The sequence below is a fragment of the Drosophila biarmipes genome, chromosome 2L (genome assembly GCF_025231255.1).
Source record: "Drosophila biarmipes strain raj3 chromosome 2L, RU_DBia_V1.1, whole genome shotgun sequence".
Lineage (NCBI taxonomy): Eukaryota > Metazoa > Arthropoda > Insecta > Diptera > Drosophilidae > Drosophila > Drosophila biarmipes.
Genome location: NC_066612.1, coordinates 26,495,841 through 26,567,929, shown reverse-complemented (window position 1 = coordinate 26,567,929; position 72,089 = coordinate 26,495,841). Strand labels below are relative to the sequence as shown.

Sequence of the window (72,089 nt, the reverse complement as noted above, 5' to 3'; positions counted from 1 at the left end):
CCAAATGTCAAAACCATATACTGCGACAACGAGGCCTCTCTCAACTCTGAAACAATCACGTCGTTGCTTAAAAACCAATACGGCATCGATGTTGTCAATGCACTACCGCTACACAGTAGCTCCAATGGCCGAGTTGAAAGATTTCACAGTACCCTGGCAGAAATCGCAAGATGCCTCGAAATTGATAAAAAAAAAATTGAGGACCCTGTGGAACTGATATTGCGGTCTACGATAGATACAATATGTCGCTACATTCGGTCACAAGGTTAAGGATAGTGGAAGTCATCCACGCCGGCAATGACGAGATCAAGTTGGCAATCAAAGATAAAATTGACAAGGCATAACAGTCTTACCTAGACAAGATTAACCCGTCTAGAGAAACCGAATCTTCTAAGTTGATGAAAAAGTACACCTACGTAACAACAAAAGATTAGAGAACAAATTGACACCGCTTTATTCAAAAGAGCTTGTGGAAGCAGATCTGGGAACATCTGTTCTCATTAGGGGGAGGGTGGCCCATAAGGACAACATCAGATAGGCATTTCAGCTGCCACATTCGCCCTTATACTAAACCTTCAACATTTGCTATAATTTCCACAGGCATACTACTGACCACCGCAAGCGCGCGAATCACCGACTTCTCGCAAGCAAAATACATCCCGGTGTTAGACGGCAATGTTTTAGTGTGGGTACAGTATAGGCCGGTTAGGCACTCGACAAATCTGCCCGAGGTTTCTAGCATAATTGACTCTACGGTCAGAATACTCGAACTGTTCCCACAGTCCCACATGAGGAAACTTTTGGAAGTTGACTCAGGCCACCTTTTCGAAACACTTCTAGCCAAGAATAGAATCCTTATTTAAGAAATACAAAATTGCATGCTCAAAATCACACTCGCCAAGAACAACATTATAAATCCGGTTATATTCAATCACAACAATCTATCCATACCGTACTATAGTTACAAATAGAAGACAACATCCCGGCGGAATGCGATGAAGGAATCCTAGCAGTTTCCGATTGCGATTCAATCAACTTAGCCACATTTTGCAAAATGGCGTCTCACGACACTTGTGCCAGGCAGTTATATGCAGGCGGGGAGTGCACCAAGCCGCGGGAGTCGCCGTCGGCCTAACGCAATGCGGCTTGGTCCTGCTCCAACAACACTACAGCCGCAAACGAGAGGCATCCCAATTACGAAAGTCCATCGACGAATTGGCTGTCACCGAGGACGGGGTCCAATTTAAGGGGGGAGTAGTTAACAACCAACTCCCAGCTTAGCCTGAGCAGGCCAATTCTTATTCGCTGTATTTATATTAATCATTTTTTGTTCTTACTATTATTACACTTCCTATACCACTCATGTGTGGTCCACCTTAATTTAGTTCCACCCTAATGGACCCGAGAGCTGAGCCAACATATTGTGTAATTATGGGTCGTGGCTTTATCTCATAGGCTGACAGCGATCGTATGAATACTGCAAAATGTGCACGGTCAGTGGTCTGCCAAAGGTATTCCGTCATGCAAATTAAGTTTCTCACTTGTGATTTAATTAAAAAAATTTATTTTTATTTATTAATCACTTAATCTCTACTACAATTTTTTAATAGGTCGAACTTAGTTAATTCACTGCTCGTTTACTTTTCCTCGATTTGCACTACTGCTCGATTCGGATCTCAAAACCGGACTGACTGATCTCTAGTTCAATGATCAATAATCAAACCTCGGCTTAAGAGAATTTATTCCCAAAAATTGATAAAGATAATGGCTCAAGAGAGTCGGAAAATAGGATGATGCAATTTGCCAATTAAATTTGAAGTCCAATCTTGGCCGGAAATTGGTGTTTACATTAGCGGAGTTTTAGGGACCGCTTTGGGGATCTTTTTTTTACGTTAACGGACTCGGGGCTCGCTTTGGGGATCTTTTGTTTACGTTAGCGGACTGGATGTTTACAGCATCCGTTTGATTTGTGCTGCGTGAAATTGATCTGGGTGGGAATGATTCGGACGCCTGGTTGAAAGAAATAGCTGACCACGGATTTATCTCGGGTCTGTCAGAGTTGTTTGGAAATTGGCTCTCGGCTCAAAGTTGTTTATAAATTGGGTAAGAGCCCCTAAATAATGTGTCATATAACTTGCATGAGCTTTTGTTTGTTCTTAAGTCCAGTTCATGTTTTATATTCAATAAATTAAGAGCACCAGTTCTTGCTAATGAATCTCCACCACTTAGTCGTTAAAACTTTTGTTTACCAATATACTGGTTGAGACTCTAGGCCAGCGGTATCGAAGGACAGTTCCCTTCCACCCTAATCATCCTATCTCAGCATAGGAGCAGTACAGCCAACCGGCTACCAAACATTGGAGACAGCGGCGAGGGACTCCACATCGATCGTTTCCTCTCCCCTCACAGTCATTAATTTACATACTTGGCAGATCATTTAGACCAGAGAGCTCCTCAGGGTTAGGTGACCCAACACGCGCACCCTGCGTGTGTACTTTTTGAGGGCCGCGTTTCTATGCGAGCTCTACCAATACATGCCTGGTAGAGCATAACAAGTCTTGGTCTTGACGGCAAGGAAGGATAGATCGGTTAGGAGGATAATAAATTATTGTACTAACCATATTCATTAAATGTTTGTAAAATCCACCATGTGTGAGTAAATGGTCCCAGTCGCGAGGAGGGGCGTCGTCCGGCCGAGTTTGGGTGGGTACCCAAAGGGTACCCATGGTAGGGAGGGAGCGCTTAGCTGAAACACCAAAAGCCACCAAAGAAAACCCGAATTTCTGTCGATGTTTGTAGATATTTAACTTTATTTACGTTTTGTTCTTAGTGATGTCCGATAGTTTCAGTGACAGCGGAGTTGTCGATGTTTTTTTTTATGTTTCGAGCAGTGGCATTAGGGGTATTCTGCCTGAGGCATACTGAGCTAGCGGCACTGCCACCGAAAAAAAGCAGTTCGTAACATAATGGAGCCCGATGAAAACTAAATAAATTTTCGAGGCGACGACGTCTCGCCCATTTATGACCCTGGCACTCCCGTCACACCGAACTGTGGCTTGCAACATTGCCAAGGCATTGCTCCTAGCCACGGGTTTACCAGTGGAACGTTCATGGCATCTTGGCCAAAACCAGGATTTGTATCACGGGATACACTGAAGAAAATTTGTGATAAATTCTGTGATATTGTAGTTTTAAAGCTTGCATTTTTCTTTGTTTTTTTTTTATGTAGAATGATGTTTGTTAGTATGTTGGATCCTGGGTTTGTCTCCCCGTCCTGGACTTCTAATTTTATATCGGTATATATATATAATTAATGGAAACCCCACGCGCTGCAGGATGATCGGAAGCCCACCGGCGAGGGCCAGTTCCATCTCTCCAGGTCCAGAGCTGTGAAAGAAGAAAAAGAGAATTTGAATTAGGTAGTGAGGAAGATTTGTTTCAGTGTTATATATTTTTGCTATTATTGATTGTCGTATTTATTTATTTATTTTGTTAATTTTAGTAAAGTTTTTATTTGAAAATAATAATAATGTCCGAGGGTAAAAACGGAAAAGATAGGCACGGCCACCAGCTACGGTCGATGGCTCCTCCCGGCGATGAAAAGGACGAGATCTGGTCCACGGACGTAGAGGGTGCTGCGGAGTTGCCGCGAATATCACTGGCTGGGGGTTTTCGCAGAACGCCAGTAGTCGGTAGTGTGGTGGATCGAAATAGGGATCAACCGTCGGATCTGGTACACCAGCAGTTACCCAGGGTCGACGATTTCAAGGGGATCGTCCAGGCGCAGGACCAACTTCGGGATCCGGAGCTGGAGAGCTCTCAAAAGCTGAACCTCAAACGGGATACAGCGGCGGAGTCGGCGATGAATACAGCTTCGGCGTCAGCGGCCGAAACTTATCGCGCCTCTCAGGAGTTGGGAGTCAGCCAGGCGTTGAGGGACGAGATCAAGAACGGCTTCATAGAAATGAAGAAGTTGCTCAACGACGTCCTTAGACCAGCCGAGAGCAAGAGGGCGCGAGTAGCCAAGCGATGGTGCCCACTCCGTCGGATCCCGAAGGAGGCGCTAATGACCCAGCGGGAACTCGTCAGCGGCAGGAGAGGGAGAGTTGCTGCCGAAGACCGCCGAAATTACCGCCGAGTGCGTGGAAGTAGAAAGGAGTTTTGGTCGTCGAGGGCGTGCTGCTTATTTGCAGCAGAGCAAGTTACGGGTCAGCGAGGCTGCCATTCCGGGCGAGGTCGACGAGCAGGAGAACATCGAAGTGGACGAGCTCCTTGGGCGTGCTCGGAACCCATTCCGTCCAGGTTGCTGGAATTGCGGTGCTGAGGATTTTTTTTCTTTTTTTTTTTGCTTCCGGTGCGGCAGACTTGTCGTAATTACGCTGATATGTCCCGATTGTCGACTGGGCAGTCCGAAAGCGGGAGGGTCTCGCCCAGGATGGAATCCCGCCAAGTAGGTCTAAAAGAAGAAAAAGAAACAATACTGGAGGAAGAAAGGCTTCGTCGCTATATGGAGGCACGGAAACGCACAAGAGAGCTGAAGAAATCCATGCCAGTTAGATGGAGCACTACGCCGATCAGGAAAATGAGGACGAGGTAAAGGAGGAACCCGAATCTTGGAGCCTTTCTGCGGAGAAAAAACTGGCATTAGATAAGGTCAATGAGGAGTTCCTTACCTTTGAAAGGGATGGCCTCGGAGTCACTCACTCTATTGAGTTGATGGAAGGAACTCGGGTCTTCAAAGATCGTGCGTATCCGATGTCGCCGGCGAAGCAAAAGGTGGTGAGGAGGAAATACACAAGATGCTGAAGCTGCGTGTCATCGAGGAGAGCAAAAGCCCATGAAGCAATCGGACAATAGTGGGGTCAAAGCCGGGAAAAGACAGGTTCTGTCTGGATGCCCGGGAGTTGAACGCATTTACCTTTAAGGATGCATATCCTCTGCCCAGCATTGAAGGGATCCTCTCCAGGATAGATCAGACGCACTACATCTCATGCGTAGACCTCAAGTTTGCGTTTTGGCAGATCGAACTGGACGACCGAAGCATGGAGTACATTGCATTCACGGTTCCAGGCAGACCGTTGAACCAGTTTCGAATGATGCCATTCGGGCAGTGCAACGCGGCACAACGCTTGGTGCAGCTTATGGATAGAGTGATACAAGCGGATCTCAGAACCAACGTTTTCGTGTATTTGGACGACTTGCTAATCCTGGCTCCAGATTTTCAGATGCACCTAAAGTACTTGCGTCGAGTAGCCAACAGTCTGAAATCAGTCCGAAGCTGGCCTTGATGAGCGCGACGGTCCTGGTTCATGCGGATTTCAAAAAAACATTTCTACATCCAGTGCGACGCATCCCACTTTGGTGTTGGCGCGGTATTGTTTCAGCGGAACCAAGATGGAGACGAGCCACCTATCGCGTTCTTCTCGGCCAAGATGAAAAAACACCAGATGAATTAATCGGACACGGAAAAGGAGTGTCTGGCGGCCATTCTAGTCATCCGAATGTTCAGACCGTATGTGAAAGGGATGCCGTTCACTTGTATCACTGATCACTCCAGCCTTAAGTGATTGAAGACGATGAAGGATCTTTCCGGACGACTCGGAAGGTGGTCTCTCCAGCTGCAGGGCTACGATTTCAGCATTGAACATCGCGAAGGCAGCGAAAACGTAGGCGCCGACACGCTATCTCGCATCATCGAGGAGATCCGGATAGATCTGTCGGAATTACTGATATTCGAGACGACTTAATTTGTTGCGGATGATTACACGGAATGAGTGCAAGACGTGGAGTCTAACAAGGAACACTTACCAGACCTCAAGGTGGAGGACGGACTAATCTTCAAGCGCATGAGCAATCCGAAAATGGAAGAGGAATTGGAAGGATCTGAATGGAAGCTGTGGATCCCGCAAAGCCTGACGCACTGCCTGATAGAGCGGTCTCATTCGGACCCCAGGGCTGGCCATGGTGGAATGACCTTGGAGATCTTGCGACGCCAGTTCTATTGGCCAGGGATGACTATCCATGAGCGGCAATAAGTCCGGGGTTGCGAAGTGTGTGTCCAAAACGCCAAACTTCAGGATGCAGGTCGGAATCGGAAGAAGGTCAGAGACGGAGAGGCCATTCCAGAAACTCTGCATCGATTTTCTAGGAAAATATCCGAGGTCCAAGGAGCCGACGGCAACGATCGTAGTAAATTTCTTGGTAAACTAGGTATTTTACAAGTTCGGAGTGCCTGAAACGATACATTCGGACAACGGCAAGCAGTTTGAATCCAAGGCGTTTGATGGACGGCTTCGGTATTCAGCACCTGAAGACTCCAGTATACTCACCACTGAGCAATGCTGCGGAGAGGATACTACTCGGCCACAGGAGAAGAGCCGTTCTTCACCGTATTCAGCCATAACATGTTCCTCAACTGTTCCACCTAAAATTTAGTCAGACGACACAGGTAACTGGTCGACCATGAAATGGCCGGTATGCAGACCAAGGCAAGCTGCGAGTAATCCACGCCAAAGTGCCGTCAACGCTATGATAAGCGAGACCGTATGCTGCTCGCCAAGCCAGGCCAAGAAGTCTTCCGCCGCAACTTTGTACTGAGTGATTTCAGCAAATCAGATTTACTTGGGAATTCGACTACATACTTGGCAGGTTTACCTGGGAGTTCGACTACATACATACTTGGCAGATCTACTTGGGAGTTTGACAATTTACTTGCCAGTTCGACTACATAATTGGGAGTTCGAAAACATACGGTGGAAGTATACTACATTCTTGGGAATTCTACTAGACTATTCTTTATATTACCCACGGTTTGGCCGCCAGTCACCGGCGTCACGCAAGAAAGACCAGCCGAGAACGCCTTCGCCATCCTCGCCAACGACATCCAGTATTTCCCGGTGAGTCCATTCCGGATTTGGGGCGGCCGAGTGCGCCGGCTAATTATCTTAAAAAGGCAGCTGGCCTCAGGTCGCCGACAATCGCCCTCCGTGCCGACCAGCAGTGGCTAAAAATGTAAAATTTAAATTAAACACATGTACCTTGATTGTATACCTAGCATTTACTTGCCTGTGTAATTGTTCATTTACCCGGATTTAGACTCGAGAGCCCTTTTTGTCCTCGTCGTTTGCCTAGAATAAGAAAGATCGCGAGTGTTAGTTTAATGTGCAGTGCAGTTACGTACTTTTTGGCCTGACCCTTCTTTTCCTCAGGAGCTCCTAAGGATTAGGTGACCCAACACGCGCACTATGTCTTTATTAAAGCCTAAAAGGATATATACCAAATGGTATTTCAATGGTATTTTTGTATAGGAATAGGGATATTCCAACACGACGCCTCCGAAATAACATCTCTAAAATTATAAACTTAACATAATATAATCATTCGTAATTGTTATGTACTTAGTGTGGGTGGTGTGCATTCTGGGAATAGTTATATGATCCAGCATATGCTACAAGGATACGGGGAAAACCCAGAAAAACCCGCTCAGATCAATCTTACATATACATATGTTTACAAAGAATTTTGAATTTCAATAACTTAATGCTTATATAAAAAAAAGGAACAAAAGTATTTCATGAAATCGATTAAAGTAAAATATAAAAAAAAACTTCACCATCACCAAACAGTGAATCAGGCATCTTGTAGTAATCCCAACTCGTGTAGTATTTCAAAGAACTTAGCGGCAGGCAATGGATATGTGAAGATATCAACAAGTTGATTCTCTGTGGAAATATACTCAAGACAAATGGTGTTACTTTCTACTTGTTGATATTTCATATCAATATGTTTGGCTCGTTTATGACATGAGGGATTATTTGCTATACTGATACAGCCTTGGTTATCCTCGTAAATTTTAATTGGATTTTCGAGATTGATGTTAACACTACTAAGAGGGGATTTTAGCCACAACGCTTCCCTCACAGCTTCAAATAATGCTAAGTACTCAGCTTCAGTTAATGAGGCTGCTACTGAGTTCTGTCTCTTTGTGTTTCAACAAATTAAATTTGAATCGAACATTTTGAATAAATACCCTGTCGTACTCTTTCTATCAATCTCGTTTTCTCCCCAATCAGAATCTACATAACCAATTAATGTAATTTTAAACTAAGCATTTCTTTTAAAAATAAGTTTAATTTGAATAGTTCCCCTTAAATACCTAATGACCCTTTTTAAGCACTGACATAGCTCAAAATTATTTTTGCTACTATATCTACTTTAAATATTTACTGCAGTAGTTAAGTCTGGACGTGTACATAGCACAATGTACATTAAACATCCTATGAGATTACGACATGGAGCGTGCAGTTTTCATTTGAATTAATTAACTCATAATTAAGTTTGTTTGGCAAGGGAGTACTAACTGCATTGCAATTTTCCATATTACATTTAGTTAAGATTCTTTTAACGTATGCAGCTTGGCTCAGGAAATTTTTATCTCCATACATTTCTATTCTAATACCAATTTTTTTGAGGTCGGTTATTCTAAACTTTTTCGTTAAATAATTTTTGAATTTATTCATTATTGTCACATTATCAACATATAACAGCACATAAATATTTTCCTTGATATCACCTTTATCAAGGATATACATAACGCTATCTACGGAAGAGTTTTCAAACTGACATTCTTTCGACATTCATCTAGCTGCTTGTTTGAGTCCGTAAATTACCTTATTCAATTTACGTACCTTTTCAGAATTTTCTGATACACCTTAAAGTAGTTGCATATATATCTCCTCTTTTAATGTACCTTTTAAGAAAGCTGTATTTACATCCATTTGATGGTCTTTCAAATTATATTAAACTGCCAATGATAGTATAAATCTAAACTTGCGATTCTAGCTACAGGAGCAAAAGTTTCCTCGAAATCGACTTGATATTTTTGAGTAAACCCTCAATGCACTAGTCTTGCTTTATATCTAGTGGGATTTTCAAGGTATCATCGATTTCATTATAGAATAACTGAAGCTTAAAATTTAATCTTTCTCTTCTCTTATTCCTTACATTTATTTTATTTTTAATGTCATTACTATTATTTATAATAGGCTTTTTATCAGTTGCAATTGCACCTCATTGCTCAGCTGTCCCTTCCGTACTTTCATTCCGGTTGTTATATTCCTCACTTTCATTTAGAAGCTCTATATTTTCGAGTTCCTTACTCTCGTTCAGGAATTTCAATCGCTTTCTTTTCTTACTTTCATTTAAAAAATTTTCATTACATTTCTTACTATCTTTCAGTAGTATTGTGTTGTTATGTTCCTTACTCTCATTCAGGAATTTCGATTGTTTTGGTTCTTTAATTTCATTCCGGAACATGGTTTTATTTTTGACAACTCAATATTTAACCATATTGGATTCATCAACCACAACGTCTCTTGCTATAATACATTTTTCATTACCAGCATCTTTTAATTTAGAATTGTTTGGTTCATAACCAACTAAAATACGTTTGTATGATTTATCATCGAATTTATCTTTTTTAATTTTGCTGTATACATATACAGTTCAACCAAACACCCTTAAATGTTTTAGACTTGGTTTTTGGTTATGCCATATCTCGTATTTTCAAGTGCTCGACTTGGTATTTTGTTAACTAAATATGTTGCAGCTAACACGGCTTTACCCCAGAAGCTTTTATCTAATTTTTCACCACTGACCATGGCACGAGCCTTTTTTGTAATACAAGGTAAGTTCCAAAGTAAACAGGACTTTAAAAAAAAGACAGAACATATAGTTTTTTCGGCAAAATCAATTTATTTTATTCAAAATAATCTCCTCTACTTTCATACAGCGTTTTCACGGTTCAAAAGCATGTCGAACGAGTGTTTTAGCTCGTTGCCCGGTATGGCCACCAGTATACCGGTGCAATGCTTGCTCAAATACTTCAAACCAGCATATAGCTGCTTGTTTAGGTCCGTAAATTGCCTTATTCATTTTACATACACTGTCACTTTTGCCCTGTACACCTTCAGGAAGTGTCATATATATTTCCTCTTTTAACGTGCTATTTAAGAATGCAGTATTTACATCTATTTAATGGACTTTGAAGTTATATTGTACTGCCAACGATAATATAAATCGAAAACTGAAAACTCTAGTTACAGAAGCCAAAGTGTCTTCATAGTCGACTTGGTATTTTTGAATAAGTCCTCGTGCAACTAATCTAGCTTTATATATGGTAAGAGTTCCTAATTCGTTATATTTAACGGAAAATACCCATTTGCTATCTACTATGTTTTTTATGTGTAGGACTTTCTACGATTTTCCAGGTATTGTTTAGTTCATGGGAATATAACTCTGTTTCTATGGCTTCCTCCCAAAACAACTTATCATTCCTATACTGAATAAAACTTCAGTGAAGATAGTGTGAGCTTTTAATACAAATTTATTTAAACTTTTATCATCTTCATAATATGATATTTGCGGCATTGCTTTTAATCACTCACTTCTTCTACTCGATATTTCAATACCATCAGTTCCAGTTGGATGCTTAACAGATCCAGTTTCATCTTATTCTGCTTGTCTGATCCCTTATTTTCACTCAGGAGATCATCTCGTTTTCTTTTCTTATTCTCATTCTGAAAATGTTCATCCGTTTCCTTACTATCATTCAGGATTTGTGGGTTGTCTCATTCCTTACTTTCATTTGGGAATTGAGTTTCTATAATTTCCCTACTTCCATTCGTGAAATTTTTATTTGTACTTTCCTTACTATATTTCAGGAATATTGTTTCAAATTTAACAGCCCTAGAATTAACCATATTTCATCGACAACCACATCTCTTGCAATGAGAAATTTTTCATCCCACAATTTTAAGACATTTGCTTCGTTGCCCATTAAAATAGCTTTGTATGATTTATCATCAAACTTTTCCTTTTTAATTTTATTGTGCACATATACAGTTACACCAAACACTCTCAAATGTTTTAAATCGGGCTTTTTATTATGCCACATCTCGTATGGGGTCATCACGCTATTAACTATTACTTTACTAGAAATTCGATTAATTAAGTAAGTTGCAGTTAATACCCCAAAAACTTTTGTCAAGTTGTGCACAACTTACCATGGCACGAGCTTTCTCTGTGATGATTCTAATCACTTCCCTTTCTCACCTTCGCAAATTTCGTTCGATAGTTCTAAATTATTTAACAGACTGTTATTACTAGACATATTATTTCATTTTATTTCTAATAACTTGCCATTGCTTATATAACCAAACCTCTCATGCCATAATCGAAAATTATTTTAAACCCTTGCAGAGTGTATAATGATTTCAGTCAGAAGTAAGCAACCCAGAGAAGGAGACGTTTCTGACCCCATAAAATATATATATATTCTTGATCAGCGTCACTAGATGAGTCGATCTAGCCATGTCCGTCTGTCCGTCTGGCCCTCAGTCCGTCTTTCTGTCCGTTTCTACGCAAACTAGTCTCTCAGTTTTAAAGCTATCGGGCTGAAACTTTCCCAAAAGTCTTTTTTCTATTGCAGGTAGTATATAAGTCGGAACCAGTCGGATCGGACAACTATTTCCTACAGCTACAACAGGAACTATTGGGGAATCAATTAAAAAAAATTATATCTTCTCTGTTTTTTAACATTTAACCTTCTAATCTTGGAACTAACATTTTTTAATTATGTTTGAATTTCGAATTAAATTTTATCAAAATCGGACGAATATATCATATAGCTGTCATAGGAACGATCGGAAAATAAATAGTCAAAGAATATGAAAAAATATATGAAAAACAGCGTCACAAGACGATTCGATCTAGCCATGTATGTCTGTCCGTCCGTCTGTCCGTTTATCAAAATCGGACGACTATATCATATAGCTCCCATAGAAACAATCGGAAAATTAGTGGTAAAAAATTATTGAAAAATTATATCTTCGGTGTTTTTTAACTTTTAACCTTCTACGCTTGGAAATAACATTTTTATTTGGTTTTGAATTTCGAATTAAATTTTATCAAAATCGGGCGACTATATCAAATAGCTGCCATAGGAACGATCGGAAAATTAGTAGGAAAACATGAAATAAAAATTATATCCTTTGTGTTTTTTAACATATAACCTTCTAAGCTTGAAAATAACATTTTTAAATTAGTTCTGAATTTCGAATTAAATTTTATCAAAGTCGGACGACTATATCATATAGCTCCCATAGGAATAATCAAAAAATTAGTGGCAAAATAATATTGAAAAATTAAATCTTCGGTGTTTTTTAACTTTTAACTTTCTACGCTTGAAATTAAAATTTTTTTTTGGTTTTGAATTTCGAATTAAATTTTATCAAAATCGGACATTGGATATAACATTTTTAAATTAGTTCTGAATTTCGAATTAAATTTTATCAAAATCGGACGACTATATCATATAGCTCCCATAGGAACTATCGGAAAATTAGTAGAAAAACATGAAATAAATAATAATAATAATAATAATAAATCTTTTGTGTTTTTTAACATATATCCTGATAAGCTTGAAAATAACATTTTTAATTAGTTCTGAATTTCGAATAAAATTTTATTTAAATCGGACGACTATATCTTATAGCTGTCATAGGAACGAACGGATAATTGGTGGGGAATGATGTGAAACAATTTATAGCTTTGGAGCTTTTTGACATATTATCTTATATTATTGGGAATATAAATTTTAATATTTTTAAGAATTTCGAATTCAATTTAATAAAATTATTGATTATTTTTTAGAACTGCAAGGGTATACAAACTTCAGCGTGCCGAACTTAACTTCCTTTCTTGTTTTACATAAAACCTTCTTAGCTTGGAAATAACATTTCAAGAATTTCGAATTCAATTTAAAAATATGAATGAAATAATATTTTGTTTTAATATCACTGAAGTCGGCAACAATCCTTAAAAATTGTACATGGTGTTACTAAAGTTGATTATTTCGTATAACTGCAAGGGTATACAAACTTCGGCTTGCCGAAGTTAATTTCCTTTCTTGTTATATATCGCATCTATATTATATGCGTGAAGCTGAACAATAGGTATATTATAAAACATACCTGAATTCTTGATCACCGTAAATCCATTCTTGAAAATGGTTACTCCATTCTTGTCAAATTTGATTGACATTCCTGCCTCCTGTAGGAGCTTCGCTGATATCAAATTTCCAGCAGCCTGCTCGGAATACAGCACATCCTCTGGCGTTATTTCGTGGACATTGCGCAAACGCACAATGCCACTCTTAGATGCGTAAATATATTCGCCTTGCTTGGCCACAGCGATCTTCAGCGGCGGCACCAATTTAAAATTGTCGATGGTACAGTGTCCTTCTTTGTCATCATTTATCAGAAGATCACTTGCACCGGAATCAAGTATGAAAACACATTTGTCTACCACGGGGTTTTCTTGCACTTCTTTAACCATGAATGCAATGTGTCCTTCTTTGTCACAGTGGTGAGATCTAACCCTATTATTAAAATTTCCCTTAAATATTTTCTTTTGTTTAGTTACACGATTTTTAAATGGCTTGTTATTGGTATTGTAGTTTTTGATCTGAACGATCGTGTTTAAAGCTTTCCTGCTAGTGTCAATGTGATAATTTTTAATTTTAAAACGATCTGCCAACTGCGACGCCAGACTTTTTCGCTTATAAACAGCGTTCAAATTCTAAAGAATTTTGCGCGCACTTAGATCACTTGAGGCAAGGTTCAAAACGAATCGCTAAAGTACTGTACTAACGTACTTTTCGCACAACGCTCTGCTTTTGTCCACTTTTGAAGGTATATCTTCATCAATGACCTAAGTACATCCAGTTCAAAAGAGCCCTAATTCTAAATTTCCAAATTGAGTATGACCAAAGGCTATGTCTTCATTAAATCCAAAAAGGATTTATACTAAATGGTATTTCTGTATAGGAATAGGGGTATTCCAACATTAATTAATACTATACTTAATACCATAATTACATAAGAACGACGAGAGCACAATAATACTTTTTTTTCGGAAAATTTTGGAAGTTGATTTGAAAAATATGTCAAATTGATACGAGTTCATAACAATACGATACGGATCAACACTTGTAATTGATATGAATTCTTATCATACTTGTAATATGATATATGAGCTTATCATACTGATATGTTTTTGAAAATTGAGGAGACAATTTCAAATGGGTATTGTTCCGCTTTTTTCTGCGATAAATGATATTTTAAGAGAAAAAGTGGATAAAGCGTGTCATGTTTATATGGATGACATTATTATTATTTTTGTAAATATTGAAAAGCATTACAAAGATTTAATTGTCAAAATTAAAATTTTGTTGAACGCAAACATGAAAATTTCAATTCAAAAATAAAAGTTCTTAAAATTAAAAACTAATTTTCTTGGTTGCGTTCTTTCTCAAAATGTGATCAAAGCCAATCCAGGAAAACATTTCTATAATTGTAAAATATCCAATTCTAGGTCTAGGTAATTCAGATTGATAATTCAGCTGTAACAGCTATCAACGAGCTTAAAGATAATTTAATTGCACAAGTAAAACTAGTATAACCAGACTATAATAAAAATTAACACTAACAACTGACGCGTCTGACATAGCTTTTGGTGCTGTTCTTCTTTAGAAAGGAAAACCAATGTTACGTACGCCTTCCGTGTAACGAAGATTCACATATGGGAAAAAAAACAATGAATCTTGAGCCAGAGGGAGGGGTGCATGTGACTAGCCTGACTCAGGCTAGTAAAGGCAGAAGAAGTGGCAATTCGGCAAATTGCGAGTGACACGTGACCAGAACAACAACCACGATCGACCTATTGGTAACCGTACTCCGGCAGTTGGCAAAATACAACAACCAGCCAATAACTTCTCAGATAAGGGAAATAGTACAACATTATCCCTAGGTGGGAACACCTAGTTAATTCATCCAATATGGGTGGGCTAGCGTAAGCTCTAGCGCGGTATAAAAGACGCCAGCCAAATGTAGGAATCAAACAGAATTTGTTCTGATCTCCTTAGGCTCCGGTCTAGAAGTAACACCCCCCTAAGGAAGATCACATCCCAATCATCCCAGATCGTTGACCACAAGGATGATATCCAGGATCTAAACTAGTCCATGAAGCTCATAGTTGGTCTACTCCAAAAAAAATAGTGCTCCTTAAGGTCGTCAAGATGTACAGACGTTCCATTTAGCGACTCCGCGACCAGCCCCACGCCCTGGAGAAAGTAGTGATCCACATCGGAGCCTAAGAAGGAAAAAGCAGTCGAAGCAAAAGTTTTTATAAAGAAAAAAAAAAAAAACAAAAAACCGATAAACCGATAAAGGGCGAAATAAGTGCCAATTAATAGCGAATAACAGTAATTCGCCAACAACAATAGACAACAAAAAGCAAGTGCATGCATTTTTTTTCAATACAAGTGAAGCAAGACCGACAACAAGTGCAAGAAATTGGAGCTGCACTGACCAGCTCAACCATTCAAACCGACGTGTGCCACTGTGGATCTCCCGAACGATGCATGCATATATACATATTTATACAGTTATGGGACTATTTTTTTTGTGCAACGTAATTTTCGTGTTATCTCATCTCATCGCCCAGGATTAAATAAAAGGGGGTAAGTGTGTAGAAAGGAAGTTTTCGTTTTATGATCACTACTCAAGCATTAGAACGAACCTTAGAAAATGATCCACAGTTCAACGTAAGAGTCCAATATTTGTTATCAAAAACATACCTACCCATAGCTGTAGATGATTTAGAGAAATTATGTATTGAGACCTTCCTTCTAGAATTTTCACCACTCATTTATTGTAATAGGACTCAAAAGGCTATCATAATATCAACAGTTCCCACAGTCATTGTTTTCTCTCGCCTAGGCAAGAACATATTTTTGGACAATGTCAATATATTCCTAGTTAAGACCAAGAATTAATCCTGTTCCAAATAGCTATTTTAATATATGCCCTTAGCTCTATATTCCTTTTTATAAGTTTTATGTATTTTATGTTTTAAACATTTCATTAATATTTCAGCGCCGAGTATCAGCTTTGTAGTTGTATGTACAATTCCAAGAGCCCTCTGAGCGACGTTTGCAGTCGTGAATTGTCAGCGTTTTGCTGATGTGCACCTCACCGGTGGTAAATTCGATACTCTTCGCTAATAAAAATAATTGTCAAGTAGAATTATTTCCTATTCTTTAGCCAACTTTATATTGGTTATCGACGGCATATGCCGACATGCATATATTAAACAATAAACTTATAATGTGAAAATGAATTTGGAACCATGGTGAACTAGAATTTTAACATGGTGGGTGTGCTAATGTAAGAAGTGGGGTAGGTCAAGAACAATGACATAACTTTCGACGGACAACCTTGACAATAGGGGATCGTATTGCGCGGCATGCGACGATCTATTCGCACACGAATGTATGAAGGGCACGGAATATGGCAGAAACACAGCCCGATCGTATTGCGATCAAGCGACAGCTAAGCTTGTGGGGCAGTGTGGACTGACGACTGAAAGGCACTTAAAATATTTATTCTTGTTATATTGGAGAGGAGAGAGGCTTACCAAGATCCCACGACCCGAATACGCCGTAGCTTATGCCGGCAAAAATGGTGCCTGAACATCTCCCCCGTCCCAAGTCTTTTTCAGGCATTAATATGCCCATGTAACACTAATTACATTAAACAGAAAAATTATACGTAACAAATAAAAGGGAACTTTTAGCCATAGTATTGGCTTTTAAAAATCTTCGAAATTACTTGATATGCGGTTAACGACAATGAGATACTGGTTACCAACACCTTTCGTTCTCTATTTTTTTAAAAATCAAAATATCGAAATGAAAAGATGGTATTTATCCAAAATATTTTGTAATCCAAGAACAACAAATGTTGCGGCGGACGCTTCATCTAGGATCCAAATAAATAACTTAACGGAAAGTACCGAATAGGTCTAAGAACAAAATACTCAGCATTCAGCAGAGAGTAGTTTTGAGAATGTTACAAGAAACCCGAAAATCATTAAACCAGTTTGAGCAACAATTGCTAATATTAACAGGGAGGTATACAATACATGAGTCAATTAATTTGTTCGGAAATACTAGACATACGTGGTCGGATAAGTACTTAGCCTCCAAAAGAAACATTATCTTTTTTTAGCTCGATACACTTGACCCAGCGATGCTCACACTTCTTTAACCCGTCTGAAAAATACGTTTACGTTTTGTCGAGGTCTGCAAAATAGGTCTCAGTGGCGGCGACGACCTCCTCATTCGACGTAAATTTCTGTCCAGCGAGTGACTTTTTCAAGCTTGAAAAAAGTCTCACGGGGCCAAATCTGGAGAATATGATGGATGGTGTAGCAGTTCGTAGCCCAATTCGACCAATTTGGCTTCAGTGAGGGCGGAAGTGTGAGCTGGTGGGTTGTCATGATGGAAGTCATTTTTTCTTCGCCAAATGGGGCCGGCATAGTACAGCCCTATGATCGTTTGGCCCTTCTCCAGGTAGTCGATGTAGATCGCACCTTGTGAATCCCAAAAAACGGTGGTCATCATCTTTCCGGCCGATCGGACAGTCTTCGCCTTCTTGGGAGCAGATCTGCCAATACCTGATCGTTAATTTTTGTAACGTTGTCTTCTGTGTTAGCCGTTTTCGTGGCCCCTCAAAAACCGAAGTGGGACTCGTTAAACTAATTTTTGACGGTCGCCAACGGCAGAGAAGAGTCACCGTACACAGCATCCAAGCGCTCTTTTATTTCGCTTCGCGATTTCCCTTCCAAAACCCGAAGTCACAGACCGATATTGTTCTTTCTCCATTTTTTTTAAACTCCGCGGACGCACCCTATTCCATACGCAGTCAAAGCAAAACTACGAGTCCGACTCGTCTGAAATTTCGACAGTAGCCGTCTACGAGAATGTACGACACGATAGTAAATTGCGATAGTGACGACATTGTGCAGTAAGGCAAAGTACTCTCCCGTGAGAAGGGAGAGCGGTTGATCAGTACGGTCTCGAGTGGAGTTTTCCAGGAAAGCCTACGGCTTTGACTCGTGAACTGCCACGCAATCAGGAAATCGCCATCGGGAAGAAAGACCACATCACGACAGCCACGCAAAACAGATCGAGCCCCGCGGAAACCTTATGGACAGTTAGCGAATGAGTGAGGTTAGGGTGGAACGTTCGTTTACACTAGGTGTAGAAGCGAAGTGAAGCCCGAAGCATCTTCCTGGCGTTTACTTTGACTGTCCGCGCGACCTGAGCCGAAACCTTAGTAAGACCATCCGAGACAGAGCAAGGGATAGGCGGTCGTATGTGAAAAGAAGTAATCATGGACAGAGTGGTATTCTGTTTACCCTAGTCTGAGAACGGTGACGCTTACATATGCCCGTATGTGGCGACATCGAGGCCATCCGAGTTACCAAGCCGACTGTAATTTTACGCGCAATAAACCCACTACATACGGACATTTAGAAATTAACCGGAATGCAATATTTCCTATAATGAAACAGACAAATATTCCCGCCATTGAAAATATAGTCATTCTCTTTTTCAATTTTAGGGACAAATCTCTTAAGTCGGATCTGCAATGTCAGACTTAGTAGTATATAAGTCGGAACCAGCTGGATCGGACAACTATATCTTATAGCCCCCATAGGAACTATCCGGGAAAAAATTAAAAAAAAATTATAATTTCGCTGTTTTTTAACATATAACATTTTTAGGCTTGGAAAGAACATTTTTTAATTATGTCTGAATTTTGAACTAAATTTTATCAAAATCGGAAGACTATATCATATAGCTGCCATTGGAACAATCGGAAAATTAATGGTAAAATATTATGAAAAAATTATATCTTCGGTGTTTTTTAGCATATAACCTCCTACGCTAGGAAATTACATTTTTTTTTTATTAGTTTTGAATTTTGAATTAAATTTTATCAAAATCGGACAACTATATCATATAGCTGCCATAAAAACGATTGGAAAAGTAGTTGAAAAATATGAAAAAATTATGTATTTGGTGCTTTTTTACATATAAGCTTCCAAGCTTCGAAATAAAACTTTTTAAATTTTTAAGAATTTCGAATTAAATTTAATAAAGATCGGACTACTCTAACATATAGAAAAATCTTAAAAAATTTACCAGCTAAACATTGTCATTAGCCGCGCTTATAATAGCTATCAACATCGAAAAAGTAAAACATTTGAATATTCCAATGTCTAAGCGTATGTTTTTGACAATAATTTAGTAAAGAAAGAAGACGTTCTTTTAGTAAAATGTCGTTTATAAACGCACTGCAATCTTTGGCACGTAAAAATCAAAAAGTCTAAGAGTAAGATTTCTCTTACTTCATAATATTTTAATTATAATTCTTTTAATTTTAAGCAATATTTCTCTCGTCGATACATGAAAGCTGCAATGCATACAGTATGAGAAAGAGATTGCGTACTATTTTTAAGATTCTTTTTTAATAATCATGACGCTCGAATTTTGCAGATATCACGATTTTTTGCACGCAGTCATTATTTTGTGAGATTTATGTTATTGGGGATCTTTTGATTCTAAATAAGTTTTACAATCCTAGAACACATCTTCCTCAAACATGATCGTTATTTTCCTTCCAAGATAATCAACTTTAGATATTTTTGGTGTGCGACCTTTCGGACGTGCACAGAAACACCTTTTAACTATTAGGTACTCATAATGAGGGGAAAGGTGTCAAGATCTGTATTGTCAAATGCAAACCCATTAAATTTGATAATATAAGGATTATCCTTTTTAATATCTAAATTTTCCCAGAATTCATATTTTTCTACTATTATGGCTGAACATAGAAACATGTTGTGTATATAAAATTTCCGAAAAGAGATCATTTTATACACAAAATTTTTAAGTTTTCCTTTCCTCGAGAATTAGAATTTCATATGTTCATTCTGATTTAACGGCACTCAAAACTCTACCTTCACCTCGGACGATCAAGTCTTTTACTTACTTACTTGGACAAACTTCGGAACTAAGAATATCCGGATTTATACAGGTTTCTTTATATACAATGACGTGGGAAGTCAAGAACACACCATCAGTGAACAATTAATCTGATCTAGTTTTTTGGGATAGAAGAAAAAGTGGAGAGTGCTGTGATATATTTCCAACTTCCTTTGAACGTATTTTCTAGTTTTGACTTCGTACTTTTTAACAAAAATTACCACAGCCTGACAGACAGTCAGAAGGACGGGCGAACATGGCTAGATCTACTCGGCTTGTGATCCTGATGAAGAATATATATACTTCATGGGTTCGGAAAAGCTTCCTTCTATCTATTACATATTTTCCGACGAATCTAGTTTACCCTTTTACTCTACGAGTAACGCGTATAAAAACAAGAAGTTTGGATTGATTCATTGGGATAAGTGCCACTTTGTTTTGATTATCAATATATATATTCCAAAAAAGGTTAAAATAGGAATATCCACTAAAATTTTATAAGAAAATACAGAAATCGTACTTATAGTCAATATCATCAATAATAGTGTTTTTTCTTGTTGTTAAATCGATTTCTAGAGCATTTCAAACGATCCATGAACTATTTTTTCGGAAGCGGCCGACAAGAACAATACCAAAGCTATATTTTAATGTCGTACAACAACAAGTTAGTCTCACTTTTTTCTATTTACTTTTTTTTCAGTCGTGGTCCTAATTCAGTACATTTTATCGCTGTCTTGATAAGAGAAGGTCTCCCCTTTTTTGCCAGTTTCATGTTATGTTAATCGCAGCGTTAATCGTTTAAATAATTTTCGTTATCGTTTTAATAATTTTCTGTTGTTGCCGTGCTTGCACACTAATAAGAAGCCGCGTAAAAGTTTTGTTTTTGTTTGTAGTTGTCACGTTTCAACGTTTTCGTTTTGGTGTAGAGGTGCTTGAAGACGCGCCACGCTCCGTCGAAAATTGCGATAAAATCGCTGAATTGGTCGAAAGTGACCGGCATAGTAGCAGCCGTAGCATAGGTCAAAAGCTGGGCATGAGTCATAAAACCGTTATAAACCATTTGAAGGAAAAAAATCTTTAACAAAATTACCGCAGGCCTTTTTTGACAACAATAAAGAAAATTACAAATAATAAAGTAAATTAAATAAATTAAATCTTTTTAGTTTATTTATCTAAATTACGGCTATTAACGATTAAAGTAAATACATCTACATTGCATAAAACGAACATATACATTTGGGCCTACTCCACCACATTAATCTCAATATTATCATCGTCATCGGGCTCTTCACTTAGATCCACGCTAGAACAACTATCAGAACTGTAATCGATAGCTACATGGTGAGTACTACCTTCCGATTGCGTAAAAGCTTTCACGGAACTTTCGGGTGCTGGTACGGTACTTTGCTTTTCCTGCCCGCTTTTTAGATTCTCCCGCGTGTGCCGCCACTTCATGCGACGGTTTTGGAACCACACCTTAACCTAATAGGCGGAGTAATATATTAGGTTGATAGAAAAAGTATGTAATATAAATATGAAAGATAATATGTCAAAAAATTAAAAGAAATGACAAATTTTTATGGTGATTTTGAAAATTATAAAAGCTTGAAAGTTTGAATTTGACATGCAGATTCTTTAGGTTCTGGGCAGCGCAAACAGACAGGCAGGCTTTAATTTAAAAAATAAACCTTATTTTTAACTCACCTGAGCGTCGGTGAGGTTCAGTCGAGTCGCTAGCTTTCGGCGATCAGGCTTGGTGATGTATTTTTGCTGCTGAAACTGGATCTCCAAACCCTTGCGCTGCAAATTCGTAAAGACGGCTCGCGACCAGGAGCGTTTGCGCTTCCCATTGTTGCCTCCAAAAGTGTTGCTGTTTCCCTGTTGTGGGGGGCTTACATTTTGTTTCACAATGGCGGATTTGGGCGACTTAGGAGTGATATCGCCGTTTTGCTGCTGCGTCTTGCCCAGAAATCGCTGGTGCTGCGTAAACTGCACACTCGAAATCTTGTGGATGTGTGGGTTGTGATGTTGATGCTGTTCTTTTTGATGTTGATGAAGGCGCAGTAGAGCTCTTGCGGCCAGATCGGGATAATTGGTTTCCGCTGCTGATAGAGTTAATTAAAATAATTGCAAAACTTTGTTTTCTTTTTGTGCGAATGTTCTCCTGAACACACTGTAACTACCCTGTTTCGGAAGGCGGTATAGCTCGTCGTGGCCAGGGTTTGGGAAAGAAATTTATTTCCTCTATAGATCGGTATACCTCCCTTTGCCCAGTAATGATACAGAGAGAAAACGCTATGAAATATGCTTACATTTTCTACGATTGGATAGAGCTGGGTATAATAGATAATGGTAACAGATCGCCTCTGCTGCGAAAGGACCGAGTTTCGTTGTGTCGGCGGTGCGAAACTGCTAAGCTGAGTACTTTGTCGGCGCTCCGGAGCGGCCGAGGGTTGCGCTGCCACTCTCGTCGTGCCGGAAAGAGCCGAGTTGTGCCTTGCGATCCAAGATGAATGGAATGGCGCAGGGCATCTTTAGTTTCGAACTTCCGTCTACTCCGGAAAGGAAGTTAACTTCGGCAAGCCGAAGTTTGTATACCCTTGCAGTTATATAATAATCAACTTTAGTAAATAATTTTTTCATATTATTTTCCCACTAATTTCCCGATTGTTCCTATGACCGCTATATGATATAGTCGTCCGATTTTTATAAAAATGAATTCGAAATTCAGAACTAATAAAAAAATGTTCTTTCCAAGCTAAAATTTTATATGTCAAAAAGCACCAAAGCTATATGTTGTTATATATTATTTTCCCACCAATTTTCCTATCGTTCCTATGACAGCTATATGATATAGTCTTCCGATTTTGATAAAATTTAATTCGAAATTCAGAACTATTTTAAAAATGCGTAGTGGCGGCGCGGCGAAGAGCAATGGGAGAACGAGAGAGTTTGGAGATCGAGGACGGAGAACGAGACAGTTTGGAGATCGAGGACGGAGAACGTGAGAGTTTGGAGAACATGGGAGTTTGATGAACGTGAGAGTTTGGAGAGCAAGAGAGTTTGAAGACAAGGGAGTCTGGAGAGCGAGAGAGTTTCGAGAGCAAGAGGCTTCGGAGACCAGGAGAGTTTGGAGACCAAGAATGGAGAAAGAGAGAGCGGAGAGTTGGCGGGCGAAGCGAGAGTGCCGAGTGCGAGAAGGAGTAACGGGACGCCGCCGGACTTTGGACGCGGACGTGAACTTTGGACCGAGAAAGAAGGTGCCACATCTCGGCAGCGGTGCGGCACACAAACATGCCACATGCGTCACCGGATTCAGCAGGACGGCAGCATCAGGCTGAACGTCGGCGGGAAGCAGTGCGTGAAGGACAAGAGGGTCAAACAGGAACCATGGACTTTGGACCCGGTGTGGAGAGTTTCGGCGGCCGTGTGCAAAAGGGAAATAACGGTTCGCTGAGGCCCTATATAAGCCCGCAGGGTGCAAGCAGCAGGATCAGTCAGTGAAGAGCGAGCAGTCAGTCGAGAGCATCAGTCGAGTACGATCATCAAGAGTTAAGACAAACAGTCGAACGAACACCAACCAAGCAAACTACGAGGGAGCCACACCAGGGCGAGTCGTCGGAAGCAGCGCCGTGGGAGCCTTCAAGGAGTAAGATTGTCACGTCGAGACGTTCGTGATTGGGATTACTAGGAATCTCCGAACTGAGACACGGGTGGCTGAGGTCTAAGGAGGCACCACACGGCTAAATCAAGGCATCTGTTCTTTCCTGCCAACGAAGTCCTGGCGTTACGCCTGGAGGGTCTACTAGACTTACAGCATTGAAAGCCGGTGACTTGAAATCGTGAGCTCAGGGGTAAGCCTATCGAGCCTCAGTGTACCTCGCCCAAGCACTACGCGGAAGTATCCCGGCGTATGCCCAGTGCGCCAAGTGGAGTTGAGCAGGTCCTGGCGCGATCAGCCAGAAGGGAGAGAAGTCCCGGAGCGGCTCGAAAGAACCCCGAGAGCAGCGAGCCAGAAGGGAGAGAAGTCCCGGAGCGGCGCAACAGAACCCCGAGAGTAGCGAGCCAGAAGGGAGAGAAGTCCCGGAGCGGCGCAACAGATCCCCGAGAGTAGCGAGCCAGAAGGGAGAGAAGTCCCGGAGCGGCGCAACAGAACCCCGAGAGTATCGAGCCAGAAGGAAGAGAAGTCCCGGAGCGGCGCGACAGAGCCCCGAGAGTCACCAGCCATAAGAAAGAATTCCCGGATCGGCGTATGCCCACGAACCCAGCACAGAAGTCAAGACGTACAGCCACCCTGTCAGGAGCAGTTCGCAGGACACCGCCACCAGCAAGCAGGTCACCACACCGCAACAGCCACGCAAGGAGAATCGAGCCCGCAGGAACGGCACGGACAATACGCGAAAGGGTGAGGCTAGGGTGAAACGTTCGTTAACACGAGGCACAGAAGCGAAGTGAAGGCGTTCCGCCTTGACTGTCCGCACGATCTGAACGGAAGCCCCGTGGGACCATCCGGGACAAAGCAACATATATCGCGTAGAAGTAACTTCTAAGGCACTTCTGAGCGATAGAAAGGCGACGATAGGCGATAGAATTATCGCCCTTTTGCTTGCAGGGCAGCGATAAAAAATGCTTGCAGGGTCGTAGCGTTGGATGGGGGTGATAAATTCTTTAATTTCTTCATCGTTAATATACTGAAGGCACTTTTAAGAAACCGCGGTACCAAAAGCAATAAATGATATTTATTTATACTAAACAAAAAGAAAAAGATGAGAAGAAAAAATTCGAACACAATGGCTAAAAATCCAAAGAGGACAACACTATCGCGGTAATAGCTAATGAGGTAATATTCATGGTATAGAAGCCAATGGGTTTAAAAAAAAAAATGGTTGTAAACATAATGATAATAGGCACAACAAGAAAAAAGAGGTCCGAAAATTACGAAGTTGCCCAAAACAACTAAAAAAAATCAAAACTGTATAAAAAAATCTCTTTCTTAATGCCTATTTAAGCACTGGGGTCAAAAACGCTACCTTGCCCTTGTTACATTCTTTCAGATTAATTTAGTATACTCTTTAACTCTACAAGTAAGATATACTATCTACACTAAATCATGATCCACTACAAACACCCTAAAAAAATTTAATGGAGTATAAGTGTATATGATCGGTCCCTTATCTAACAAGAAAGGAAACTAACATGTAGCATTCGGCAAGCTCAAGTTTGTATACCCTTGCAATTATAAGAAATAATCAACTTTAGTAACACCAAGTTAAATTTTTGAGGATTGTTGCTGACTTCTGTGATATTAAAAAAAAAAATTGTTTCATTCTTTTTTTCAGACCATTTTTTGACATCTCTATGTTAGAGTAGTCCGGTTTTTATTAAATTGAATTTAACATTAAACCTCCCTCGCTTGGAAAAAACATATATTAATTGGTTTGGAATTTCGAATTCAATGTTAGCAAAATTAGTGGTAAAATAATATGTAATTAAATGATACCTCTTATGTAAATTATATCTTCGGTGTTTTTGAAAATATAGCGTCCTACGCTCGAAAATAACATTTTTTAATTGGTTTTCGAGTTAAATTTTATCAAATTTATTTTTTTCTATGGCAGCTATATGACATAGTAGTCCGAATTCGAAAAATTTAAAACCAATTAAAAAATGTTATTTCCAAGCGTAGGAGGTTATATGTTAAAAACACCAAAGATTTCTTTTAATATTTCCCCTATAGTTCCTATGGGAGCTATAAGATAGAGTTGTCTGATCCGGATGGTTCCGAATTATATACTACCTGCAATAGAAAGAAGAGTTTTGGGAAAGTTACAGCTTTAAAACTGAGGGACTAGTTTTCGTAGAAACGGACGGACAGACGGACATGACTAGATTGACTCGTCTAGTGATGCTGATCAAGAATATATATACTCGTACGTTATGGGGTCGGAAAAGTCTCCTTCACTCCAAACTTCTGACTGAAATCATTATACCCTCAGCAATGGTATAAAAATCATTCCTATGCGAGCTAGACGATGTAGTTTTCCCATCCGGCTCGTCTTATTATTAACGTATACTTTTAAGTTAAAAGTAAGTTAAAAGTTTTAACGTTTCAGAATTTCGTTCTTTGCTCTTTTATGTTTATTGACTTATTTCGCCAACGGAATCCCGTTACCTTAACCAATTCAAAAAACAATTCTAAAATTTACAAAATAATTGACTAACCTATCAATTGGATGTGTGTTAGACTCTTATAAAGCCCTATAGAGGTGCTAGTTTTGGGAATAATTTGTCCGCTTCAAAATTCCGAAGTCGTCCAACTTTCGAGAGTAGCTCCAAACAGTCGTTTTTACCGTTTACCAAATCGGACATAAAGCAAATGGCGAGAATTCTTTTTTGATGCGCAAGGGATGGCAGGTGAACAAGTCTACATTGCTGGTGATATGAAGGGATCAGGCCATAAAACCTTAAATGCAACAAAGCGAATTTCAGAAATAGTCTCTGTAGTCGTTCTATTTCATTTCAAGTTGTTTTGAAGTGATTCCAAATAGGAGCTGCATACTCTAGTTTAGGTCGGGCAAATGCAAAATAATGCGCAAGTCTGGTGTAGGGACTAATGAATAGTGATGCGATGCGTTTCTCAAATCTGAACAAGGCATACGCTCTGGGCATGATGTAATCCAAGTGTGCTGTATACTTAAATTTTGAGTCAAAAATCACATCTATACAGATTTACTGTACGCAATATAGAAGCCCTTGTTTATGTTAAGAAAGCGAGTTTTGGATACGCATCTAAGTCCTGTTAAATCACCTGCATACAGTAAATACTCTGAAGATAAACAGAACCATGATGTGTGGTAATGAAAATAATGAAAGCCAGAATTCCCATAGAACTTCCCTTAGGAACGCCAGAAATTGACAAATATGAATCCAGGCGGGCCAGTTTTGTCAGTAGGGCACTGTGGGTATCTATGTCAAAGGCTTTAGCAAAATCAGAGTATAGCATCGACCTGAGATAGCATATCAAAGGTATGAATGCAATACGGAAAAAACGAAAACGGCAGGTTAGTCGTGGTTCACCGACCTGCTACAAAACCATGCGGTGAAGAACTAGGTCGGTTATCGAGAAATGATAACAATGCGTTCGAAAAATTTCGCGATATTATTAATCTTTGCTATAGGCCTGTAATTGGCAATGTTTTTTCTTAGCCCTGATTTTGAAATTGGAGTTGCGGATGCGAACTTCTGAGAAAGAGAATTTTTAGAGGAACGCATAGCACCTCTATATAGAATTTACATACATATGAATATTTTCATCTAGCACGGTTAAACTACCTGAATTCTATAAAGGAATGGTCGCATAGCACCTCTATATAAGAATTAACATACAAATAAATATTATTATCTAGCACGGTTAAACTACCTGAATTCAATAGGGGAGTGATCGCATTTAAGGTTTGAGAATCATTTCAGGATGCCGCTGGCTCAAAATTATCTTTAAAGACGTAAACAAATTTTAAGTTTCGGTTTTTAAATGCGAAGGTAAATTCCCATGAAACATATCAGATGGGAATGAAGAAGCTTTCTAATGAATAATGATGTTTAAAATAACAACTAAACAAGAAAGAAAGTTAACTTCGGCAAGCCGAAGTTTGTATACCCTAATTAACCATGTTAAATTTGTAAGGATTGTTGCTAGCTTCAGTGATATTCAAAAAAATTATTTTAGAATCGTCCGATTTTTTTTTTAAATTTAATTTGAAAATAAAAAAGTGATATTCCTAATATTATATGATAACATGTCAAAAAACACTGAAGCTATAATTTGTTTCATATTATTTTCCCACCAATTTTTCGATCTTTCCTAAGACAGTAATATTATCTGCAAATGAAAGAAGATTTTTGGGAAAGTTTCAGCCCGATAGCTTTAAAACTGAGAGACTACTTTGCGTAGAAACGGACGGACAGACGGACAGACAGAGATATATAAACTTTATGGGGTCGGAAACGTCTCCTTCACTGCGTTGCAAAATTCTGACTGAAATCATTATACCCTCTACAAGGGTATAAAAAAGGTTATTTTTAGGTTACGTCTCAGCAAAGCAAAAATACCATATTACAGTGTTTTCTAATCTAACAATAATGAATTTATTGAGTTTACGTTAAATTGCTTGCAAAGGTTTATTTATGTTAAGATGATCGCTTTAAAATTGGAAAATTTGCCGAAATTCCATTCGACATACTGGCATATGTTTCGCTTAAGATGGTTTGTTTTCTTCCCTCTTCACGGAAGGAAGTAACTTAATATATAAAAAAAAAGATGGTTTGTCGTAGACTAAAGGCATAACAGAAGATTTACAGCACTGTCAAATTTTTTGCGTCAAATTTACGTGCATGGATTTTCAGTACTTTTACACAAATTTTCAAAGTTTCAAAGTAAACAGGACTTCGGGATATTCCTATCGTTTTATTGCATTTCAAAATAGTGTGACCCCTCGCTATCTTCTGAGAATTTCCATGAGAAAGTGCACATGCATACCCACGAACTCGAGTATCACCCCTACCCTTGTGAGTCCGAGTCCTTGTGTGTGTGGGTCTGCTTGTGCGTAAGGTGTAAGATTCAAATTTTTATTTTTTTTTTTTTAATTTTGCAATTTTTATTTTAGAATCGTAAAAATTATTGCATTGGAAAGGGCTTGAAAAATCCTTTCCAATGACACCCAAGAACAGGTGAAAAATGCCGACGACCGTCGGTGACCCAAATATATTTCAACCGTCACAAAAAAAAAAACAAGAAAGGAAGTTAACTTTGGCAAGCCGAGGTTTGTATACCCTTGCAGTTCTAAAAAATAATCAATAATTTTATTAAACTGAATTCGAAATTCTTAAAAATATAAAAATGTATATTCCCAATATTATAAGATAATAAGTCAAAAAGCCCCAAAGCTATAATTTGTTTCCTATTATTTCCCACCAATTATCAAATCGTTCCTATGACAGCTATATGATATAGTCGTCCGATTTTAATAAAATTGTATTCGAAATTCAGAACTAATTAAAAATGATATTTTCAAGCTTATCAGGTTATATGTTAAAAAACACAAAAGATATAATTTTTATTTCATGTTTTTCTACTAATTTTCCGATTGTTCCTATGGGAGCTATATGATATAGTCGTCCGATTTTGATAAAATTTAATTCGAAATTCAGAACTAATTTAAAAATGTTATATCCAAGCTTAGAAAAGTATATGTTAAAAAACACTAAAGATATAATTTTTTTTTTTTTTTTTTAACACGATAGTTCCTGTGGGAGCTCCGATCCGGCTGGTTCCGACTTATATACTACCTGCAATAGAAAGAAGACTTTTGGGAAAGTTTCAGACCGATAGCTTTACAACTGAAAGACTAGTTTGCGTAGAAACGGACGGACGGACAGACGGACATGGCTAGATCGACTCGTCTTGTGACGCTGATCAAGAATATATATACTTTATGGGGTCGGAAACGTCTCCTTCACTGTGTTGCAAACTTCTCACTGAAATCATTATACCCTCTGCAAGGGTATAAAAATTGGTGTAATTGGAAAGGATTTTTATAGCCCTTTCCAATGGTATAATTTTCACGATTCTAAAATTAAAATTGCACCTTTTGAAAAAAAATTAAAACTTTGAATTTTACACCTTACGCACAAGCAGACCCACACACACAAGGACTCGGATACACAAGGGTAGGGGGTGATACTCGAGTTTGTGGGTATGCACGTGCACTTTCTCATGGACATTCTCATAAGATAGCGAGGGGTCACAATATTTTGAAATGCAATAAAACGATAGGATTTCCTCGGATAGCAAACACACAGACTTCGGCCGGACTAAATAATAAGTTAAAAATTTCTTAATGAATGAGATCGGTATGGCATCTGTCGTGCATAATCGGCATTGGCTGATTATTGGCTGGGAGAATCGGTACTCGTGGGTCAGTTTTGTGTGTCCTAGGAGAATTTGATTAATTCTCTCTTAAAAAGTTGCAAACTTGTGTGTTTTTGACGTACTCGTTCATGCTTATAAATGCCAAGAGGATGCTTCTTGTTGAAGGTTAGTATTATTTTGCAGTATATGAGTTTTTAAAAGTTTGTGTCGGCGTATTCTTTTCCCTTGATTCCGATGTGACTCGGGACCCATAGCAATTTGATTTTTAGGGCGTGTTTTATGATTAAGTCCCGGATCGTTGTTACGTAAAATGTCGAGTTGTTCCAATTTAAACTGAGGAGTAATTGCTTTATAATCTCCTACCCGTCAACTATCTTACCCAATGACTAAAAAAACAAGACTATTTAAACAGTCAAAATACAGACAGACTTTACCAAATAAAGTTCAGCTAAGGTGGAATTTCGACTGTGACAAAAATTATCTGTCTCATTGTAAGCGTGATTTTAAAAGTAATCCTAAGCTTTTTTTCCTTTTATCAATTCCAAACGAAAATCTAACTGCTTTCCTCCTTCTCTTTTTCTCAATAATAATGTAGCATTTAATGATATGCATACCTTTTTCAATAGACCTATACAAAATTCAATAATGTCATTAGTAAAGATTATCTATACCCACCAGCTCATTGAACTCTCTCTTCAAATCAGTGATTAATGTATCTGATGTTCTTGAGAGTCTTTATACTTTCAAGCTCTCATTTTCACTGGGACCTGACGGAATACCAAGTTTTTTACTCAGGAATTGTTTATCCTATCTTGCTCTTCCCTTAACATTAATGTTTAATCTGTCAGTAAGTCAATGTAGGTTTCCATCCATATGGAAGGAATACTTTATTATCTCGTTGTTTAAAAAAGGGAACAAGTGCAATATCTCAAATTAACGTGCTATTGCTTTTCAAAAAAATTATTACCTATCAAGTTTTACCTTCACCTACTTAATTTACATCTTTAATTTCTAGAGGTTTTTTGACACATCACCAAACTGATGTGACATCTACCGATTTCTATAAAGCGTTTGATTTAGGGAACCATAGGCTCTTATTTATAAATTGTCCCATTTAAGTTTTCCTCTATTCCTAACATTCAAATAGAACTCAAATGGTTTTAATAATATAATTCCCACAGGTTAGCTACCTAAGACCTTTACTTTTTGTCTTAATGATAAATTATCCATCTTATGTCATAAAATCATGAATTGTTAAAATGTATGCAGACGATGTCAAGCTATGTTTGTCCATGTGTTTACCTATTTAATGTAGTTACTTTCAATTAGATGTTGATTGTTTGAATACGTGGTGATTAACATGTTAAATTGGAACTATTCTGGAAGGTATTTTTTTCAGTTTAGGATTCTGGCATTTTATTTTATCATAAACTTGGTTTAAAGACCATATATCTACTATAGATAACAAAGCCAGAAGTCTTCCGGCATTATGAATACACATACACATTTTGTTCGTCCGCGTATGGAATATTGATCGTGTATATGGTCACCTCAGATTACCTGTTACCAAAATTTGCTAAGGTCAGTTTAAAACAATTTCTTTTATTTGCGTTAAGAGGCTTAAGCTGGGATAGAAGAAGTCTATTGCCCTCTTCACATGCAAGGTGGCGCTTGCTGGACTTACCAACCCTGAACAATTGTAGAAAGTGTCATGGATTATGTTTTTGCGTAAATTAATAAATGGTGATGTCAATTCTCCCTTACTTCTTAGTTCCCTGAGCTGGAATTTACCGTGTAAAACAGTTCGTCGTTTTCGTCCGTTGTCCCTATCAATTTGTAGATCCAACTATTCCCGTCATGATCCCTCTCGTGCTCTTTGTGAGAATTATAATGCACTGTGCCACGTCATACTCTTTGATAGCAGTAGCTATAATAAGGGGGATCAGCGGTTTTATCGACGGTTTTGTTTAAAATCATAATAAGTGTGTTTGCTATCCGAGGGAATCCTATCGTTTTATTGCATTTCAAAATTGTGTGACTCCTCGCTATCTTCTGAGAATTTCCATGAGAAAGTGCACATGCATACCCACGAACTCGAGTATCACCCCCTACCCTTGTGTCCTAGTCCTTGTGCCCCAAAGCTATAATTTGCTTCCTATTATTTCCCACCAATTATCCGATCGTTCCTATGACAGCTATATGAAATAGTCGTCTGATTTTAATAAAATTTTATTCGAAATTCAGAACTAATTTAAAAATGTTATATCCAAGAAAATTTGTATTTTATGTTTTTCTACTAATTTTCCAATTGTTCCTATATGATATAGTCGTCCGATTTTGATAAAATTTAATTCGAAATTCAGAGCTAATTTAAAAATGTTATATCCAAGCTTAGAAAAGTATATGTTAAAAAACACTAAAGATATAATTTTTTTTAATTTTTTCCCCGATCCGGCTGGTTCCGACTTATATACTACCTGCAATAGAAAGAAGACTTCTAGGTTTCCATCCATATGGAAGGAATCTTTTATTATCTCATTGTTTAAAATAGGGGACAAGTGCAATATCTCTAATTATCGTGCTATTGCTAAACTCATTTCTATTCCTAAACTTTTCAAAAAAATTATTACCTGTCAAATTTTACCTTCACCTACTTAATTTTTATCTTTAATTTCTAGAGGTTTTTTGACACATCACCAAACTAATGTGACATCTACCGATTTCTCCAAAGCGTTTGATTTAGGGAACCATAGGCTTCTTATTTATAAATTGTCCCATTTAGGTTTTCCTCCCAACCTTCTAGAAGGGATATATTCCTAACATTCAAATAGAACTCAAATGGTTTTAATAATAGAATTCCCAAAGGGTAGCCACCTAAGACCTTTACTTTTTGTCTTAATGATAAATTATCCATCTTATGTCATAAAATCATGAATTGTTAAAATGTATGCAGACGATGTCAAGCTATGTTTGTCCATGTGTTTACCTATTTAATGTAGTAATTTTCAGTTAGATGTTGATTGTTTGAATACGTGGTGGATGATTAACATGTTAAATTGGAACTATTCTGGAACGTATTTTTTTCAGTTTAGGATTCTGGCGTTTTATTTTATCATAAACTTAGTTTTAAAGACCATATATCAACTATAGCTAACAAAGCCAGAAGTCTTCCGGCAATTTGAAGCGTTGGTCAAGGTAGTTTGATGATCCATACACAACAAAGCTTTTGTATGTTTCTCTTGTTCGTCCGTCTATGGAATATAGCTCGTGTGTATGGTCACTTCAAATTAGCTCTTGCCAAAATATTCTAGAGTCACTTAAAAAAAATCCTTGTATTAGCTTTGAAAGGTTTAAGACACGGGAAGTATATTGCCCTCTTATCATGCAAAGTTGCGTTTTTACTGAGACGCATGCGGCGATCAGTCGATCATTAGAAGTGGGCTGCAAATAGTCGGATCTCTGCCCGCTATAATGTATGAAATCACCGATAAAGATCCTCACCATTATTACTGACCTTCATCGAAATCTCTGTCATCTTGGAAATACATATTTCCGAATTGTTCAACCAATATTCATTATAATAAAGAATCGTTACATACATTGGCCGTCCTAGAAAAGGACATTTTTATTACTCTAATCGTCAGGAAAATCTTAGAGAAAAATTAACGTTAGGGGCATCAGGAAATCATTATACCAAAGACAATATGCATACCGATGCCGAGTATGGACGGGCCTATATTCGCGACGCCTATTGCGAGCCGCTCCAAAGTAACTGCCCGTGAATGCTATTTCTTCGCACATTGGTCGACGCCAGCGAAATGGCCTACGCGGAGGTTTGCTATTTGCCCATATTCCAAGGCTAATTAATTTACTAAAGTTTTTTGGCATCGAGAGCGAAGATTGCCCCTCCTTAACAGGAGTCGATTCCAGGAGAATGCTGGTTGCGTATGGATCTCCGGAGATTTCTGTAGTGTGTTATGCATAGAGTTGGTGAAGTGCTGGAAAATTCCATCGTGAACTTATGATTTTGGGTGTCTACCCACTTTAAAATCCACAAGCCTCAAACACGCTGACAAGTGGCTCAGCGGTCCGGTATTCTCTTTGGTTAAGCCATTTTAGTTTTTAGTTGGGAAAAGTACTTATTACTAGTTACAACCACTATGGCATTAAATGGAAAAAAAACATGCAACGGGAAAACTGTCGCACAGTAATAGACTCTGGGTCTCATCTGAATCTATGTCCAGAGAAATGGAAGACCGTTTTGCTTTTTTCACCGCCAGGTCATCGTAAAGATTCTCGAAATCGGAGGACAGGTGCAGGGATTCCCTTCACGGGCACAAAACTCCTTTCGTCCTGAACCTCAAAGTTCTAGATAAAGATGGAAATGTTTTTTAGCCATAGTTAATAGACAACAAACCAAATAACCCGTAAATGAGCGATTTAATAAATTTTTCTTTTTAAATATTTTTGGTCAACGATGGTTTACACGCGACTGATAAAATCCGTTTTTTTTATCATGTTAATCGAATATTACCAACATCCATAGCATGGCACAATGAACATCACAGCCCTGGAATTTATGCACTAAGCTTAAACCGCTTTCTAAAAGTACCAACCGATCAAAGTGAGCCATCCAAACTTCCTTAGGGATGTTCCAAGAAGTGACCAAGCATTGGATCATGATAGTAGCAAGTTCTCCTATGCAACGATAAAAACCGTATATGCTCTTGCTTGAAGGACAATATTGGATTACTTGTGGCTATTAAAGAAAATAATCATATGCTTACTATCATTGAATTACTTAGATGGGCACTACCAGTAGCAAAACCAATAGCATTTTGTCAATATTAGTACAAAATGATTGATTATTCCGAAATGTTTTGTGAAAGTAGTTCAGAAAGGTGACAAAAGTAAGTCCACCCATATAAGAAACTGCTATTTTATCAAAGGGAACAGTTCGAATGAATTATAGATTTTTAAACCAATTCGCAGACCGTAAAACGCCTTTTTTTTTATCAGAAAAATCCTTTGTGTATACAAAAGGCTCAAACATAAGCCAAAGCGCGAACGAGTTTACTTTTTAATGCATCACGTGTCTGGGTTGTCAAGCCATGAGAATTTCTGACACTTGCACTTCCTATATGTCGGGCTTTATGGCTGTTTGGGTAATCATATTTCGTTTGACCAATTAAGTTGTACATATTGTTTTTGTAAATACATTTTAGAACAATGTTGGCATAGGTACAGTGGTTACTCGCTACAACGAATGCTTTATCTCCCTACTTTTAAAAAATGTATATGTATAAAAAATAATGTAATAAAATTAAATTATTTTACAAAATATACATAATTATATTATGTATATATATTTAAAAAATAATGTAATAAAATTAAATTATTTTCTTGTGATTATTTACTTAAAATGCACGCGTTTTAAATTTAGAAAGAAAGGAAGATACACCCTAGCAGTTCTTTATATTTTTGAAATTTAAAAACTTATTACAGATAATTATATCGCAGGATATTGAGATAATGTCCTATTTTAGTTTACTACATTTGATGAAAACAAAATGTGGTCTTTGTATTGTTTAGGCATTAACTATCACATTGATCCTATGGCTTATATGAGATGAGACAGTCGCTCGATTTTTGTAAAATTGACTCATTAGATTTGATTCTGAAGCGGTACCCCATATGTGGATGCAATTGAAGAAACAACAATCGACGTATACGGGCTGATTTTACGTGTTCCGTTTAGCATCCAATTTAGGTTTCGCTGTTAATTTCGTTATGTGCTGCCTCTATGTAAGTCGCGTGCGCAAAATCAACCCCAGGTTCTGAGCCTTTGAAGATTGTGGCAATTGGATTGGGAAATTGAATTCTGCGGGGGGATATGTCTTCTAAGAGAGAAGTTGCAGTACTAAGACTTCTTTCCGTGTATCGAAATGTTTTATCGATTCATTTATTTACTATACAGGTACAAAAAGTTTTGAGTTATTTCGGTCGCTTCAATTCAAAACTTGGAGTTCGCAATGAAAGGTGTAACATAAGAGGGTACCCTATAGCCTAGGGTGCAGATTTAATCGGCAACAGTGCCCACACTAAGATTAAAACAAGGGAGAATGCTGTAGTTGAATGACTCGACTATCAGACATCGGTTACTTAGCTAAAGAGGGATTGAAAAGCACTACCTACCCGCTCTTTTAATATAGGGTAGCAAACAAATTTTTGAGTCAGGTTACGTATTGACGAGACCAATACATTTCAGTTAAATTGGTATTTATACCATCAAAACTGCAAACTGGGATTAATAGTGCAGATTCTAAAAGGATCGTGACCTTTATGATTTTTAAAAAACTAAAAACTAATAAGAAAGATTAAGATAAAGTAGAATATAATGGTCAGTATTATTATGACTTTAATTCCTATGGCAACTATATGATAAGTTTTCCGATTAAAATAATAATATTCCCAAGAGTAACAGTAAATAAAAAAAAAGACAAAGTTTCTTTACATTTTTTTACGATATCGTTGTTCTATCAGGCTCGTTTTTATTTGTATACTACCTTCCATAGAAATAACACTTTTGGAATGTTTTTTTCCGGAAAGGTTTAAAATTGAAAGACTAGATTGTGTGAAACTGGTAAAAGGAGAGAGGGACATAGGTAGGTCGAATGCTAATCAATTATATGAATACTTTACTTTGCGACCCTCTCCTTCACTGCGTTACAAACTTCACACTGAAATCATTATACCCTCTGCAAGGGTGAAAAATATGTTAATAAGAAAAGTGGCGAAAAAACAGATTTGATGTTTGTGGAAAACAGCAATAACAGTTTTAAATTACAAAATCCTGTATACGCAAACGTTGAATTATCAGGCCCATGTATAAATATTCGTCACCAAAAAAAATAAAAAAAAATTTTTGAGCAAAAAATCCTAAACTTCCGTCAACAAAAAAAATAGATTATTTGAATCTAAAAACCCGACGTCGATTTATCCGTCAATAAAAAAGACTCGTATGGACTAGACAACAAAAAGAATAGAATGTCTACCATATGCAAGACCCAACTGTAATAAAAGCTAATCTAGGAAGGGGTACATATATCTAAACATTTGATAAAAAGCCAGTTCTCCCCCAAATTTTAATGAAAGATTCATATATTAAAAAAAACAACAGTTTCTATTAAAAAAAAAGGAAAATGTCAAGTTTTACGAAAGCCGTTTGGGTTAACAAACGCACACGGAATATTCTTTCTTAAGAAAAAAAGTGGGAAAAATGTCACGATTGTCAGTGAAAGTAAACAAAATGTTCAGTTCGAAGCCAAAGCTCTCAAAAATTCCTATAAATAACAAATTAATAAAAAAAATTAATTTAAAAATGAAATGTGCGCGGTTAAGATCTCAACATTGTCAGTGGAAAAATTAAAGTACCGACAAACAATACAAAACAATAAGAGCAAAAATACATGAAGGAAGAACATACCCTGAACCTAAAGGAAGACCTCATTGGACGTATCGTGAGGATAAATAAAATCACTGTAGACAGCACACGTGGTGACGAAGCGCTCCAGAGTGTGCAAAAACAACTATCACTATGGACGGCGAGGCGCGCATGAGAGCGTGTAAAGACAACTAATATACTCGTATATAGCCGCAGAATAGAAAATCTGCTATGATGGTCCGATCGTAACAAGTGATACAGATCGAAACGTATTGGAAAATCAAAGAAGATTGCATAAACTTTAGCAATATGAATTTGTTTTGGAGAAAAAGCGGTGAAAGTGGAAAAGTGAAATCGGGGATAAGTGCCACCGGCTTTTCACCTAATATTCTACAGAAAATACTCGTCGACTTGACACTTCATTTGTTAAAATCCGATGTCCGAAAACAAGATTTTCTTCTTCTTCCCAGAATGAAAATGGTTGTCCCTTGTTTGTGGGTTTGTATGCATCCCATCTTAGTTTTAGGGTTTTGGAAATCCTATGGGTGTATAAAGTAGCCAAAACTTTCCGCTACTTTCTTTAACTTTTAAACAACTACGGAGACGTGCCATAGTCTCTGAAAAGTTAATAAAATTTAATTCAATCATCAAATTACTGTTGCACAGTTTTGAGCATGCAAGTAAGCAATTTCATTGCTTATTATACTGAAGAACAAGCTTACTTTGGCAAGCCGAAGTTTGTATACCCTTGCAATTATAAGAAATAATCAACCTTAGTAAAACCATGTGCAGTTTTTAAGGATTGTTGCTTACTTCAGTGATATTAAAGAAATCTTAAATTGAATTCTTAATTCTTAAAAATATAAAAAATTATATTCCCAATATTATAAGATAATATGTCAAGAAGCGCCAAAGCCAAAGGTTATACGTTAAAAATTTTTTTTATTTTTGCCCCGATTGTTCCTGTTGGAGCTATAGAAAATAGTTGTGCGATCCGACTGGTTCCGACTTAAGTACTACCTGCAATAGAAAGAAGACTTTTGGTAATGTTTCAGTCCGATAGCTATACAACTGGCAGACTAGTTTGCGTAAAAACGGACGGACAGACGACAAACGGCCAGACAGGCAGACGGTCATGGGTAAATCGACTCGTCTAGTGACGCTGATCAAGAATATATACTCGTATACTTTATGGGAAAACATCTTTTTCACTGCGTTGCAAACTTCTGACTGAAAGCTTTATACCATCTGCAAGGGTATAAAAAAGGGTTGCTTTTTATCGCTTAATATTTTTCAAACCGTAATTGAGTAATCTCAAGGGCTATATGATTAAATGATTAATTTAAAAAGAAATCGTTCGATTCAACTTCAAGAAAATATTTAAAAGTGGTTAAAAAAAACTTTTTGTCATAACTCTAATCTATTATATTCCGACAATTTTACCATATGATCAGTATTTGACAAATTAAATTAATAAAATATTCCTTCAATGCCTGAAATATTTGTCTAAAACCGACAAAATAAGAACATTTTGAAAGTGTATTTATTTGGTCAAATAAACAAGCATTATTCGAACATTGATTTATGTAGCCGCAGTGATATGCCAATCGAAAGGAATCAGAAAAACTAAGAAGATTGCATACCGAGACTTTAGCGGTGAAAGTGTAAAAGTGAAAATTAGTTGTTGCTACAGAGACGTGCTATATGTCTCTTAAAGGACAATTACTTTTTTTCATTTAGAACTTTTTTATAATGAAGATGCGTCCTCGCCAAGATCACTTACCTCGTTAATAGGTTTTTTAATTTATATCGTTCATCTTAATTTTTGCAAACTTGCTCCAATGATACACATTGAGTTGCATATAATAAAAATAGAAATAATATACACTTTTTCGATAGTTTTAGAAATCTACAGCCACCTAGAGAAATTGTTAAGTACTTGTGATATAGAATACAATAAAACTAAGATAGAGCAGCAGTAGATCCAGCAGTTTGATACATACAACTGTGGATACTGTGCCTCGGTTTTCTACTTTCTTTTGGAGTCATAAAGAATTGGTTCATTTCAAATCTATGGGTACATTTGTGTAAGAGTTTAAAAAAGTGGACCCGCACTCTTTGAAATTCACTGTCTATGTTTTTACTTCACATCGAACGTATTTCTAACAAAAGACTATTACATTTCATTTTATAACAGTTAGTTACCATCTCAAACGAACAACTTTACAGATATTTTACAGATAGTAAGCATCCAAAACTAAGACTTAACAGATAGTTACCAACAAGGTAACATCTAAATAAAACGTGTATTAACTGTAGCAATTCCAAAAAGCTCAACCACCATCATGAATGAAGATAAACAGATGAACATTGTAATTAAAGACTTTTAGGTAGTAACTGCAAGAGAAAGAAGACTTTTGGCAAAGTTTCAGCCCGACATCATTAAAACTGAGACTAGTTTTCATGCTAGGAAATTGTTTTTGTTAAAATGTATTTGTCTCAGCGATTAACTTAAAACAATTTAGCCATGCCCACAAACGGTTTAAACATTTAATCACCATTTCCCTTTTGCTTCCTTAAGCTGAGTAACGGGTATCTGATAGTTGAGACACTCGACTATAAAGTTCTTTCTTGTTTCATATTATTTTCTCAACAGTTTTTCGATCGTTTTTATGGCAGCTATATGATATAGTCGTCCAATTTTGATAAAATTTAATTCTTAATTCAGAAAAAATTAAAAAACGATATATCCAAGCGATCATTCTTATTTCGATCCGGCTGATTCCAACTTATATACTTACTGCAAAAAAAAAAAAAAAATTTTGAGAAAGCTTTAAAGCTGAGAGACTAGTTTGCGCAGAAAAGGACGGACGGACAGACAGATGGGCATACGGACGAACAGACAGGCGGACAGGCGGACAGACGGACATGGCTATATCGACTCGTCTAGTGATGCTGATCAATAATATATATACTTTATGGGGTCGGAAACGTCTCCTTCACTGCGTTGCAAACTTCTGACTGAAATCATTATACCGTCTGCAGAGGTATAAAAATTATATCTTCGGTGTTTTTTAACATATAACTTTCTAAGCTTGGACCCCATAAAGTATATATATTCTTGATCAGAGTCACAAGACGAGTCGATCTAGCCATATCCGTCTGTCCGTCCGTCTGTCCGTCCCTTTCTACGCAAACTAGTCTCTCAGTTGTAAAGCTATCGCGCTGAAACTTTCCCAAAAGTTGACGGAAATCATTATACCTTCTTCAAGGGTATAAAAAGTCATCAATAAAAAGTAAACAAAATAGCTATAGCTATTTCATATTGAAAGAACGCATGCTGGAATGCTGTCATTTATGACTGGGTTGTTTTAGCTTCCGGCGTTGCCTACAAGTGCCTTCCGTATATAAATAATGATGAAATTAAAGGGTTCTTTTCAGGTACAGGTTGATGGAGGTAATAAATAAATATATGTAAATATAAATAATTCAGCATTTTTATTGAGGATGGATACTGGGATCGAGATCAATCAAGATCGATGCGTTGCTGAAACGAAAAATGGTTCTTCTTAAAATCTAGATCGATTCAATATTTAAACCGAGAACGGTTCTTCTCGAATTCGAGATCGACCACTCTTAAGTGCTCGCTCGCAAAACGAGAAGACTTCGTTTACGATTTTACTTTTAGTGTGAATCAATCTTAGCTCACTTTTGATCGAAAGAAATGAAAACAAGAACGCTGAAAACGGGTTTTTCTCTAAGTGTAATGCGGGAATATCAATAATAATTGATTATCCAACACCTTTGCAGAGGGTTGTGATAATGATATCATGTCCATCTGTCCTACTTTTCTATCGGGCTGAAACTTTACCAAAAGTCTAGATTCGTCGGAATGTATGTAACAGGTAGAAGGAAGCGATTCCGATAGGATAGGATTCAGCATCACTAGCCGAGTCGATCTAGCCATGTCCGTCTGTCCGTCTGTCAGTATGAACGCTGAGATTTCGGAAACTATAAGAGCTAGAACAGGCTGACTTGGCATTCAAATTCCTGGGCATGCACAGAGCGCCCAAAACTGTGGCGGCCACAATGACATCAGAGTCAGGCAATTAAAAAGACATTCATGTACGAGTATGTGTGTAATTAGTTTCAGGCCGAGCCGCGCGGCAAAGTGAATAGCGCTGCAGGCATTGAGAGAGGGCAGAGTGCGCGGCTAACTTAATAATTAAAACTTTAAATAGGCAATTTATCCTTTTTGTCTTCCCGGCTGTTTCTTTAATAAACTCAATACCAATTTTAGTAATGTTTCGAATTACGATTTTCTCTCTTCTCTTGCAGTGCATTCATATCTCTCAGACGAATCGTAAATATTTATTTATCTCTTTTAACTATTATGTATTAGTGTATTTTATACCTATAGACTGCCCCAAAGAACAACCTAGCCGTGTTCAGTCAAACGTCAGTTAACTAATATACATATATATAAGTGTTGTTAGTCTTTTTTATCTTTTGATCTGTCGAAAAATGAGAGCAAGACCGCTGCCGGAGCTTAGAGTATGATATAGTATGCTGTAGTAAGTAAAATATGTAATATATATTTTAATTTACTTCGTAATGTAAATAATTATGCCTTCCGTATGGTACGGATAAACACAATTATTAAGGAACATGGAGTTTTCAAACTTTTTTAAAATTTGTTATCTCAAGTGGACTCGTAGGTTCCCAAATTGTATTTTGGTTTGAAAGACCCAGTTGCAAGGCAACGGCCCCGAGGTGTTCCCTGACTACCGATATTAATATAACAATCGGGAGCTAAACATACATGATGGCATCTTTTTTAATAGTTTGTTATTTGAGTAACGGGTATCTAATAGTCGAGACACTCGACTATTGCATTATCTCTTGTTCTTTTTTTAATATTACTGAAGCCAGCAACAATCCTTAAAAACTGCACATGGTTTTACTAAGGTTGATTATTTCTTATAATTGCAAGGGTATACAAACTTCGGCTTGCCAAAGTAAGCTTGTTCTTCAGTATAATAAGCAATGAAATTGCTTACTTGCATGCTCAAAACTGTGCAACAGTAATTTGATGATTGAATTAAATTTTATTAACTTTTCAGAGACTATGGCACGTCTCCGTAGTTGTTTAAAAGTTAAAGAAAGTAGCGGAAAGTTTTGGCTACTTTATACACCCATAGGATTTCCAAAACCCTAAAACTAAGATGGGATGCATACAAACCCACAAACAAGGGACAACCATTTTCATTCTGGGAAGAAGAAGAAAATCTTGTTTTCGGACATCGGATTTTAACAAATGAAGTGTCAAGTCGACGAGTATTTTCTGTAGAATATTAGGTGAAAAGCCGGTGGCACTTATCCCCGATTTCACTTTTCCACTTTCACCGCTTTTTCTCCAAAACAAATTCATATTGCTAAAGTTTATGCAATCTTCTTTGATTTTCCAATACGTTTCGATCTGTATCACTTGTTACGATCGGACCATCATAGCAGATTTTCTATTCTGCGGCTATATACGAGTATATTAGTTGTCTTTACACGCTCTCATGCGCGCCTCGCCGTCCATAGTGATAGTTGTTTTTGCACACTCTGGAGCGCTTCGTCACCACGTGTGCTGTCTACAGTGATTTTATTTATCCTCACGATACGTCCAATGAGGTCTTCCTTTAGGTTCAGGGTATGTTCTTCCTTCATGTATTTTTGCTCTTATTGTTTTGTATTGTTTGTCGGTACTTTAATTTTTCCACTGACAATGTTGAGATCTTAACCGCGCACATTTCATTTTTAAATTAATTTTTTTTATTAATTTGTTATTTATAGGAATTTTTGAGAGCTTTGGCTTCGAACTGAACATTTTGTTTACTTTCACTGACAATCGTGACATTTTTCCCACTTTTTTTCTTAAGAAAGAATATTCCGTGTGCGTTTGTTAACCCAAACGGCTTTCGTAAAACTTGACATTTTCCTTTTTTTTTAATAGAAACTGTTGTTTTTTTTAATATATGAATCTTTCATTAAAATTTGGGGGAGAACTGGCTTTTTATCAAATGTTTAGATATATGTACCCCTTCCTAGATTAGCTTTTATTACAGTTGGGTCTTGCATATGGTAGACATTCTATTCTTTTTGTTGTCTAATCCATACGAGTCTTTTTTATTGACGGATAAATCGACGTCGGGTTTTTAGATTCAAATAATCTATTTTTTTTGTTGACGGAAGTTTAGGATTTTTTGCTCAAAAATTTTTTTTTATTTTTTTTGGTGACGAATATTTATACATGGGCCTGATAATTCAACGTTTGCGTATACAGGATTTTGTAATTTAAAACTGTTATTGCTGTTTTCCACAAACATCAAATCTGTTTTTTCGCCACTTTTCTTATTAACATATTTTTCACCCTTGCAGAGGGTATAATGATTTCAGTGTGAAGTTTGTAACGCAGTGAAGGAGAGGGTCGCAAAGTAAAGTATTCATATAATTGATTAGCATTCGACCTACCTATGTCCCTCTCTCCTTTTACCAGTTTCACACAATCTAGTCTTTCAATTTTAAACCTTTCCGGAAAAAAACATTCCAAAAGTGTTATTTCTATGGAAGGTAGTATACAAATAAAAACGAGCCTGATAGAACAACGATATCGTAAAAAAATGTAAAGAAACTTTGTCTTTTTTTTTATTTACTGTTACTCTTGGGAATATTATTATTTTAATCGGAAAACTTATCATATAGTTGCCATAGGAATTAAAGTCATAATAATACTGACCATTATATTCTACTTTATCTTAATCTTTCTTATTAGTTTTTAGTTTTTTAAAAATCATAAAGGTCACGATCCTTTTAGAATCTGCACTATTAATCCCAGTTTGCAGTTTTGATGGTATAAATACCAATTTAACTGAAATGTATTGGTCTCGTTAATACGTAACCTGACTCAAAAATTTGTTTGCTACCCTATATTAAAAGAGCGGGTAGGTAGTGCTTTTCAATCCCTCTTTAGCTAAGTAACCGATGTCTGATAGTCGAGTCATTCAACTACAGCATTCTCCCTTGTTTTAATCTTAGTGTGGGCACTGTTGCCGATTAAATCTGCACCCTAGGCTATAGGGTACCCTCTTATGTTACACCTTTCATTGCGAACTCCAAGTTTTGAATTGAAGCGACCGAAATAACTCAAAACTTTTTGTACCTGTATAGTAAATAAATGAATCGATAAAACATTTCGATACACGGAAAGAAGTCTTAGTACTGCAACTTCTCTCTTAGAAGACATATCCCCCCGCAGAATTCAATTTCCCAATCCAATTGCCACAATCTTCAAAGGCTCAGAACCTGGGGTTGATTTTGCGCACGCGACTTACATAGAGGCAGCACATAACGAAATTAACAGCGAAACCTAAATTGGATGCTAAACGGAACACGTAAAATCAGCCCGTATACGTCGATTGTTGTTTCTTCAATTGCATCCACATATGGGGTACCGCTTCAGAATCAAATCTAATGAGTCAATTTTACAAAAATCGAGCGACTGTCTCATCTCATATAAGCCATAGGATCAATGTGATAGTTAATGCCTAAACAATACAAAGACCACATTTTGTTTTCATCAAATGTAGTAAACTAAAATAGGACATTATCTCAATATCCTGCGATATAATTATCTGTAATAAGTTTTTAAATTTCAAAAATATAAAGAACTGCTAGGGTGTATCTTCCTTTCTTTCTAAATTTAAAACGCGTGCATTTTAAGTAAATAATCACAAGAAAATAATTTAATTTTATTACATTATTTTTTAAATATATATACATAATATAATTATGTATATTTTGTAAAATAATTTAATTTTATTACATTATTTTTTATACATATACATTTTTTAAAAGTAGGGAGATAAAGCATTCGTTGTAGCGAGTAACCACTGTACCTATGCCAACATTGTTCTAAAATGTATTTACAAAAACAATATGTACAACTTAATTGGTCAAACGAAATATGATTACCCAAACAGCCATAAAGCCCGACATATAGGAAGTGCAAGTGTCAGAAATTCTCATGGCTTGACAACCCAGACACGTGATGCATTAAAAAGTAAACTCGTTCGCGCTTTGGCTTATGTTTGAGCCTTTTGTATACACAAAGGATTTTTCTGATAAAAAAAAGGCGTTTTACGGTCTGCGAATTGGTTTAAAAATCTATAATTCATTCGAACTGTTCCCTTTGATAAAATAGCAGTTTCTTATATGGGTGGACTTACTTTTGTCACCTTTCTGAACTACTTTCACAAAACATTTCGGAATAATCAATCATTTTGTACTAATATTGACAAAATGCTATTGGTTTTGCTACTGGTAGTGCCCATCTAAGTAATTCAATGATAGTAAGCATATGATTATTTTCTTTAATAGCCACAAGTAATCCAATATTGTCCTTCAAGCAAGAGCATATACGGTTTTTATCGTTGCATAGGAGAACTTGCTACTATCATGATCCAATGCTTGGTCACTTCTTGGAACATCCCTAAGGAAGTTTGGATGGCTCACTTTGATCGGTTGGTACTTTTAGAAAGCGGTTTAAGCTTAGTGCATAAATTCCAGGGCTGTGATGTTCATTGTGCCATGCTATGGATGTTGGTAATATTCGATTAACTTGATAAAAAAAACGGATTTTATCAGTCGCGTGTAAACCATCGTTGACCAAAAATATTTAAAAAGAAAAATTTATTAAATCGCTCATTTACGGGTTATTTGGTTTGTTGTCTATTAACTATGGCTAAAAAACATTTCCATCTTTATCTAGAACTTTGAGGTTCAGGACGAAAGGAGTTTTGTGCCCGTGAAGGGAATCCCTGCACCTGTCCTCCGATTTCGAGAATCTTTACGATGACCTGGCGGTGAAAAAAGCAAAACGGTCTTCCATTTCTCTGGACATAGATTCAGATGAGACCCAGAGTCTATTACTGTGCGACAGTTTTCCCGTTGCATGTTTTTTTTCCATTTAATGCCATAGTGGTTGTAACTAGTAATAAGTACTTTTCCCAACTAAAAACTAAAATGGCTTAACCAAAGAGAATACCGGACCGCTGAGCCACTTGTCAGCGTGTTTGAGGCTTGTGGATTTTAAAGTGGGTAGACACCCAAAATCTTAAAAATATAAAAAATTATATTCCCAATATTATAAGATAATATGTCAAGAAGCGCCAAAGCCAAAGGTTATACGTTAAAAATTTTTTTTATTTTATGGTGGATGATTAACATGTTAAATTGGAACTATTCTGGAACGTATTTTTTTCAGTTTAGGATTCTGGCGTTTTATTTTATCATAAACTTAGTTTTAAAGACCATATATCAACTATAGCTAACAAAGCCAGAAGTCTTCCGGCAATTTGAAGCGTTGGTCAAGGTAGTTTGATGATCCATACACAACAAAGCTTTTGTATGTTTCTCTTGTTCGTCCGTCTATGGAATATAGCTCGTGTGTATGGTCACTTCAAATATTCTAGAGTCACTTAAAAAAAATCCTTGTATTAGCTTTGAAAGGTTTAAGCTGGGACACGGGAAGTATATTGCCCTCTTATCATGCAAAGTTGCGTTTTTACTGAGACGCATGCGGCGATCAGTCGATCATTAGAAGTGGGCTGCAAATAGTCGGATCTCTGCCCGCTATAATGTATGAAATCACCGATAAAGATCCTCACCATTATTACTGACCTTCATCGAAATCTCTGTCATCTTGGAAATACATATTTCCGAATTGTTTCAACCAATATTCATTATAATAAAGAATCGTTACATACATTGGCCGTCCTAGAAAAGGACATTTTTATTACTCTAATCGTCAGGAAAATCTTAGAGAAAAATTAACGTTAGGGGCATCAGGAAATCATTATACCAAAGACAATATGCATACCGATGCCGAGTATGGACGGGCCTATATTCGCGACGCCTATTGCGAGCCGCTCCAAAGTAACTGCCCGTGAATGCTATTTTTTCGCACATTGGTCGACGCCAGCGAAATGGCCTACGCGGAGGTTTGCTATTTGCCCATATTCCAAGGCTAATTAATTTACTAAAGTTTTTTGGCATCGAGAGCGAAGATTGCCCCTCCTTAACAGGAGTCGATTCCAGGAGAATGCTGGTTGCGTATGGATCTCCGGAGATTTCTGTAGTGTGTTATGCATAGAGTTGGTGAAGTGCTGGAAAATTCCATCGTGAACTTATGATTTTGGGTGTCTACCCACTTTAAAATCCACAAGCCTCAAACACGCTGACAAGTGGCTCAGCGGTCCGGTATTCTCTTTGGTTAAGCCATTTTAGTTTTTAGTTGGGAAAAGTACTTATTACTAGTTACAACCACTATGGCATTAAATGGAAAAAAAACATGCAACGGGAAAACTGTCGCACAGTAATAGACTCTGGGTCTCATCTGAATCTATGTCCAGAGAAATGGAAGACCGTTTTGCTTTTTTCACCGCCAGGTCATCGTAAAGATTCTCGAAATCGGAGGACAGGTGCAGGGATTCCCTTCACGGGCACAAAACTCCTTTCGTCCTGAACCTCAAAGTTCTAGATAAAGATGGAAATGTTTTTTAGCCATAGTTAATAGACAACAAACCAAATAACCCGTAAATGAGCGATTTAATAAATTTTTCTTTTTAAATATTTTTGGTCAACGATGGTTTACACGCGACTGATAAAATCCGTTTTTTTTATCAAGTTAATCGAATATTACCAACATCCATAGCATGGCACAATGAACATCACAGCCCTGGAATTTATGCACTAAGCTTAAACCGCTTTCTAAAAGTACCAACCGATCAAAGTGAGCCATCCAAACTTCCTTAGGGATGTTCCAAGAAGTGACCAAGCATTGGATCATGATAGTAGCAAGTTCTCCTATGCAACGATAAAAACCGTATATGCTCTTGCTTGAAGGACAATATTGGATTACTTGTGGCTATTAAAGAAAATAATCATATGCTTACTATCATTGAATTACTTAGATGGGCACTACCAGTAGCAAAACCAATAGCATTTTGTCAATATTAGTACAAAATGATTGATTATTCCGAAATGTTTTGTGAAAGTAGTTCAGAAAGGTGACAAAAGTAAGTCCACCCATATAAGAAACTGCTATTTTATCAAAGGGAACAGTTCGAATGAATTATAGATTTTTAAACCAATTCGCAGACCGTAAAACGCCTTTTTTTTATCAGAAAAATCCTTTGTGTATACAAAAGGCTCAAACATAAGCCAAAGCGCGAACGAGTTTACTTTTTAATGCATCACGTGTCTGGGTTGTCAAGCCATGAGAATTTCTGACACTTGCACTTCCTATATGTCGGGCTTTATGGCTGTTTGGGTAATCATATTTCGTTTGACCAATTAAGTTGTACATATTGTTTTTGTAAATACATTTTAGAACAATGTTGGCATAGGTACAGTGGTTACTCGCTACAACGAATGCTTTATCTCCCTACTTTTAAAAAATGTATATGTATAAAAAATAATGTAATAAAATTAAATTATTTTACAAAATATACATAATTATATTATGTATATATATTTAAAAAATAATGTAATAAAATTAAATTATTTTCTTGTGATTATTTACTTAAAATGCACGCGTTTTAAATTTAGAAAGAAAGGAAGATACACCCTAGCAGTTCTTTATATTTTTGAAATTTAAAAACTTATTACAGATAATTATATCGCAGGATATTGAGATAATGTCCTATTTTAGTTTACTACATTTGATGAAAACAAAATGTGGTCTTTGTATTGTTTAGGCATTAACTATCACATTGATCCTATGGCTTATATGAGATGAGACAGTCGCTCGATTTTTGTAAAATTGACTCATTAGATTTGATTCTGAAGCGGTACCCCATATGTGGATGCAATTGAAGAAACAACAATCGACGTATACGGGCTGATTTTACGTGTTCCGTTTAGCATCCAATTTAGGTTTCGCTGTTAATTTCGTTATGTGCTGCCTCTATGTAAGTCGCGTGCGCAAAATCAACCCCAGGTTCTGAGCCTTTGAAGATTGTGGCAATTGGATTGGGAAATTGAATTCTGCGGGGGGATATGTCTTCTAAGAGAGAAGTTGCAGTACTAAGACTTCTTTCCGTGTATCGAAATGTTTTATCGATTCATTTATTTACTATACAGGTACAAAAAGTTTTGAGTTATTTCGGTCGCTTCAATTCAAAACTTGGAGTTCGCAATGAAAGGTGTAACATAAGAGGGTACCCTATAGCCTAGGGTGCAGATTTAATCGGCAACAGTGCCCACACTAAGATTAAAACAAGGGAGAATGCTGTAGTTGAATGACTCGACTATCAGACATCGGTTACTTAGCTAAAGAGGGATTGAAAAGCACTACCTACCCGCTCTTTTAATATAGGGTAGCAAACAAATTTTTGAGTCAGGTTACGTATTGACGAGACCAATACATTTCAGTTAAATTGGTATTTATACCATCAAAACTGCAAACTGGGATTAATAGTGCAGATTCTAAAAGGATCGTGACCTTTATGATTTTTAAAAAACTAAAAACTAATAAGAAAGATTAAGATAAAGTAGAATATAATGGTCAGTATTATTATGACTTTAATTCCTATGGCAACTATATGATAAGTTTTCCGATTAAAATAATAATATTCCCAAGAGTAACAGTAAATAAAAAAAAAGACAAAGTTTCTTTACATTTTTTTACGATATCGTTGTTCTATCAGGCTCGTTTTTATTTGTATACTACCTTCCATAGAAATAACACTTTTGGAATGTTTTTTTCCGGAAAGGTTTAAAATTGAAAGACTAGATTGTGTGAAACTGGTAAAAGGAGAGAGGGACATAGGTAGGTCGAATGCTAATCAATTATATGAATACTTTACTTTGCGACCCTCTCCTTCACTGCGTTACAAACTTCACACTGAAATCATTATACCCTCTGCAAGGGTGAAAAATATGTTAATAAGAAAAGTGGCGAAAAAACAGATTTGATGTTTGTGGAAAACAGCAATAACAGTTTTAAATTACAAAATCCTGTATACGCAAACGTTGAATTATCAGGCCCATGTATAAATATTCGTCACCAAAAAAAATAAAAAAAAATTTTTGAGCAAAAAATCCTAAACTTCCGTCAACAAAAAAAATAGATTATTTGAATCTAAAAACCCGACGTCGATTTATCCGTCAATAAAAAAGACTCGTATGGATTAGACAACAAAAAGAATAGAATGTCTACCATATGCAAGACCCAACTGTAATAAAAGCTAATCTAGGAAGGGGTACATATATCTAAACATTTGATAAAAAGCCAGTTCTCCCCCAAATTTTAATGAAAGATTCATATATTAAAAAAAACAACAGTTTCTATTAAAAAAAAAGGAAAATGTCAAGTTTTACGAAAGCCGTTTGGGTTAACAAACGCACACGGAATATTCTTTCTTAAGAAAAAAAGTGGGAAAAATGTCACGATTGTCAGTGAAAGTAAACAAAATGTTCAGTTCGAAGCCAAAGCTCTCAAAAATTCCTATAAATAACAAATTAATAAAAAAAATTAATTTAAAAATGAAATGTGCGCGGTTAAGATCTCAACATTGTCAGTGGAAAAATTAAAGTACCGACAAACAATACAAAACAATAAGAGCAAAAATACATGAAGGAAGAACATACCCTGAACCTAAAGGAAGACCTCATTGGACGTATCGTGAGGATAAATAAAATCACTGTAGACAGCACACGTGGTGACGAAGCGCTCCAGAGTGTGCAAAAACAACTATCACTATGGACGGCGAGGCGCGCATGAGAGCGTGTAAAGACAACTAATATACTCGTATATAGCCGCAGAATAGAAAATCTGCTATGATGGTCCGATCGTAACAAGTGATACAGATCGAAACGTATTGGAAAATCAAAGAAGATTGCATAAACTTTAGCAATATGAATTTGTTTTGGAGAAAAAGCGGTGAAAGTGGAAAAGTGAAATCGGGGATAAGTGCCACCGGCTTTTCACCTAATATTCTACAGAAAATACTCGTCGACTTGACACTTCATTTGTTAAAATCCGATGTCCGAAAACAAGATTTTCTTCTTCTTCCCAGAATGAAAATGGTTGTCCCTTGTTTGTGGGTTTGTATGCATCCCATCTTAGTTTTAGGGTTTTGGAAATCCTATGGGTGTATAAAGTAGCCAAAACTTTCCGCTACTTTCTTTAACTTTTAAACAACTACGGAGACGTGCCATAGTCTCTGAAAAGTTAATAAAATTTAATTCAATCATCAAATTACTGTTGCACAGTTTTGAGCATGCAAGTAAGCAATTTCATTGCTTATTATACTGAAGAACAAGCTTACTTTGGCAAGCCGAAGTTTGTATACCCTTGCAATTATAAGAAATAATCAACCTTAGTAAAACCATGTGCAGTTTTTAAGGATTGTTGCTTACTTCAGTGATATTAAAGAAATCTTAAATTGAATTCTTAATTCTTAAAAATATAAAAAATTATATTCCCAATATTATAAGATAATATGTCAAGAAGCGCCAAAGCCAAAGGTTATACGTTAAAAATTTTTTTTATTTTTGCCCCGATTGTTCCTGTTGGAGCTATAGAAAATAGTTGTGCGATCCGACTGGTTCCGACTTAAGTACTACCTGCAATAGAAAGAAGACTTTTGGTAATGTTTCAGTCCGATAGCTATACAACTGGCAGACTAGTTTGCGTAAAAACGGACGGACAGACGACAAACGGCCAGACAGGCAGAAGGTCATGGGTAAATCGACTCGTCTAGTGACGCTGATCAAGAATATATACTCGTATACTTTATGGGAAAACATCTTTTTCACTGCGTTGCAAACTTCTGACTGAAAGCTTTATACCATCTGCAAGGGTATAAAAAAGGGTTGCTTTTTATCGCTTAATATTTTTCAAACCGTAATTGAGTAATCTCAAGGGCTATATGATTAAATGATTAATTTAAAAAGAAATCGTTCGATTCAACTTCAAGAAAATATTTAAAAGTGGTTAAAAAAAACTTTTTGTCATAACTCTAATCTATTATATTCCGACAATTTTACCATATGATCAGTATTTGACAAATTAAATTAATAAAATATTCCTTCAATGCCTGAAATATTTGTCTAAAACGGACAAAATAAGAACATTTTGAAAGTGTATTTATTTGGTCAAATAAACAAGCATTATTCGAACATTGATTTATGTAGCCGCAGTGATATGCCAATCGAAAGGAATCAGAAAAACTAAGAAGATTGCATACCGAGACTTTAGCGGTGAAAGTGTAAAAGTGAAAATTAGTTGTTGCTACAGAGACGTGCTATATGTCTCTTAAAGGACAATTACTTTTTTTCATTTAGAACTTTTTTATAATGAAGATGCGTCCTCGCCAAGATCACTTACCTCGTTAATAGGTTTTTTAATTTATATCGTTCATCTTAATTTTTGCAAACTTGCTCCAATGATACACATTGAGTTGCATATAATAAAAATAGAAATAATATACACTTTTTCGATAGTTTTAGAAATCTACAGCCACCTAGAGAAATTGTTAAGTACTTGTGATATAGAATACAATAAAACTAAGATAGAGCAGCAGTAGATCCAGCAGTTTGATACATACAACTGTGGATACTGTGCCTCGGTTTTCTACTTTCTTTTGGAGTCATAAAGAATTGGTTCATTTCAAATCTATGGGTACATTTGTGTAAGAGTTTAAAAAAGTGGACCCGCACTCTTTGAAATTCACTGTCTATGTTTTTACTTCACATCGAACGTATTTCTAACAAAAGACTATTACATTTCATTTTATAACAGTTAGTTACCATCTCAAACGAACAACTTTACAGATATTTTACAGATAGTAAGCATCCAAAACTAAGACTTAACAGATAGTTACCAACAAGGTAACATCTAAATAAAACGTGTATTAACTGTAGCAATTCCAAAAAGCTCAACCACCATCATGAATGAAGATAAACAGATGAACATTGTAATTAAAGACTTTTAGGTAGTAACTGCAAGAGAAAGAAGACTTTTGGCAAAGTTTCAGCCCGACATCATTAAAACTGAGACTAGTTTTCATGCTAGGAAATTGTTTTTGTTAAAATGTATTTGTCTCAGCGATTAACTTAAAACAATTTAGCCATGCCCACAAACGGTTTAAACATTTAATCACCATTTCCCTTTTGCTTCCTTAAGCTGAGTAACGGGTATCTGATAGTTGAGACACTCGACTATAAAGTTCTTTCTTGTTTCATATTATTTTCTCAACAGTTTTTCGATCGTTTATATGGCAGCTATATGATATAGTCGTCCAATTTTGATAAAATTTAATTCTTAATTCAGAAAAAATTAAAAAACGATATATCCAAGCGATCATTCTTATTTCGATCCGGCTGATTCCAACTTATATACTTACTGCAAAAAAAAAAAAAAAATTTTGAGAAAGCTTTAAAGCTGAGAGACTAGTTTGCGCAGAAAAGGAAGGACGGACAGACAGATGGGCATACGGACGAACAGACAGGCGGACAGGCGGACAGACGGACATGGCTATATCGACTCGTCTAGTGATGCTGATCAATAATATATATACTTTATGGGGTCGGAAACGTCTCCTTCACTGCGTTGCAAACTTCTGACTGAAATCATTATACCGTCTGCAGAGGTATAAAAATTATATCTTCGGTGTTTTTTAACATATAACTTTCTAAGCTTGGACCCCATAAAGTATATATATTCTTGATCAGAGTCACAAGACGAGTCGATCTAGCCATATCCGTCTGTCCGTCCGTCTGTCCGTCCCTTTCTACGCAAACTAGTCTCTCAGTTGTAAAGCTATCGCGCTGAAACTTTCCCAAAAGTTGACGGAAATCATTATACCTTCTTCAAGGGTATAAAAAGTCATCAATAAAAAGTAAACAAAATAGCTATAGCTATTTCATATTGAAAGAACGCATGCTGGAATGCTGTCATTTATGACTGGGTTGTTTTAGCTTCCGGCGTTGCCTACAAGTGCCTTCCGTATATAAATAATGATGAAATTAAAGGGTTCTTTTCAGGTACAGGTTGATGGAGGTAATAAATAAATATATGTAAATATAAATAATTCAGCATTTTTATTGAGGATGGATACTGGGATCGAGATCAATCAAGATCGATGCGTTGCTGAAACGAAAAATGGTTCTTCTTAAAATCTAGATCGATTCAATATTTAAACCGAGAACGGTTCTTCTCGAATTCGAGATCGACCACTCTTAAGTGCTCGCTCGCAAAACGAGAAGACTTCGTTTACGATTTTACTTTTAGTGTGAATCAATCTTAGCTCACTTTTGATCGAAAGAAATGAAAACAAGAACGCTGAAAACGGGTTTTTCTCTAAGTGTAATGCGGGAATATCAATAATAATTGATTATCCAACACCTTTGCAGAGGGTTGTGATAATGATATCATGTCCATCTGTCCTACTTTTCTATCGGGCTGAAACTTTACCAAAAGTCTAGATTCGTCGGAATGTATGTAACAGGTAGAAGGAAGCGATTCCGATAGGATAGGATTCAGCATCACTAGCCGAGTCGATCTAGCCATGTCCGTCTGTCCGTCTGTCAGTATGAACGCTGAGATTTCGGAAACTATAAGAGCTAGAACAGGCTGACTTGGCATTCAAATTCCTGGGCATGCACAGAGCGCCCAAAACTGTGGCGGCCACAATGACATCAGAGTCAGGCAATTAAAAAGACATTCATGTACGAGTATGTGTGTAATTAGTTTCAGGCCGAGCCGCGCGGCAAAGTGAATAGCGCTGCAGGCATTGAGAGAGGGCAGAGTGCGCGGCTAACTTAATAATTAAAACTTTAAATAGGCAATTTATCCTTTTTGTCTTCCCGGCTGTTTCTTTAATAAACTCAATACCAATTTTAGTAATGTTTCGAATTACGATTTTCTCTCTTCTCTTGCAGTGCATTCATATCTCTCAGACGAATCGTAAATATTTATTTATCTCTTTTAACTATTATGTATTAGTGTATTTTATACCTATAGACTGCCCCAAAGAACAACCTAGCCGTGTTCAGTCAAACGTCAGTTAACTAATATACATATATATAAGTGTTGTTAGTCTTTTTTATCTTTTGATCTGTCGAAAAATGAGAGCAAGACCGCTGCCGGAGCTTAGAGTATGATATAGTATGCTGTAGTAAGTAAAATATGTAATATATATTTTAATTTACTTCGTAATGTAAATAATTATGCCTTCCGTATGGTACGGATAAACACAATTATTAAGGAACATGGAGTTTTCAAACTTTTTTAAAATTTGTTATCTCAAGTGGACTCGTAGGTTCCCAAATTGTATTTTGGTTTGAAAGACCCAGTTGCAAGGCAACGGCCCCGAGGTGTTCCCTGACTACCGATATTAATATAACAATCGGGAGCTAAACATACATGATGGCATCTTTTTTAATAGTTTGTTATTTGAGTAACGGGTATCTAATAGTCGAGACACTCGACTATTGCATTATCTCTTGTTCTTTTTTTAATATTACTGAAGCCAGCAACAATACTTAAAAATTTCACATGGTCTTACTAACGTTGATTATTCCTTATAACTGCAAGGGTATACAAACTTCGGCTTGCCGAAGTTAACTTCCTTTCATGTTAATACCCTTGCAGAGGATATAATGATTTCAGTCAGAAGTTTGCAACGCAGTGAAGGAGACGTTTCCGACCCCATAAAGTATGTATATTCTTGATCAGCGTCACTAAACATGACGAACCAGCCATATCCGTCTGTCCGTCTGTCCGTCCGTTTCTACGCAAACTAGTCTCCCAATTTTAAAGCTATCGGGCTGAAACTTTACCAAAAGTCTTCTTTCTATTGCAGTATATAAGTCGGAACCAGCCGGATCGGACAACTATATCTTATAGCTCCCTCAGGAATTATCGGGGAAAAAATTAAAATAATATATTTTTGGTGTTTTTTAACATATAACCTCACCTGCTTGGAAATAAAATTTTTTAATTGGTTTGAATTTTGAATTAAATTTTATCAAAATCGAACAGCAATATCATATAGCTGCAATAGAAACGATCGGAAAATTAGTGGTAAAATAATATGAAAAAATTATATTTTCGATGTTTTTGAACATGTAGCTTGAAAATAACATTTTTTAATTGGTTTTGAATTTCGAATTAAATTTGATCGAAATCGCACGACTATATCATATAGCTGTCATAGGAACGATCGGAAAATTGGAGGGAGAATAATGTGAAACAAATTATAGCTTTGGGGAATATAATTATACCCTTGCAGAGGGTATAATGATTTTAGTCAGAAGTTTGTAACGCAGTGAATTAGACGTTTCCGACCCCATTAAGTATATATATTCTTGATCAGAGTCACAAGACGAGTCGATCTAGCCATGTCCGTCCGTCTGTCCGTCCGTTTCTACGCAAACTAGTCTCTCAGTTGTAAAGCTATCGCGCTGAAACTTTTCCAAAAGTCTTCTTTCTATAGTATATAAGTCGAAACCAGCCGGATCAGACAACTAATCTTATAGCTCTCATAGGAACAATCGGGGAACAAATTTAAAAAAAAAATTATATCTTTCGTGTTTTTTAACATATACTTTTCTAAGCTTGGATAAAACATTTTTAAATTAGTTCTGAATTTCGAATTAAATTTTATCAAAATCGGACGACTATATCATATAGCTCCCATAGGAATAATCAAAAAATTAGTGGTAAAATAATATTGAAAAATTATATCTGTGGTGTTTTTTAACTTTTAACCTTCTAGGCTTGGAAATAATATTTTTATTTGGCTTTGAATTTCGAATTAAATTTTATCAAAATCGGGCGACTGTATTAAATAGCTGCCATAGGAACGATCGGAAAATTAGTAGGAAAACATGAAATAAAAATTATATCCTTTGTGTTTTTTAACATATAACCTTCTAAGCTTGAAAATAATATTTTTAAATTAGTTCTGAATTTCGAATTAGATTTTATCAAAGTCGGACGGCTATATCATATAGCTCCCATAGGAATAATCAAAAAATTAGTGGTAAAATAATATTGAAAAATTAAATCTTCGGTGTTTTTTAACTTTTAACTTTCTACGCTTGAAAATAAATTATTTTTCGGTTTTGAATTTCGAATTAAATTTTATCAAAATCGGACGACTTTATCAAATAGCTGCCATAGGAATGATCGGAAAATTAGTAGGAAAACATGAAATAAAAATTATATCTTTCGTGTTCTTTTCTAACATATACTTTTCTAAGCTTGGATATAACATTTTTAAATTAGTTCTGAATTTCGAATAAAATTTTATTTAAATCGGACGACTATATCATATAGCTGTCATAGGAACGAACGGATAATTGGTGGGAAATAATGTGAAGCAAATTATATCTTTGGGGCTTTTTGACATATTATCTTATAATATTGGGAATATACATTTTTATATTTTTAAGAATTTCGAATTCAATTTAATAAAATTATTTATTATTTTTTATAACTGCAAGGGTATACAAACTTCGGCTTGCAGAAGTTAACTTCCTTTCTAGTTTTTTATATTTTTTAGAATTTCGAATTCAATTTGATAATTTTTTTAATATCACTGAAGTTAGCAACAATCCCAAAAAATTGCTTATGGTGTTACTAAAGTTGATTATTTCTTTTAATTTCAAGGTATACCCTTGGCTCGGCTTGCCGAAGTTCTTCTTGTTTTAATATATAACCTCCTACGCTTGGGTATAACATTTTTTAATGAGTTCTGATTTTCGAATTTAATTTTCTTAAAATTGGACTACTGTGTCATAAAGCTGTTAAGTGAACGATCGGAAAAATGATGAGAAAATATTATGAAACACATAATAGCCTCGGAGTTTTTTGACATATTATCTAATAATATTGGCAATATCATTTCTTTCATTTTCTTTCGTTACGCGTAGAGTAAATAAGTATTCATCGGAAAGTATGTATCAAGTAAAAGGAAGCGTTTTTTACTGAAATGAATTTTTCTCATCTATACCCATCGACTGACCTAAAAATATGTTCCACGCCCACTTTTACGTCCAAAACTATGGTGGCCACAGTTTTCAAGCTAGAACAATTTAACAATATAACGCCCACAAACGGTCTAAGCGCCTTGACACCCACATAACATATACTAAAATAGCGGGTAGGTGGCGCTTTACAATATCGTTTTGCTGCTATATGTATATCTTCATTTCCCTTTTTGATCCTATAAGCAAAGTAACGGTTATTTGATAGTCGAGGCACTAGACTATAGCGTTCTTCCTTGTTTTTTTTATCACTGAAGCTAGCAACAATACTGAAAAATTTATCACGGTGGTACTAACTTTATGCCTTATAACTGCAAGGGTATACAAACTTTAGCTTGCCGAAGTTAACTTCTTTTCTTGTTTTCTTATACTTTTATGAACGACTTTATTATTTTAATTTCTGTTCTAAAAATTTCAATGGCGTTCTCGTTATTTGGTCGTACCATTACTAAATCGTCAATATCAATATCGACACACCGATCTAACAAAAAGCTTACGTGCGATATCCCTGCAAGCATTTTCTATTGCGGAAGACACTTCTAAGTGACTTCTAGAAGATAAAAACTATCCTCCGCGATATCGCATTCGGGTCGCGGAGGTCACTTCCGTCGGGAAGAAATGTGCCACTTCGGCGGCACTTATCGGAGTCACTTTGGCGAAGTGACTTCTGGAAGTTACTTAGAAATGACTTAACAGACGCTTGTAAAAGATACCAGACGGGCCTTTCCCCATTGGAAATCTTGAATAAAAAACTTGTTTTTACATTTTAGGCAATATTTTGCACTTATTTTTTCTTTGAGAGCTTGTAGACACGGTCCTTGCCATATCGGAAATGCTGCTTAATAATTTAATTTTTGTCCAGCTCCGTTCACATGAGAAATTTAATAATAACCATTTCTAAAATAAACAGAATACATTTTTTTTTATATTTAAAATAAAAATAGATTTTGAGGAATTACCTTTTATAATTAGGTGGAGAATCTTTGAATGCTTATTTCACTGCAATCGAGCCAGGTAATGTGAAAATATCTTGAAGTAATCGTACAGCTTCACGTAAATTCGCACTCTTCGTCGAATTTGACATTTTAATATGTTATACTATTTAAAAAATTGCGAAAAACAAAGCAACACACAAATTTTCTACAAAACTGGACTGATCACAAGTAAATTGCGAACTAAAGTGACGCTCGGTCGAAAAACAACAGCGTAGGCAAAAAGGGAGAGGCATTTTCAGAATAAAAGGGTAACGGCAATTATCATATTATCCTTTTTCCCAATAACTTTGTTTTTGTATCATCTATGTATATATATGTATATTTTGTAAAATGTGTTCTATCGTCTTTCTATCTTTCAGAAGTGACTTGAGAAGTGACTTCTGGACGATAGGCGATAGAATTATCGCCCTTGCAGGGATATCGTGCAAAATAACGCAATTGTGCTCCAACTGTTTTTTATTTTTAAACTTTGTGAAAATATAATCTTATTTAGCGTTTTAACGAAAAATATTAGTTTTACAAAAAAAATTGTAAAACTTAAATTAAGCTTTCATTTCTCACTGGCAAATTATGAATTATTATTGTTTTCAAATACGTTCTGATTGTAAAATAACGGCTCATATATTAATAATATTATATTAATAATGATTTTATCAAATAACTAAATGTTTAAAATGGTGAGTAATCAGATCAACAAAATTCTTATTTTTATGCATACCATTATAACCCTCGATAACTAATTACTCTAAAGATTATAATCGATCGGAATCCGTGCAAGTATTTTGAAAGTAAAAACTGCCCATCTGTTCATATTACCGCAAAGATCTAGGCATTCTTTTAGCTAAGAGACACAACCACTCTAACTAACTCTAAAGTCTGGTGGACTAACTTCGGTTTTCTCACAGCGCGAAATTAATTTTTGCCGTTTTCGAAATACTTTTAATTTTAAATTATTTGGCTGCTAAATTCTCATTTCTCTATCTCAAAAGAACTTTTAAATGAAACGTGAATTTTTATTTTCCGCTTTAGTTTGATTCAATTTATTCATTGTTCTAAAACAAAATTTTTATATTTCCTACTTCTCTGTATTTGGGTAAACTGTCAATGGCGACCTTTACCTGAAATTCGAACGTCCTTAAGATATTCGCTGAGTATATTCAGTTTTTTAAAATCTGAACTGAGTTTTATTTTTGGTGTGCACTGTGTTATTTATTTAAACCATTCAGTTCCGAAGTCCGGTCGCGGGGACATGTCCGAGCACATAAAACTTTTTTGTTTTTTTTTTCAGCCTAAAACTGTATGCTGCAGTCGACATCAGCAGAGAATTCGGAGCAGCGTAAAAGACTTCCGACGAAAGCTGTTTGGCAAAAAAGAGAGGCAGGTCTTCGGATATTACCCTTTCTTTCTGTGTCTTATAATCTGCCTGCCCGCGGCTGTCAGCGAGCAACCTTTGGCCGCTCCTTTTTTGCGTCTCTCCGTTATGTTAAAAAAAACAGTTACACAGTTTGAAAAAGTAAATATACAAGTAAAAAAGCAAAACACATTTTTTTAAACACACATTATTTGTTTCAGGAGCTTGGCCAGGGCTTCTGACGAACCGGGCAAATGTTTAAGAAAAACATTAAAAACAAATTATCTAAAAAAAAACATAGATTTAAATGATGCAATTTAAATAATATATAGTGAAAAAAAATAATATGTATGTATTTTAAATTCAATATTTGGAATGGTGAAATCTCCGTGGAAAAATCGAGAACTTCCGAAGAGATTTCCCTGGGACGTGTCCCTTGCAGGGGACGGGCCATACAACAAATGAGTATTGCGAGGGGACTTCGAAAAAATTTCCTTTGCATTTTACCCTCGGAAAAAACCGACATCCCATACAATTTTCTTATAGAGCGTCCCGGGGAATTCCCCCGTTCGGGAGGATATGTCCCCTCGAAATTCCCGGGGATTCCTCTGGTAATCTTTTATTTTGGAACTGAAGGGTATACATTTATGATGAAATAGTTATTGTAGAATGTAACCTGTAGGGACGCTTGATCAACTTGGTTAGTGATCCTGATACTTTCCAACCAAAGTTATTTGGCTTTTTAATCTACTATTAACGAGTATACAAATTAATAAATACAGTAAGCAATAAGCAATAAAGTAATTAAACTTAATGTATACCAAAAGCCTATTTTAAAACGTACATATTTAAAGCAACTCCATAACATTGCTTTAAATATATAACTTTTTTTTCGGTCTAGAAATACTCTTATAACAAAAATTATAAGCATTTGAAACTAGGAATAGGATTTCAAGTATTAGAAAAATATCAGTTGAATCAAGACCCTCCCAGTATTGCCTTCATAAAACTAAAAACGGTTTCTTATTAGATTACAAAAAGCTTGCTTAGCAAACTAACTAAAACACCAAAGAAATATGAAGTTGACACTTCATAAGAAATTGAAAGCCACTGGCTTTTTATGTATTTATTCTTGATACTTAAGTGCTCGGTTTAGTTTTTCCGTGTCTACTTCTCTGTGTTACAAAAAACTTTTTTAAACATTGAAAAGTTCAATTCTATCAGAAAAAGTTTTATATTTTGTTGACACTAAGTGTGAATGCACCAATCAGATAGAAATTGCAACCTGCATCTTTCTCGACATATGCACAATCGAATCGTCAAAATGCTTGTACCAGGCATAATATGTATGATAGGACTATCGAAATAAATAACTATAAAACATAAAAGTTTAATTTCAAAAAATATTTTTTTACTTAGCAATAAATTACCGATAAATCGATTTTTAGAAGCTTATTAAGCAGGCTCGCCCCTAAGAAAATGTGTCCCTTATTTTGTTTTTATGACGATTTTCATTATTTTCAGAGCGGTAATAAGTTTAACAATCGACTATTCCAATTCAGTATTTTTGAAGCTTTTCCAAAAACTATTTTTGACCTGTAAGTATTATTATAAGTTTTAATTTTGATTCAGAGCATTGCAATTATTAGTTCTTCGGCGGTTCTCGACTGCTGTAAAGAATTTGGGAAATAATCATCAAAGTTTCAAGAGGAATCATCTTAAGTCTACAATTAATCAACGATTTTGGACTGGTTTGAAAGTGCACCTAACAATTTGATGAACATATAAGTTGGTAATTAATTAGCCGCACGGCGCCGGATTGTGCTTTACACAGCATATCAGACATCCATCGACTCGTCGATTGATTCGCAACGAAAAACCAACAAACAATTTATCACCAGGCGGAACAGGCAAACAGCCACAAATAGTCGAAGAGATTCTGCTTTACCCATGCCTTCAAAATGGGCCATGAGATGCAATCAATACATCACGAAATAATTCTGCAGAGGCCGATGGTTGGACATGGCAGGCAACCCCAGAGTAGCCTCCTCCTGCAAATCTACCACAATGGGTGGTTGTATACAATGTATATAATAATACAAAAGTAACCCAAGGTTCTATTCGAACTCTTATCCCACAGGGCAGTTATTTCACGTCATTAATCAGTTTATTATCGCAGTCTCATAGGTTCATCTGCCGTTAATTGACGGCCCAATTGGCAAAGCTTGAATTTAGTATTTTTCTTTTTTTTACTTACTTTTTTTTCCTGATTTTAGTCTTAATTTAATATATTTTCGGAAACGGAAATCTGTGTGAAAACCGTGATAATTAGACACCTTACTCGAAGAACAAAGGGTATTTTATATTCTTATGGTTTCCGACCCCTTAAAATATACATATTATTGATCAAATAAATTACCTTTCTAAAATGTTTGTACTCCGCCCGCTTCAGCCAAATACTTCGGGAATTAAAGGAATATTTTATTAAGACGTGCCGAGTGACAACATTTTAGAAAGTGTATTTATTTAGTCGAATTAACAAGCATTAATTGTCACAAAAATCGATTTCAGAACTTTTGTACGTTGTTTATGCGCGATCACACTACCCTTACTTCGTTTATAGGTATTTTTTTATACCATTGGCAATACCATTGGCAAATAAGAACTTCATTAAGAAGTTTGAAACGCAGTAAAGAAGACATTTTGAACCCATTAGGTATGTATATATATTCTTGATCAGCATCATAATACGAGTCGATCTAGCCAAATTCGTCTGTCCGTTTCTACGCAAACTGGTCTCTCAGTTTGTAAGCTTTCAGGATAAAACCTTCTCAAAAGTCGTATTTATTTTTTTAAAAACTAAAAAAAATTTATTTTGGTTTTTTTTTTTTAAATAATATTGGGAATATCATACTTTTATTATTTCAGAACTTTGAAATAAAAATTAAAAAAATCTGAAGACTATATCCTACTGCTGCAGCAGGAAGGATCGGATAATTAATGTCAAAATAATACAAATACGTTAAGTTTCTTTTTCTGCTGAGTCGATCTAGCCATGTCCGTCTGTCCGTCCGTCTGGCCGTTTCTACGCAACTATTCTCTCAGTTTTAAAGCTATTAGGTTGAAACTTTCCTAAAAGTCTTCTTTCTATTGCAGATTGTATATAAGTCGGAATCAGCCGGATCGGACAACTACGTCTTATAGCTCCCATAGGAACTATCGGGGAAAAAATGAAAAAAAATATATAAATTTGTTGTCTTTGAACATATAACCTCCTACAATTGGAAATAACATTTTTAAATTGGTTTTAAATTTCGAATTAAATTAAATTTTATCAAAATCGGGTGACTATATCATATAGCTGCCATAGGAACGATCGCAAAATTTTTGGGAAAATAATATGAAACAAATTATAGCTTCGGTGTTTTTTGACATATAACCTACTATTCTTGGAAAAAACATTGTTAATTAGTTTCCAATTTCGACTAAAATTTTATCAAAGTCGGATGACTATATCATATAGATGTCATAGGAACGATGGGAAAATTGGTGGGAAAATAATATGAAACAAATTTTAGCCTTGATGCTTTTTGACAAATAACCTTCTAAGCTTGGAAATAACAATTTTTCATTAGTTATGAATTTTGAATTCAATTTTATTAAAATCGGACGACTATATCATATATGTAGCTGTCATAGGAAAGATCGGAAAATTGGTGGGATAATAATATAAAACAAATTATAACTTTGGGGCTTTTTGACATATTATCTTATAATATCGGGAATACAATTTTTTATATTTTTAAAAATTTTGAAGTCAATTTAATAAAAATTTGACTACTCTAACATACGAGCTGTGTTCAAAAAGTAAGGTGACTTTGTATTTTCAAGAAAAACTATTAATTTATTTATCAATATTAATGTTGTCCCCTTCAAAGTAATCCCCCTCAGATACAATACAGTTATGAAAACGGTTCTTCCAATCCTCAAAGCACTTCCCATAAGCACTTTTCGGTATACCCTTGAGCTCTTCCAGCGATGCAGTCCGTCCTTTCATAGGTCTCTTTAGTTTTGGGAACAAGAAAAAGACACATGGGGCCAAATCCGGTGAATATGGTGGCTGAGGCATTATTGTGGTGTTGTTTTTGACCAAAAAATCTCTCACAAGCAAAGATGAGTGAGCAGGAGCATTATCGTGATGCAAAAGCCATAAATTGTATTTCCACAATTCTGGACGTTTCTTTCGTATTGCTTTTCGCAAACGGCGAATAACTTCCAGATAATACTGTTTATTGACCGTACAACCATGTGGTAAGAACTCCTGATGCACCACGCCATGGTAATCGAAGAATACATTGATCAAAACTTTGACATTTGATCGAACATTTGATCGTGCTTTTTTCGGTCTTGGCTCACCTGGGCTCTTCCATTGTGACGATTGGGCTTTGGTTTCGATATCATAACCATATACCCATGATTCGTCACCAGTTATGACCCTTTTGAGTAAATCTGGGTTGTCGTTGACGTCATCCAACAGCTCTTGAGCGATGCTCATGCGACGGTTCTTTTGGTCAAAATTCAGAAATTTTGGAACAAACTTCGCTGAAAAACGACTCATGCCCAAAACGTTTAAAAAAAATTTCATGGCACGAGCCAAGCGATATACCGACATCTTCAGCAACTTCTCTGATAGTGATTCGACGATTTTTCAAAACAATTTTCCTCACTGCTTGAACGTTTTCATCAGTTGTTGTTGGGCGTCCAGAGCGAGGCTCGTCATTGGCATCTTCCCGGCCTTCTTGGAAGAGTTTGTACCACTTGTAAACATTTTTTTTACTCAGAACAGTTTCACCGTATGCCACTGTCAACATTTCAAGTGTTTCGGAGAACTTAATATTATTTTTTACACAAAATTTTATGCAAATCCTTTCATCTATATTTTTCGATAGCAAAAAATCGCTGAGCGCGCAAAACAACTTGTTACCTTTACGGCCCTCACAACTAAATAGAAAAGGGGATTCAATTGAAACTTGGTACAGATGTTAGGGAAGAGTGTACCAACATAACAAAACAAAAAAATCGATAATCGAAAATATGTTGCCCGTGAAATTTGAAAAGTCACCTTACTTTTTGAACAAAAAAATGGTCTGAAAAAAAAATGACATAATTTTTTTTAATAATACGGAAGTCAGCAACAATCCTTAAATCTTTCACATGGTTTTACTAAAGTTGCTTATTTCCTATAACTGCAAGGGTATAAAACCTTCGGCTTGCCGAAGTTAACTTCCTTTCTTGTTTTTGGAGTTACATTTCAACAGTACATCGTGTTTAAACAAATGAAGAGTCAAGGCGACGCGCATTTTCAGTACACGTAAAACTAGGTTAACAGCATGGGGAATTTATTCCCAACGTATCCAGCAGATCCAATTTTCACTTTAACACTTTCACCGTTTTTTTATCTAAAACAAATTCATATTTCTTTGGTATGCAATCTTTTTAGTTTTTATAATCCTAGCAGATTTTCAGTTCGGCGGCTATAAGTATACTCGTATAATAGTTGTCTTGCATGATATGATTAATTGGTGCTAGTTGGTGCTAAGCTAGTCATTACCTGGAAGCATCTTTATTCCTCTCGCGATGCGCAAAGAATCGATTTCTATGTAAACTATTAATTCTAGCATGTTAGCACCCACTTGATAAGAATTTTATAAAAGAGTGAAGTACGCAGAACTGGTCTAACGATAGGTATGTGTAGGGTTTAAACAGCATGTTTTACAATGAACTGTTTCTATTCAACATACACAGAGACTGCTTCAAACTATTCTTAAATAAACAAGATAAAATTGCGCTGCCACCCTGCACCCAATGAAAGTATCTGTCCCCCAATATACAAAAACAGCAGGAAGTAACGGAAATATCCGAACTATTTTAGACTATTTTTGTGTAGTTTATAAAAACAAATTATTTTAAAGAACAAAAGCAAAATCATTTGGTCACTTGACATACATACAGGCTAACAAATATTTAAAACAAGAAGGAACGCTATAGTCGAGTCGATATATAAGCAGCAAAGCGATATTTTAGGGCGCCACTTACCGGCTATTTCAGTAGATGTTATATGAGCGGCAGACATATTAAAGCGTTTATGTCGTTTGTGGGCGTGACACATTTAAGTTAAAATTTTGTTTTTATCATAAAAACCGTAGGCGCTGCAGATTTTTGCGAATTGTGCGGGTTGCAACTCGCTGAAACAAACTGGCGCGCCAAGCAGGAAGCCCAAAAATTTGCATTCCAAGTCTGACTGTTTTAGCGCTTAAAGTTTCCGCGACCTCATACGGACAAACAGATAGATATGCAGACAGACGGATCGTGATCCTGATCAGGAATATAATATATACTTTTTAGGATGGGAAACACTTTCTTCTACATATTACATACTTTTAATTAGGAAGAACTTAAACTTCGAACGCCGAGAACAGAATAGTACTGGGACGTACCCATTCTTACCCTGAGCCCAATCCATATGATTTTATATTGCGGCAAAATGCTTATGTAAGTTCAATAAAATTTCTTTGATACTATATATACTAGTTTAGGCAGCCAATTACCGAAAATCTAGGCCACATGTAACAACAAATAAGCGTTTTATTAATGTAAACAAAAGTTTTTTAATAAGTTCTGAATTTTTAATTAAATTTTATCAAAAAAGCAGCCATACGAACATTTTAGTGGGAAAATAATATGAAGCAAAGAAAGAAAGTTAACTTCGGTAAAATTTTTAAGGATTATAGCTGACTTCAGTTGAATTAAAAAACAATTATCTTACTTTTCTTTTTTATACCATTTTTTTTTACATCAATATGTTGTTAGAGTTAGAGATTTTTATTAAATTGAATTCAGAATTCTTAAAACATAAAAAATTATATTCCCAATAGTATAAGATAATATGTCAAAAAGCCCAAAGCTCTAATTTGTTTTATATTTTATTTTCCCACCAATATTCCGATCGTTTCTACTACAGCTACATAGTCCGATTTTAATAAAATTTAATTCAAAATTCACAACTAATTCAAAAATGTTATTTCCAAGCTTAAAAAAACATCAAAGATATAATTTTTGTTTCATGTTTTCCTACTAATTTTTCGATCGTTCCTATGGCAGCTATATGATATAGTCGTCCGATTTTGATACAATTTAATTCGAAATTCAAAACCAAAAAAAAAAATGTTATTTCCAGCTTACAAACGCCGAAGATATAATTTTTCATATTATTTTACCACTAATTTTCCGATTGTTCCTATGGCAGTCGTCCGATTTTGATAAAATTTAATTCGAAATTCAAAACCAAGTAAAAAATGTTATTTCCAAGCGTAGGAGGTTACATGTTGAAAAACACGAAAAATATCATTTTGTTTTAATTGTTTTCCCCGGTAGTTCTTATAGGAGCTATAAGATATAGTTGTGCGATCAGGCTCGGTCCGACTTATATTCAATACTACTTTTGGTAAAGTTTCAGCCCGATAGCTTTAAAACTGAGAGACAAGTTTGCGTAGAAACGGACAGACAGACGGACGGACAGAAGGACAGACGGACGGACAAAAGGACAGACGGACGGACATGGCTAGATCGACTCGTTTTGTGACGCTGATCAAGAATATATATACATTATGGGGTCGGAAACGTCTCCTTCACTGCGTTGCAAACTTCTGACTGAAATCATTATAACCTTTGCAAGGGTATACAAATATATCTTTGGTGGTTTTTAAAATATAACCTCCTACTCTTGGAAATAACATTTTTTAATTAGAACTGAATTTTGAACTTATTAAAAAAAAACTATTTATCACATTGTATCATATAGCGATCGGAAGCTGTCAAAGAAATGACCAGTGAATTAATAAAGTAATTTTTTTAATATTACTGAAGCTAGCAACAATTCTTAAAAATGTAACATGGTGAGCCCAATGTTGATTATTTCTTATAGCTACAAGACTACACAAACTTCGGCTTGCCGAAGTTAAATTCCTTTCTTGTTTTTATTATGAGATTTTATTTTTAGAAAAATTAATTGAGCCGTTTATTACAACACTAAATATTTTAGGACATATATGCCCTTAAAAATTGGGTACTTTTTGAAAAAATGATATAGGTTGACCTATGAACGAGGTAAAAGTATTGTGACTATCGCACCTACAGAAAACAAAAGTTTAGATATCCTATTCTTAATTTTAACACATGGAGCACACTACTCTTCAATATGCTTGTGTTTAGCTATTAAATTAAAAAAAAAAAACTTCCCAAATGTAAAAAAAATTTGAAAGAAGTATTTATTTAGTTGGTCGTATAATACATTTTCGTTACAAAAGTTGATATCGGAACTTTTATTTGCTGTGGTTCGGATCGTCACTAGATTTTTACCTCGTTCAGAAATGTGGATAACAACAGCTGCACAGTTCTCATTTGTGTTGAAAATGTTCCTAAAATGAAAACGGCATTTTTTGATATCGAAATGTTCTCATTTTGATTGAACAAACTTGAGTTTGTACATAAAATTTGGTTATCGAAACTGTTCTCAAAACAAGAACGTGATTCTTAAATCAAATTTTATTCGTTCTCAGAAACACAATAATATCATAATAAACGGACTAAAAATAGGACAAAAGTGAGTTTCATTTAGACTTGAAGTGGTGTGTTGTGGATTTTTTAAGACCTCTTGGTTTTTATGGCATTAGAACTTAACGCCCGCGGAAAACATTGTTCGATAGACCATCTGGTAAGGTGTCTGTCTCTGTTTCTAAAGGTCCCGGGTTCAAGTGCGCATCGAACCAGAGTACGGCTTAAGTATTTAGAAATCATATCTTAAATTTCCTTATAATTGCAATAACAAAGCTTCTTTACTTTAATAAATGCTTGATTTTGTTTTGATCCGAAATTCAGATCAAATCAATACAAAAACGTTAGCTTATTTATTCAAATATGTTCTTATATTAAATCCAAAATCAACTCAAAATAAGAACATTTGTGTTTACACGGTTTTTAAGAACGAATGTTCTGAATTTAAGACCAATGTTCGTGATTTTTTCTCTCTGCGTGGAGATATCATTTTTCAAACAGCGCAATTTTAAAATTTTGAGTTTTGTTGCAAATTTAAAAAAATTGTAACAAAGATAACATATTTTGGATGTAGTCCTGATTCACGTGATTACTGATTTACGGAGTAATATACCTCAAAATACGTTTCAAGAAAATTAAAAATGTGAAAAATTTTTTTTGCGAAGTCCGTTTGGTTTGTAACACAACGGCCCAAAAAATCATAACAAACATATATGTTTACATTGATATTACAAAACATTTATAATATACTAACCGTGACTTGCTGCCCTTAATGGCGTCGGTCTTATCACTGATTTGTAACCAGTATACAGGGTAGGATATACTTGATCAGGTCCCATATAGCGGTATGCGTGCGTTGGCGCCGGTACCGTACTTGCGGGGACCTGAGTGTGTTCCCTTTTTAGAGTTACGAGTTTCTCTTGGCTAAAACAATGTGGGGACGAGCAAAAACAAAAGATACCACCATCGCAGCATGACCCTGTTGAAGCAGATGAAGAGTTCTTCCAGTGGTACCTAACAGGTTCGGAGGCCAAAAGACGGTCAACACTAAAACTCAGCGTCACTTTGGTGGTGCTAGTGGTGGAGGGTGACGACGAAATAGCTACGGCAGTGGAGCCAAAGGCCTCTTTGGTCGACGGATCACTTTCCACCGGATCAGGACCATTCGTTAGAGCTGAATCTTCTTCACACTCGCGGAACATGTGAGGGTTGAGGTTCTTGGGAATACTCTGTTCCATTGTGGAGGCGCTCTCGTGTAATAACAATTCTCTGGTATATGGAGGTTTACGCAACGAAACTGGTACGTTATCATGAGGAACAATCATGTTCCTAAACACCGCCGCTTATTTTTATCGAACGCTAAATTGTATTTAAGATTTGAGCACCTCCGACTAAACCGCAGTGCAAGACATGCCACTCAGAACTGATCGAAACATACTAGGGTCCCGCTCAATCAGCGATCGATTGCCGTTCGCACACTCAACGCAAACAATGTCTGTTACATGGGCGTATTCAAGGGGGAATGGAAGTATCACCTTTTCCCCCTCCTGTCAGCCTAATTCCTATGGAAAACTTTTTTATTGTTTTTGAAAACCCCCTTAACTAAATCTTGGCTACGACACTGAACGGTTAGGGAGAGATTGTGTGTTCCCAAAGTTACAGTGGAGCAAAGAACGGAAGATATTAAGAGTAAGTAAATACTACGCAAGGTGTTTTTTTTATCCCATATAAAATGTAAATATTTTGTAAATATTTCTAATCTATTCTTGATTATTAACACTAGCCGAGTTTAAATATCTTTGTCTGAGTCAAGTCAGTCCGTGTTAGAACTAACCGAGTTAATCCATCCATGACCGACTTTTTCTAAGTCTGTGTGAGCGCCGTGATCTCAAATAGTATTTCAGATTTTTATTTCTTAGCTTTTTATTCAGCCCACGTCGTGTCTTCCCAATATGGCGCGGCCGGTCTAAAGTTCACAAACATATGACTGGCCCCGAAACATATGACGTTAAAATTGTGCATTCATATTTAACTGGTGACTTAAAGCCCATGCTTACAATCAGCCAAGAGCAACGCCCACTCGAACGCCCAATCGCCAGTTTGTGCCGCACGCATATTTTAGTTTTTTCTGTGTGAATTTTAATTTATTATATTATTATTTATTTGTTTAATAATAAATAGTGTCACTTTGATATCAACCGTTCTTACTTTGATATCAGTTTCGCTCCACTATTCCCTTGTAGAATATATATGTGCAATTTTCCCTTCAACTATAAAAAGTCTTAAAAAATTTCCCATATTAAATTAGAACGACTTGTTCCCACTGTTATCGAAAATGGATGGATATAAAGTTTAGTTGTTTACATACATGTATGCCGCTGTGTCATTAGTGCAGGCAGAGAATGTTCCTTCAACCGCTGCAGAGATTTGTTTACAAATTTCTCCATATGTTCCCGTACTCCCACACAGACATATACAACTTAGCGAATTCCGGTTTCCTTGCGTATATGCCCATGGCGTGTGACCAATGCGAACGGTCCGTTGTAGTGGGAGGAGTCAAAGTCAAGATGCTCGTAGCGTTGATTCGACATTTCTCTTTTCCACTCAATGAATTGCGGTTCCAATTGGTTTGGAGTTGAGCGATCTCTGAGAACTTTACCTGCCCTCCTGTGGGGCTTGTGTGTTTGTCGATAAAGTGG

General features: G+C 36.3%; 1 protein-coding gene across 2 annotated transcripts; it reads right to left on the bottom strand.

Annotated features, from left to right (window-relative positions):
* Positions 1-21,099: 21,099 nt before the first annotated feature.
* Positions 21,100-70,841, bottom strand: LOC108031470 (homeobox protein H2.0). Of its 2 annotated transcripts, none has more exons than XM_017104920.3 (3): positions 70,145-70,841; positions 21,659-22,059; positions 21,100-21,436 (listed from the first exon to the last, which is right to left on the bottom strand). In XM_017104920.3, the coding sequence occupies exons 1-3, from the start codon at positions 70,713-70,715 to the stop codon at positions 21,197-21,199; spliced, it is 1,212 nt and encodes a 403-aa protein (XP_016960409.1). In that variant the 5' UTR covers positions 70,716-70,841; the 3' UTR covers positions 21,100-21,196. The 2 variants fall into 2 exon arrangements, with proteins under 2 accessions (XP_016960409.1, XP_016960419.1); XM_017104930.3 differs by having other exon boundaries at positions 21,659-22,056.
* Positions 70,842-72,089: the final 1,248 nt, after the last annotated feature.

Coding starts and splice junctions, on each gene's coding strand:
- LOC108031470 (XM_017104920.3), bottom strand. CDS start 70,715: ATGATTGTTCCTCATGATAACGTACCAGTTTCGTTGCGTAAACCTCCA. Junction 22,060..70,144: donor ATTAAGGGCAGCAAGTCACG/GTTAGTATATTA, acceptor TAACTCTATCAG/CAGCGGAAACCAATTATCCC. Junction 21,437..21,658: donor TGAACCTCACCGACGCTCAG/GTGAGTTAAAAA, acceptor TCCGCCTATTAG/GTTAAGGTGTGGTTCCAAAA.